Genomic DNA, 66,096 nt, shown 5'->3' on the forward strand with positions numbered 1-66,096 from the left:
AGCTAAAAGATTAATAGATATTTATATTGAGTGAAAAGTGAATAGTACAAATATAAATATGTTGAAAAAAAAAAAAAGGAAACATGATAAGTAAATTTTCTTAGAGCAAAAAAATAATAAATAAAAAAAAACAAGTGGAGGAATTTTGAAGCAAACAGTTGGATAGTCACAAACAAACAAACTAAAAATTGTATTGCATCTGCTATTGCATGCAAAGTAGAAAACATCTAAATAAGGACAACCTTCAAAATTGCAAATAAACGGTGAGTTTAAACTCAGTCGTAAGTTAATAAAAGAAACTGATGTGATAAAAAAAAAAATATTAATATCACTTGTCTCGCATGGGGAAGGCAAATCTGAGCAATTACAAAAGCTCCCAAAACATTATATTTACTTATTTAGATTATAAATAGAACAAATTAAACTTGCTTATTGTGGTTTTTTCTCTCTCTCTTTTTTTTTTTTTTTTTTAATGGGAAAACACACTTCATTCAAATAGAAGAAAACTGGATTACATCATGGGCACACGTGTGCTCAATGAAGCTAGGGCATTCCTCTACCCATACGTTATAGTCCACCACATGCAATACATGTTGGGCGAGTAAATGGGCAGGGGCATTCCATTGCCTTTTAACATGTGACACTTTTGCAGCTCTAAACGTCTGAAGGTCCTGTATAATGCCGCAGACAATGTTTTGGATCAAGGAATGGACATCTCCCATGCCTTTGGCTGCTTTGCTCACAATAAGAGAGTCACCTTCAAAGGCTGCTTCCCTTATCCCCACATCCTTCACGAACTGGACAGCCACTTCCATCGCCTTCGCTGCTGCTTCCACCACTCCGGTAAGACCTATCCTTTTCTTACTCAAAGCAGCAACAACTGAACCTGCATCGTCATGGATGATCACGACAAAACCAACTTCCCTGCTTCTGGTGAAGCCGCTGCATCGTAGTTCACCTTATATTGGCCTTGCTTCGGAGCTGTCCACCTCACCACCTCCTGAGGCTGAGCTTCCTGCTTGCTCTGTACCTCATTCGCCGTTTGGAACTCCTCTAGTAAATAGCACGAGCACTTCATCACTGCCTCACCAGTTTTTCGTTTCCCTCCATGCTTTGCTTCGTTTCTATTCCTCCATATCCCCAAGCATACATCATGACCCTCTCCATAAGATCCTGGTAAGCATCCCTCCACTTCAGCAATTGACCCACGACTTCAATAAACTCCCATGACTGTGAGATGGTAAAGGGTAGGACAAGCTTACTGTGGGACCACACCACCAGTGCTTGCTTGCAAAACCAGAAAAGATGGGTTGCTAATTCAGTCGTATTACCACACTCCTTGCACAGTCCCTCTTGCGTGACCTTCCTTCTCCATAAATTCTCCTTGGTGGCCAAAATGTTCCTACATGCCTTCCATGTGAAGTGCTTCACCCTATTGGGGACATTCATACTCCATATACCCTTCCAAGTTTCCCTAGCCACTGACTGATTCGAGCATGTCGCTTGGCCACCTCCCTTCTGCACTGTTTAAGCTTAATAATAAGCACTACACACCGAGAACTTACCATTTCTTGAACCCGTCTAGATAAGTCTATCCCATGCTCCATGTGCACTTAGAGGTATACTAAGAATGGCCTCTACGTTTTGGGGTATAAACCACTGTTTAATGAAGTCCACATTCCACTCCTTGCTCGCACTGTTAATAAGAGAGGACATTCTCGGCTCACATGGTAAGACACATATTGGGGAAATGACCCTGTATGTGTGCAATCTGGGGTCCACCTGTCTCGCCAGTTATTAATTTTCTCTCCATTACTGACCTGCCACCTCACTCCCTTTTCTATCAAGTTCTGGGCAGCCATTATGCTTCTCCAACCATAAGATGGATGTCTGCCCATTTCTGCATCAATAAAGTTGCACCCCAGAAAATACTTTGCCTTAAAGACTATGTAGGAAAGAGAGGAAGAATTGATGTGTAATCGCCAGCCCTGCTTCACTAACAAAGCAAGATTAAATTTCTCCAAATCCTTAAATCCCATACCACCTTGGTCTTTCGGGAGGCACATTTTCTCCCAACTCATCCACGCCATTCTCTTTTCATCCTTCTTTTAGCCCTACCAAAATTGCCTCACCATCCTTGTAAGCTCCTGACATAAAGCCTTCGGCAGCCGAAAACAGCTCATTGTGTATGACGGCACTACTTGCGCTACCGCTTTAATTAAGATTTCCTTCCCGGCATTTGAGAGCAACTTCTCCTTCCACCCAAATAAGACTCGTGTGGCTTAATGAGATGGGCACCAAACATGGTTTTGATTGACACTTGTGTGGCATTATCAGTATTCCAACTGAAAAAGAGGGAGGTTTTACTCTGATTTAATTGTTGACCCGAAAAGGCTTCATAAACTTGCAAGATTCTTTGGATTTCCTGACATTCCTTGATGGTGGCCCGGCTGAAAATCAAACTGTCATCTGCAAAGAACAAGTGTGACACTTTGGTCCCCTTGCGGATGCCATCAGCCCTTTCAAGGTATTGGTTTGGATTCCCTTATGGATTAAGTCTGACAAACCCTTTGCCACTAGGATGAAAAGATATGGCGACAAAGGGTCGCCTTGACGTAGCCCCCTGGTTGGTCTAATTGCACCGCATGGAACCTCATTAACTCAAATAGCATATGTGACCTACGACACACACCTCATGACTAGCTGAATCCACCACTCATGAAAGCCAAGGTTTTGCATGATTAGTTGGAGACATTCCCACTCTACTCGATTGCCCGCTTCTCGACCGAAAGAACCGCTCACTAGCTAGCTGGACTAGTGGGGGGATGCTTTGCTCATATCCAGCTTCAACGCTATCTCCCCATACTTTCCTTTCTGTTTCCTGTGAATATTGATTCATAATCTCATGGGCCACTAAAACGTTGTCAGTGATCTGCCTTTTAGAGACAAAAGCACTTTGATTTTCCCCAACTACCTCTATGAGCACCCATTTTAGATGGTTGGCAACCATTTTTAAGGCAAGCTTGTAAGCGACATTGCATAAGCTAATTGGTCTATAGTCTGTAACTATCTTTGGGTTCTTCGTTTTCTAAATTAACACTATATGAGTTTCATGAAATTTTGGTGGAGCTACACCAATGTTAAGGAAATTTCAAACAGTTTGAATAACAATAGGATTAACTTTTGGCCAAAAGTGCTAATAAAACAAAGGTGGCATACCATCCGGCCCCAGAGCTTTCAACAGGTGCATTTGTTTCAGAACACTCTCCACCTCAGGTGCTCTAAATTCCTGCATTAACACAAATTCATTTTGGCCGTCACCTTGGTGTGTCTACATCCAGCAGTTCTCTACTCACCAAAGGTCTTGAAGATGTGAACAAATTCTCATAATATTCAACAAAAGTTCTACCAAGGAGCTCCTCATCCTCCTGCCAAACACCCTCCATAGACATAACTTTTTGGATTGTATTGCATTGGTGCCTGTTAGATGCCTTTGTGTGAAAAAATGACGCATTCTTGTCACCCGCCTTCAGCTAGCAATTCCTAGACCGTTGGTTCCACATATCCTCCTCAATCAACAGTATTTTGTTAAGCTCCAACTTCGTCTCATGAACTTCCCCCATGTCTACCCTTGGCCCACCATTATACTCTAAGACTTGTAGTTTTTTCCTTAACGTTGTGATCTTTCTCCCCATATGGCCAAAAGTTGTTTTATTCTAATGCGTGAGGGCATCCCTGCACTCATCCAGGCATGAAGTAAGGAGATGTAGTGCCCCCCCCCCCCATGCACTCACCCTATTCCCATGCATCAATGACCAAGTCATCACATTGGTTGTCCCTCAGCCACATAGATTCAAATCTGAATAACTTAGGTTTGCGTTTCCTCCTCCAGCTGGTCTGTGTACATTGAAGTAGTAACATGCAGTGGTTCGATGTGGAGGCAGCCATATGGTGTAGCCTTTGTTGGGGAAAGCCGAAGCCCAGCTAGTTAAGACAAAAGCTCTGTCAAGATGCTTTCTAATCCAACCCCGTGTCCCCTCCTACTCCACGTAAAGTCCAAGCCAATATAATCAAGGTCATGAAGATGGCACATGTTTAGCACCTCGCAAAATTGGTTCATCTGCCATTCCGGTCTCGGGCTACCCCCGAAATTTTCTTCGACGAACATAATCTTATTAAAATCCCCCATCACCACCCATGGGAAATGCAGACAGCCACTTAACTATTCCAATAATCTCCATGAATCCCCTCTCTTACCTATCTCTGGATCCCCATAAAACCCGGTAAATATCCATTGCAATGGACCCTCGATCTTGGTGATAACAACATCAATGTGATGGGGAGAGTATGTTATCTACCTTCACAGACGATTTCCACAGCAGGGCCAGTCCACCCCCCAATTAATACACGGAACAACCAAGCCCTGTTGCCTTGCTACCTTTCTTTTTATACGAGCCATTTCATCCACATCAAACTTAGTTTCTATCAAGAATATTAAGCTGGGATCTTCCTCTAGAACAACTCTCTAGAGTTAGGTAACTGTACAGGGATTCCTAAGCCCTCGACAATTCCAGGCTAAGACACTTATTGCTCTCGGTAGGGTTGCCAAGCAGCCACCGCCGATCCCAAGTGTTTCTTCATTACCTTCCCTAGTGCCATTACCTTTAGATCATGCTTCGCTTTTTTTATTATCCTCTCCCACCATATTTATCTCCCCTAGCGGACTACGCTTCATATGTTTCTCCCCAACATCCACAGTCTCCACAACCACCTCTATATAATCTCCATCCTTTGCTGAGCATGCCCCTTCAGTTTCCATGCAAGCCACGTTCTCTTTATTGCATGGCCTGCATACTTGTTTTGTCTTCTTAGCCTGGCTTGCTTGGGCTTTAGAGCTAACCCCTCTACCTTTTAGTTGTGTAGAGGGAGGCCTAATGGAAAATAGATTAGTTTCCATATTGTTTGTGAGGTCCATGGCCATCTCCCTATTTTCCTTAAGGTAAGGCCCACTTATAAAACTTTCCATGTTTGGCCTACAGTTGTTCCTTATATCCTGTTGACTAACATCTCCCACCACTTTGATATTACCTCCATTGGATTCCAGGGGTCCTCTTGTGGACGAACCCCTTCAGGACGGGGATGATAGCTTTCCTAGGACGAGTGTTGCGGGTGTGTTTTCATATATGGACGACCATGGGCGTTAGCCTCATCTTGGTGCTTTCTTCTGGATGGCTGCTGGTGTGGATGACCATGGATGGTTTGGAGTAAATTTTTCTTCATTCCTCATCGGTTGCCCCTTCGTCTAGGGGTCATGCAGTACATCACCAGACTTTAGGACGAGTTTTCCAAGAACATTTCTTATTATTATTTTCTATTTTATTTGTTTTTCAGACAGCGTACCACGTGTCATGCTTTCATAGGTGGTTGGTCACGTCGACTTACCTCCTCGAGGCAGATGCCACATGTCGCCTTCTCATTGGTCTCGTCGTTGTGAATACCGAGACTTCTCTACCTATAAATAGTGGTTTCCCTCTCGTGTCCCTCTCATTTTTTCAGATTTTCTATTTTGACATTCTCGTCCATTGCCTCGTCTAGGAGTGTTCTCAGCGTCCTTAGTATCTTTCTTCTAGAGCCAGCTATTCCCCTTACTCTCACTCTCAGGCTTTCCTTTTTAAGCTTTAGGACATCTAAAATGGCTACCTGTTCGTCTAGCGACAATGTAGACAAGGCCATAGATGAGTACCATGATTCTTCAAGTTATAGCACTTCCAGTAACGATAGTAGTAGTAGTAGTGGCCACACAACAGAGGAATATACCTCTGGTGTTCTTGGAATCCCCGTCGAAATCTTATAGGGAAGTATTAGGACGAGGGCAACCTCTGGAGCTGATACCTCGACGAGCGTCCCGCCGTCCTCCTCTTTGGACGAAGAAGAAACTGTGTATAGTTGTGCCATAGAAATCCTTTCTAAGATGGAAGAGAAGAGGTTAGATGCTCTTAGGAGTTGGTTCCAAATCCCAGATGATCTAAATCCTAGATTAGCCGTTCGAGGGGAATGGTGGTGCCAACCTCGTTTTGGAATAGGTATTTACGAAGCTTATTTGCTAGGGGGGCTTAGATTTCCTTTGAATGCCTTCGCTAGAGAATTACTGACTAGGCTAGGCTTGGGAGTTTGTCAATTTAACCCCAACGCGTGGAGACTTATTATCTCTATGCAAGTCTTATGGAGGGAGGTATTTGATGGGAACCGTCCTATCACTGTGGACGAGTTTCTGTACTGTTATAAACCCTCCGAGATAAGTCAATCTCTAGGATTTTATCAGTTCACAGCTAGGGGCAATGACTGTAGGTTGATTAAGTCTTTGCCTTCATCTGACAGAAACTGGAAGACAGAATTTTTCTTTGTCTCTGGTTTCTGGGTGGGGCATCCTATCGAGGTTGGTAGAGATGTATTTCCCCCTTATACTGGAGAATTAGGGAACCTTCGTCAAGAAGGTATGTTATGTTTTTCCTTCATTCTTTTTTTATTTGTTTTGTTATGTTTTATCTTTAGATAGTTGTCTAACCTTAATTTTCCTCTCTATTTTTTAGTTGTTAGACGTCCTTCTTTAAGTAAGTTTCACCGGGATCGCGTCCACAGAGCTCGTCTACACCCTAGAGGAATTTTCACTCGTTGGTGACTCTTTGATGCTTGCACAGGTGGGGACTTGGCCCTGATCCATCTACTGAAGCCCTTGCGCACGAGCAAACTGTCCATAGATGTGAGTGCCTTTCTTACTTAAATTATATATATATATATATATATATATATATGTACATGTGTTTTTCAGGAATGGCAACCATGAAAGAAAATAAGGGGAAGGAAGTGATTGACGAGACGACCAGGCCCATAGTTCAGCCCCAGCCTTGTCCTGCTGCTGGAGACAAGAGGAAAAGCTTGTCCAAAAATTTGAACCTAGGAAGCTTACCCAGTCGTCGGGGGAAGAAGACTAAGCATAAGTCGTCCAAGCCCGAAACTGCTAAGTCTGACCCTCCTTCTTCCTTGCCGTCCATCATAGTCGTTGATGTTGACTCGTCTACGCCCGTTGGTGTCGCTCCGTCCAAGACCCATGCTCCTGCTTCGTCCCAGCCTCCTCAAAGGATTTCTATGAACGTATTGGAGAATGAGGATTTGGCTTGGGAACGATTCCAAGAGGCTGTAACAGGTGAGGACGTGGCTGCGTGCTACGACATATCTTTGAAGGAGTTTGAGCATTTCGGTGTCCACAATCTTTTTAAGGTGAGCACCTTTGTCTCGTCTTGCTTTAGCCATGTTATCTATTGTTATTCTTATCTCTTGAACCTTCTTGTTTTCTATGTAGGCAATGTCGAAGTTTATAGCTGCGTCCAGGTAGGCCACGGAGATGGACAAGATGAGGATCCTTCTAGAAAAAAGAATAGAAGAGATTAAAAATGACTGCAGAACTTGGGCCGAGGTGGCGAATAAGGCCAAGGACGAGGTTAAGGGGTTGAGTGGTTTGGTGGGGAAGCTGAAATCCGATGCTGCTAAGAAGGACGATCGTCTTGACTTTCTTCAAAAGAAGAACGACGAGCTGAGTCTCCTCCTTAAGAAAGCTAAAGACGACGCAATGGAGGAGTTCAAAGCGTCCAAGGAGTTTACTGACCTGCTGGACACGAACTATGCAGCAGGGTTTGAAGATTTTAGAATAGATGCTATAGATAACTTTCCTGGAGTTGACTTTAGCACCATTAAACTTAACCTTGGCGCTGCTACAAGTTCTCTCCTCCAAACAGGCTCAGACGATGTTAATATTGAGGATGATGCCACCACCAAGCCATCTCAGGACGACCCTAACGTTGATGCCCCCCTTCTTGAAGAAAAATTTTAAATTAGTGCTATTGTTATTCTATTTTTCTTTTGGTCCGTTGTTTTTGGACCCTTTTTTAAATTGTATTTAAGTACAAGTATCTCGTCCAGAGTGTTCTGGACGAGTTTATTAACAATTGACTTTTAAGGCTTATTTTATAAGGGTTTTTGGACGGTGGTCGTCTACCCTCTTTAGACTAAAGAATATTTTTTTTTATCCATTATTTATTGCATGGGCGAGTTTATCCACTATTTTCACTATTTATGTCATTGGCTTTTAAGCAGTGTTCTAAGTGTTGAATGGTCGTCCATGTGATTTTCTTATGGACAACCCACCTAGGCATGGACGTATTTGTTAGCCAGTCAAATTTTTACAAGTGTAACTCGTCTTAGGACGACAATGATGACTTTGCCAGTATTTTACCTCGTCCTTTGGGCAATTATCACTCGTCTCCTTGCAAGAGGCTTATAATGTTTTACTCGTCCTAAGTCATTGAGGCGTCTTGGCTATATGCTCGTGTTTGGAACTTTATGCTTTAACGTATGCATTTTTCTTGTCTATCTACTTCTTAGACGAGTATGCCTTAGCTTTTTCTTTTTGCTTTATTCTTATTTCAAGGAAAGCTTAGACGAGTATGCCTTAGCTTTTTTTATCCTCATTTCGAGGAAAGCTTATGAACGTTACATCTTTGCGTCCAGAGATTTTCATTCGTCTTAGGATTTTGCCCCCCTTGTGGGTATCATTATGGAAACTAGATTTAGTATATCAGAAATCCAAACCATATTATTGCATAAACATTTTCCACAAATATGGCACGCTTTAGAAGCTGATGCCTTATCACAACACTTAAGAAAATACATAACCTTGTCTTTTACAAACTAGTCTGTAGACGGTGCAAAAGTTTAAGAACTAGTGCACTTTTTATTCTTAGTACACACTATAGTAGTAATAAGAACACAACAGTAGGTATAAGTAAACACGTAGATCGTGGCTTTAGTTATCCATGATATCAACCTCGTCCCCGGATTATTTCGTCCAAGTTCATCACTAATAGTACCTCCTCAGGTGTTCCACGATCCAGGGGTGCTCTAACTTTCGTCCGTCCAGGGCCTCTAGGTAGTATGACCCTTGCCTCTTGCAGTTGATTATCCTGTAGGGTCCTTCCTAATTAGGTCCCAATTTTCCATGAGCCGGATTCCTAGTTGCTAAGGAGACTCTTTTGAAAACAAGGTCCCTAACATTGAATCGTTTGGGTTTCACCATGGCATCATGCTGCCTAACCATAAAATTCTTGTATCTTGTTATCCTTTGCTCCGCATCCATTCTTACCTCCTCAATAAGATCGAGGTCAAGACGAAGTTGTTCCCCATTCTCTCTCTCCTAATACTTCATCATTCGATGATTAGCTATATGAACTTCTGTCGGTATGACCGCTTCACTTCCATAGGCTAGTTTAAAGGGGGTCTCTCCTGTCGGAGTTCGTATAGTCGTTCTGTAGGCCCAAAGAACACCTGGTAACTCGTCTGGCCATATCCTTTTTTCCCCCCTCGAGCTGAGTCTTGATGATTTTCAACAGGGATCGGTTCGCTACTTCTGCTTGTCCATTCGCCTGTGGATGGAAGGGTGAGGAATAGTGATTCTTGATTCCAAAATTCTTGCAAAAGTCCCTGAAGGGTGTGTTGTCAAACTGACGTTCGTTATCCAATACTAGTACCTTGGGTACTCTGAACCTACATAGAATATTCTTCCATACAAAATTTTTAACATTTTGCTGAGTGATTATTGTGAGAGGTTCGGCCTCTACCCACTTGGTAAAGTAATCAATCCCTACTACCAAAAACTTTATTTGTCTGGATCCCATGGGGAAGGGACCTAGGATATCCAATCCCCACTGTGCAAAGGGCCATGGGGCCATCATTGGGATTTGGTACTCTGACAGCTGTCTAGGGACATTGCTATAGCGTTGACACTGGTCACAGACCTTGACATAGGCCTTAGCATTTGCCTGCATTGTAGGCCAATAGTAGCCTGCACGGACGACCTTAGGGACTAATGATCTCGCTCCTGAATGATTTCCATATGCTCCTTCATGAACTTCCCTCAAAATATAGCTTGACTCGTCAAGAGCCAAGCACCTTAAGTAAGTTTGGGAAAAACCTCGCTTGTACAGCACTTCATTTATGAGGACGTATTTGACTGCCCTAACCCTCAACTTCCTAGCTTCGTCTTTGTCTTCTGGAAACCTTTCATCTTTAAGATAGATTACAATTGGACTCATCCAATTTTCTCTCCCTCCTATCTGCTGTATGTCTGGAAAGTCTATGCTTGGCATATATTGGACGTTGTCGTACTCATTAGTAACTCCTCCTGCCGAAGCCACTTTTGCCAAGGCATCTGCTTCCATATTTTCCTCCCTGGGGAGTTGAACAAAACTTACTGCTGAAAACTTTCGTGCAAGTCGTTTCACTTTGCTGAGGTATTTCTTCATCCGATCTTCCTTGGTATCACACATTCCATTTACTTGGTTGATGACTAGCTGAGAATCTCCTGTGACTATTATCGACTCCGCCCCTAAGGACTTAGCCAATTCCAATCCTTTAAGTAGAGCTTCGTACTCAGCCTCGTTGTTGGTGGTTTGATATTGTAGACGGGTCGCATACTCCAGCTTGTCACCCTCTTGGGACTTTAGTATGACTCCAATCCTTCCTGCATATAGTGTGGATGATCCGTCTACATTGATAACCCACCTTTCAACTCCTTCGTCTTTGTCCAGCTCATTCTGGCTGGGGGTGAATGCTGCGATGAAATCTGCTAACGCCTGCGCCTTTATCGTACTCCTTGGATGGTATCTGATGTCAAACTCGCTAAGTTCCACAGCCCACTGTATTAATCGTCCTGCGGCTTCCAACTTGTTCATGGCCTTCTTTATGGGGTGATCTGTTAGGACGTTGATAATATGAGCTTGAAAATAATGCCTCAGCTTCCTGGAAGCCGTAATCAAGGCAAAAGCTAGCTTCTCCATCATCGAGTATCGTCCTTCTGCTCCTCTCATTGCACGGCTTGTGTAGTAAACCGGTTTTTGGATTCTCCCCTCTTTTCTGACCAACGTCAAGCTTACTACGTGTAGGGACACTGCCAAGTACAAATACAGCTCTTTTCCAAGTACAGACGGACTCAGCAACGGCACTGTCATGAGATATGTCTTCAAGTCTTGGAAGGCCTTTTGACACTCGTCTGTCCACTTAAATGCCTTCCTGAGGACTTTAAAGAATGGCAAACACTTGTCAGTAGCTTTCGACACAAACCTGTTAAGGGCGGCAACTCGTTCGGTAAGAGACTGGACTTTCTTGATATTTTTCGGTGGTTCCATATTTAGTATTGCCTGGATTTTGTCCAGATTTGCTTCAATTTCTCTGTGCGAAACCATGAACCCCAAAAACTTCCCCAACGAAACTCCAAAAGCACACTTGCTTGGATTAATTTCATGTTATACCGCCGAAGTGTATTAAAAGTCTCTTAAAGGTCGTCCAGATGATTGTCCTCGTCCAGGCTTTTCACCAACATATCATCTACATAAACCTCCACATTTCATCCGATTTGAGGATGGAACATGTGGTTAACCAATCTTTGGTAAGTCACCCCTGCGTTCTTCAAACTGAAGGGCATCACTTTGTAGCAATACAACCCTTGGCTTGTAATGAATGAGGTCTTTTCTTGATCCGCTTTGTCCATCTTTATTTGGTTGTAGCCTGAGAAGGCGTCCATGAAGCTCAGCACCCTATGACCTGCCGTCGAGTCCACCAGCTGGTCAATGCGTGGTAATGGGTAACTATCCTTGGGGCAAGCCTTGTTTAAGTCAGTAAAGTCCACGCACATTCTTCACTTGCCGTTAGCTTTCTTCACCATGACTACGTTCGCCAACCAATCTGGATAATGAACTTCTCGGATGAACTCCGCAGTAACCAACTTCTGGACTTCTTCCTTGATGGCATTGTCTCACTTAGGAGTGAAAACCCTTTTCTTCTGACGCACTGGTTTTGAATAGGGACACACATTCAGGCTGTGAGTAATAATACTTGGATCAATGCCAGGCATGTCTTCATGACTCCATGCAAAGACATCGAGGCTTTTCTTCAAAAACTGGACCAAAGCATGCTTTGCCTCTTCTTCCATGCTCGCCCCAATTCTAGTGAACTTCTCAGGCTGGTTTTCGTCCAAAGGGATATCTTCTAACACCTCAGTGCTGCAATCCTTCTCCCGTCTATACTCATTGCCTGTATATGCTCATCCATCGCCAGCATGGCTAAGTAGCATTCTCTGGCGGCCAATTGATCTCCTTGTACTTGGCCCACTCCGTGCTCGGTCGGGAATTTGATGGACAAGTGGTAGGTAGAGGTTACCGCCTTCCAACTATTCAGAGTTAGTCTTCCAATAATTTCATTATATGACGATGCACAATCAATAACAAGGAAATTTACCTCCTTGGTTATCTACTGTGGATATGTTCCAATGACCACTGGTAATATGATGGTGCCCACTAGTTGCACCTTCATTCCTCTGAATCCCACCAATGGCGAATTCACTAGTTAAAGCTGATCTCGTCCTAGCCTCATTTACTGGAAGGCAGGGTAATACAAAATGTCCGCAGAACTACCATTGTGTATCAACACCCTCCTGGTCATGTAGTCGGCGAAGAGTAGGGTAATGACTATCGCGTCATCGTGTGGGTGGTGAAGTCGTTCTGTGTCCTCGTCTGTGAACGTAATGGCCTGCTCGTTTACTTCCCTTGTCTTAAGAGGTCGTCCAGATAGCTGGATGTTCTGCACCACCTTTAGGTATGCCTTCCTCGACTTGGATGACTGCGCTGTCGAGTTTCCTCCTATAATTACTCTTATCTCTCCTAGTGGGGGTCGTGATGACTCTTCCACCTTAGCTTTTAGTTTATCATCTCTCTGGTCTCGTCCAAGGAAGTTCCTTAGCTTTCCTTGTCTAATGAGATTCTCTATCTACTGCTTCAAATCAAAGCACTCGTTCGTGTCATGCCCGTGGTCTCTATGAAAGCGGGAATACTTGCTCCTATTGCGCTTGTTAGGATCTCCTTTCATCTTATCCGACCACTTTAAGGATGGATCATCCTTGATCTGCATAAGAACCTGCTCTAGTGGCATAGTCAGGGGTGTGTATTGCTGATTCCTTGCTGAGGAACTTGCCTTCTTACCATCCTTGTCTTTTCTCTCGTCTACCCGAGCTTTCTTTGGACGAGGTCCCTGATCTGAGTAACGTTGGTGGCCGGCTTCCGAGCGCTCTGCTCTCTTTCTCTTCCTGGCTATGATAGCGTCCTCAGCATTCACGAAATTCTGGGCCGAATGGACGAGTTTGGCCATAGTCTGTGGTTCTTGCTCGTAGAGCTTTTGGATGAATAAGTCAGAATTGACCCCATTATGGAAGGTGGCCAACAATAACTTGTCATCCATTTCGTCTACCGTCAAGGCTCCCCTATTAAACTGGGTAATGAAGGACCGTAAACTCTCATTTTTCCCTTGCTCTATAGTCAGCAAACTAGAAGAGGAACGCTTGTGGCGTTATCCTCTAATGAAATTATTGACAAATAACTTACTCAACTCTTCAAACGATCCCACTAAGTTTGGGGGTATTTTGCTAAACCACACCCGCATTGGTCCCTTAAGTGTGGTAGAGAAAGCTCTACATATAATCTCGTCCGGGACCCTTTGAAGGTGCATGGTAGTCATGAAAGTTGCAATGTGATCACATGGGTCATGATTTCCATCATACGAATCCAAGGAAGGCATTTTGAATTTCGAAGGTAGGGGATGACTGTTGATGGAAGCTGTGAAAGGGGAGCCCGTTCGGTGAACTAAATCATCCACTGGGTTTGCCTACCTTCTGTTCTCCCTCATCTCATCCATGGCTTTTCGCATTTGGTCCATCTCTCTTTCCAAGTGTGACACTCTTCTTGGAGCGGTACCTCTTGTCTGATTTTCGGACTCAACATTTTCTCCTCCACCCTCCTGACTCTGAGCTCGTCCTTCCGTGTGCCCATCTTAGCGCTGCCTCCTAAGGTTGATCTCTTTATTCAACTCCTAATTCTGACGGGTCAGTTCTGCCATAGCTGCAGCCATGGATTGTATGTGTTGAATAGAAGGCGGTTGCATGATAGGCGCTGACCTGCGATCGTGAAGGGGATTACTTGAAGCATCCCTACTCTCCTGGTGGCCTGGCCTGGTAGCCCTTGATCTTGTTTGAACCATTCAGCCTTTTGTTTGGGAAAGGCTAATCGTTGATAACAAAAACAGATAGTCGAACGAAAAGAATAGTGAATACATTTTTCCCCATTGACGGCGCCAACTGATGATGCAAAGAAAATCAGTAGGCTGGATGCTTCGGACTTGACAGGATTGCTTGCTCCTTCGATGGCCTAGAAAAGAAAGGAAAGCGATCAAAGGTGACCGAGATTGCCGGCCAAGATCCCTCCGATGGCAAAGTTAGTCTTCTCTCTATATTTTTGGAGTTCCAACTTATTGGGAAATATCATACGTACCTTTTTCTGGTCTGAATGGGTGTTTATATAGTGTCCTAGGAACAATTATTGGGATTGTAACCTCTCCTGGATTTGAGGAGATGTGAAGGTTCAGGGATAACTTCCACAACCGTTTAGGAGTTATATTTTCTCATACAACGGTCACCAGAAGTTATGCGTATGTTGCGGAGTGGTGAAATGTACTTAGTAATTCCCAAGTGTAAAAGTCTTGTCCAGGGGTCCTCTTGTGGACGAACCCCTTCAGGACGGGGATGATAGCTTTCCTAGGACGAGTGCTGCGGGTGTATTTTCGTCTATGGACGACCATGGGCGTTAACCTCGTCTTGGTGCTTTCTTCTGGATAGCTGCTGGTGTGGATGACCATGGACGGTCTGGAGAATTTTTTCTTCATTCCTCATCAGTTTAGATTCAACAATCCTCCTCGTAGACCTAATAGTTTCTCATGAAACAAGTTCATTAACAATAACATTATACAAAAGCTAGTTTTAATCATTTGATAGTTTCTAAAATCAAAATAGAGTAGAGTAGAGCCCAATAATTTACAACATTAAGACTAGTGGGTTGCAGTAATTATCTCGTGCATGTACTAAATGGCAGTGCCTCACATGATACCGTCTTGTTGGGTTTGTAGTTTTGTACTATTGCACACTAACAGTTTTACACATTATTGTGTGGTTGAAACAAGATTTTAGTTGAAATTGTGAAATCTTGTGTTTCATCATTTTAATTAAAATTTTATTTTCAAAATACTATTTCAAAAAAAGTATGTACATGGAGCGTGTAAGAACAAACATGTAATAAGATTTTCCATTGTATAGATTCGTCCTGTGATGTTTGGGGTTGAGTAATAAGATGTTTTAGGACATTTGAATACATTTTTGGGACAAATAGGTGCTTATAGGCCTAGGCCTAAAACAGCCCTGATAGTGATGCCTACAAGTTGTTCTCCAATCACGTGATTTATAGTTTTTTTGTAATGGAGAATTTTCAATTATATTAATTATAGTTTCTTATATTTTGTAAAACAATTTTATTAATTAGGGCACCTAGCTAGTCTAGTATTAATAAAAAAAACATTATTTTGTTTTTGTTTTTGTTGGTAAATGATTACGTCATAATGTATTTAAAAATAACGATTTTGAGTATTTATAATTTTTTAATACTATATGGATACTTATTTAGAGTTTTTTTTTCTTCTATATACTCCAACCCTCTCTAATTTAAAATTCTGAATCCGTCCCTACATAAGGTCCAATGTCCATGATTCTAGGACAATGGATAACCAGGAACAAACAATAGTCAATAGGCCAACCACTATTTCATCCCAAAAAAAAAAAAAAAAAAAAAGCCAACCATTACTCTGTCAATTTATATATACTAGTTAGGACAACATGTGCAAGGTACGTGCTTGCCATCGAAAAGAGTAGCGATTAGGTCAATTTTAGATTTTATTTATATCACAAAACAAAGATATAAATCATTTGATTAAGTATGTGGAGATTTACATTAATCAAAAGAGAGATTAATTTTAAGAATTTTGATAATTATGTTATAAAAAGTTAATCTCATTCATATAAGAATTTTGATCAATTATAATTGTGGGGACAAAAGGCCCAAGATATGTTTTTGGCCCATGGGCTTGAGCCAAGAATGTTTGCTTGTCCGAGGATGGGTTGATGGTAATAATGATATCAAACTTACAGCCCCGAAAGTAAATGTGACGGATGAGGTGAATGTAAATAATCCGAGAAAAACTTCCTCCTCAGCTGAGTACAGTAAGGATCAAGTGGTACGTCACGTTAATTAGAATGATATTTTAGAAGGTCTTGGAGATGAAGATATGTAAGAAAAGGGGCATAGAGAGCAAGAGGGGTAAAGGAAAGATCTTGGAGAAATCTGCTACCACCGCATTGAATGCTCTGTGCCTAAGTCTCTTGTCGCATTTATGAGGAAGTGATACTTGAATAATGATTTTTATCCTTACAGCTATTACCTAGGGACTTCCAAAAAAGGCGGATGTGACAAGTATCAAGGGGAGCAATCTGAATCTAAAGGAAGGGGGAAGGGACTATAATAGGGGGAGAGGTCCTGTAGAGGAGAGGAGGAGAATATTTGTAAAGAATCTTTAAAGTAAGAAGAAATATAAACATTTGGTTCTCAGCTTGAGTCCGAGGATAAATTTCATCTTATAAACTTGTTCATCTATATTATTTTGTGATCTTGGGTCATTGCCATGACTGTTCAAGCTCATTAGAATCAAGATTTCTAGCCCACACTCTATAAATTCATTGTATCAGGTTCTTTGGGCCTACGTCCTCCTTTTTGTTAGGCTAAGGCTTGAATTGCGACCTTACAATTGGCGCCGTCTGTAGAAGTTTGGATTTTTGGTGAGTCTAAAGTCTGTTCATGGCGAATTCAAGTCCACACCAAGTAGAGTCAAGGGGGTCTCAGCATCAAGATGATGCTCACACTATTGAACAAGGTGAAGATCGGGAGGAAAGTGTACATACGACCCATACGAGTAGGAGCCAGTCATGAGGTGGAAGTAGAATCTCCCATGAAGAGAGGGTCAAGGCCATGTAGGTGGAAATTGACTGTTTGAAGAGAAAGTTACGTCACGAACAACGGAGGCGGATTCAGTCCATCTCTGACTCTTCTTCTGGTAAGAATGAGAATGAGGGGGATAGCTACAGGCGAAGGTCAAGAACTCCCCCTAATGAGTCTTACTCGTATGAAGATGACGGCCATCATAATCGTAGGAATAGGGATTCATCCACCAGGGGTTTAGGAACTGATGCTATGGGTAGGGTGCTGAATCAAATCTCTAAGTCTCCCTTCACACGTAAGATTGAAGGGGGAAAGCTTCCTCGGTGTTTCGCTTAGCCAACATTCACCATGTGGAACATGTAAGCCATTTCAACCAAAGGATGGCTGTGCACTCCAAGAATGAAACATTGATGTGCAAGGTCTTCCCCTCCAGCTTGGGGCCTGTTGCGATGAGATGGTTTGATGCCTTGGGATCAGGGTCCATTAATTCCTTTAAGGAACTCATTCGAGCATTTGGATCTCACTTCATTACATGTAGTAGAGTCCCTTGGCCTTTGGATTCTTTGTTGGCCATGGCCATGTGAGAGGGTGAAACCTTAAAAACGTACACAGATAGATATTGGGAGATGTTCAATAAGATAGATAAGGACTTTAATGATGTAGCCATTAGAACTTTCAAGGTCGACTTACTCGCCGAGCATGGTTTGAGGAAGTCAATAACTAGAAAACCAATCGGTAGTGTTCGCTAGCTTATGGACCGGATTAATAAATATAAGTGGATTGAGGATGACCAATAGTTAGGTAAAGGAAAGGTGAAGGTGGTCTCTCAAGATAGGAGGGACTTCAGGTTAGACAAGTACAATGATAATCGTCCTCGGTGAGGATTCACCAGGTAGATGAAGGCTGGTATTGTGCTGCAGGTCGTAAACACAATATTCTGAGAGCCAGTTCATCAAATTCTGGAGAAAATCAAGAATGAACCATACTTCAAATGGCCCAACAAGATGAACGAATACCCCACAAGACATAATCAGAACCTTCATTGTAAATACCACCAAGAGCGCGAACATACCATAAAGAATTGCAGAAATTTATGTATTATTTAGAGCAATTGGTTAAGGAGGGAAGGTTACAACAGTTCCTATATAGGCCCAATGGACAAGGCAGTCACACAGGTTCAAGTACTCAAGGGAACATCTCTTCTAGGCCTTCATTAGGCACCATTAACGTCATCTTTGCAACCCCTAGAAGGGTGGATTCGTGTCCCTTCCGGGTAACTATGGCTCGACCACTATCCGGAAACTCAAATCATGGGCTGAAGAGAGCAAAGATTGCACTCTAGTTGGCATTGAGTTTCTCAGAGAAAGATAAGTTTGGAACTATACAGCCACATGATGATGCTCTAGTGGTCACCCTTAGGATGGGGGGTATGATGTGAGGCATGTTATGGTGGATCAGGGTAGTGGGGCGAAAATTATGTATCCCGACTTGTATAAAGGTTCAGGATTAAAACTCGAAGATTTGACTAGTTATGACTCACCCCTAGTAGGTTTCAATAGGAAGATGGTTATACCAATGGGACAAGTCAAGTTGCCGGTACAAATAGGGTCAGAAGTTGTAGAGGTCATATTCTCCATACACAGCCATTGTGGCGAGACCCTGGCTTCATGCCATGGGGGCTGTCCCTTCCATTTTGCATTTGAAGGTGAAATATCCATCTGGGGACCGAGTTGAAGAGCTGATCGGAAGCTAATCTACGGCGAGGCAGTGTATGGTAGCTGTAGTTAGACATCAGTCTGGAGTTGGGTCATCGACATCAGATGATCATGATTTGTAGCAATTAAAGGAGCCGAGATTATCAAGGGATCCATCGGCGGAAGCAGAGTGTGAAGCCTTAGTGCGAGTTGCTATAGGTGATGACAAAGAAAAGTATTTTCAAATAGGCGCCCAGCTGCCTCCTTAGGAGAAGGAGGAATTGGTGAAGTTCCTTAAGGGAAACCTTGATGTCTTTGCTTGGAATGCTTATGAGGCCCTGGGGGTCGATCCAAGCTTCATTTGTCATCATTTGAATGCCAACCCTGTTGTGGTACCAAGGAAGCAGCCACCTTTGCAATCGTCTAAAGAGCATTCTGATGCTATCAAAGAAGAAATAATTAAGCTCAAGAAAGCAGGAGCTATCAAGGAGGTATTTTATCTTGATTGGTTGGCTAATACGGTGGTAGTTAAAAAGAAGAATGGAAAATGGCGGGTATGCGTGGATTTTACTGATTTAAATAACGTGTGTCCCAAGGATCCTTTCCCCATGCCTCGTATTGATCAGTTGGTGGATGCCATAGATAGGCATCCTCGAATGAGTTTCCTAGACGCTTTTTCAAGGTTATCACCAAATACCTTTGGCTTTGGATGATCAAGAGAAAACAGCCTTTGTTACTCCTACTGGAAACTATCATTATAAGGTAATGTCTTTCGGTTTGAAAAATGCAAGGGTTACTTATTAAAGGATGATGACTAGGATGTTTAAGTCTTAGCTGGGGAAGAGTATTGAGGTTTATGTGGATGACATGGTAGTAAGGAGTAAAATGGTGTCTGAGCATGTTGGAGATCTTGAAAACGTCTTTGAGACACTAAGGAAATATAAGTTGCATCTAAACGCTTCCAAATGCTCTTTTGTCGTGGGGTCTGGTAAATTTCTGGGCTTCATGGTTACACATTGTGGAATCAAAGTTAATCCTGATCAAGTTAATGCTATTAATAGTTTGCAACCACCCCATAATCCTAAGGAAGTTCAGAGATTGACAAGAATGATAGCTGCTTTGAATCGGTTTATTTCTCGGTTCGCGGATAGATGTAGGCCTTTCTTCCAGCTGCTGAATAAGTGGAAAGAATTTGAATGAACTGAGGAATGTGCTTTGGCTTTTCAACAGCTCAAAGAGTATCTATCTTGGCCACCTATTATGTCTAGGCTAGAGGTAGATGAGGTATTGTTTACTTATGTTGTTGTGGTTTCCCATGCTATCAGCTTGGTGCTAATAAGGGTCGACAACGATGTTCAGAGGCCAGTCTATTATGTAAGTAAGTTATTGCACGAAGCTGAGATTCGTTACTTACAGTTAGAGAAAGCCATCTTGGCAGTGGTGCATACCACGCAAAAACTTCCACATTACTTCCAGTCTCACACAGTTGTGGTTTTAACCCAACTCCCACTCAGGTCTCTACTTTTGAGCGCTGATTATACAGGAAGGATTGCCAAGTGGGGAACAATCCTGGGGGGTCGGGTCCTTGTTGATTTAGTGGCCAAGTTTGCTGAGCTCTCATTAGAAGAACATACGAAGAGGTTGGACATGGATGAAAAATCAGTTGGCATGATCTCCCTAAAGGAATTCTTATCATGGAAGGTGTACGTTGATGGTGCAACAAATCAAAGAGGATCTGGAGTGGGGCTGGTTGTAATATCTCTAGATAAGATCGTCATTGAAAATTCTTTGAGAATGGGTTTTCCAGCCACAAATAATGAAGCCGAGTATGAAGCTCTGTTACTAAGGATGAATATGGTTCATAAAATGGAAGGGAAGAATGTGGAGATGTTCTCGGACTCAAGGTTGGTTGTAGGCCAGGTAGAAGGGAAGCTAGAAGCCAGAGGCTCGAGAATGTAGGAATATTTAAGTCAAGTTAGATAATTGCAATCAAATTTTGAATCTTTCACTTTGGTGCAAATTTCCAGAAACAGGAACACACATGCCAACTCTCTAGCCACTTTGGCAACGTCTTCGGCACAGAGTTTACCTAGGGTTATTTTAGTGGAAGACTTGTATACACCTACTAAGATAAGTGTAAACGTAGTCCGTGTTCATTAGATCAAAGTGGGACCCAGCTGGATGGACCCTATGGTGTTATATCTTAAAGAGAATGTCTTACTTGGAGAAAAATTTGAGGCTGACAAAGTACGTAGGAAGACCCCTCAGTTTTGGCTATCTGAGGATCAAAAGTTGTACAAGCGCTCTTTTTCAGGACCATATCTACTGTGCATGCACCTTGAAACAACGGAGTTGCTGCTAGAAGAATTGCATGAGGGGATTTGTGGAATTCATACAGAAGGAAAATCCTTATCTCATAGAGCCCTTACTCAAGGATATTGGTGGCCTAATATGCAGAACGAAGCACTAGAGTATGTAAAAAAGTGTGATCAGTGTCAGAGGTTCGCTCCCAACATTCATCAACTAGGGAGAGTTCTCAATCCTCTATCCAGTCCTTGGCCTTTTGCTCAATGGGGCAGGGAATAAGAGGTTTCTGTTGGTTGGCACGGATAACTTTACTAAATGAGTTGAAGCTGAGCCATTATCAAATATCAGGGATCTAGACGCAAGAAGATTTGTTTGGAAGAATATTGTCACCCTGTTTGGGATTCCTCATGCCCTTATCTCGGATAATGGTGTTTAGTTTGATAGCAAGACTTTTAGAAGATATTGTTGTGATCTCGGTATTACAAATAGATATTCCACTCCAGCTTATCCGCAAGGGAATGGACAGGTCGAAGCTGTTAAAAAAGTAATAGTCAATGGGCTTAAGAAGAGGTTGGATGATGCTAAGAGAAGATGGGTGGAAGAGTTGCCACATGTCCTTTGGACATACAGAACCACACCTCGTAGGTCCATAGGAGAAACTCCTTTTTCAATGACCTATGGGGCTGAGGTAGTAATTCCTCTTGAGACGAGTTTCCCAACGTTGAGGACGAGCTCTTTTAGCCTGAGCAACAATGATGGTTTGTTAGAAAAGAGTTTTGACTTAGTTAAGGAATGAAGGGAAAATAAGATGGTTCAGTTGGCATACTATCAGCACAAGCTTAAGCAGGGTTATGACTCAAACTTGAAGCTAAGGCCACCGGTGTCAAGAGACTTGGTATTAAGAAAAGTTTTGGGTACGACAAAAAATCCAGCTTGGGGAAAACTAGGACCAAACTGGGAAGGGCCATATCGCATCACCTCAATAACTGGAATAAGAGCTTATTATCTGGAAGATTTGGATGAAAGGGTTGTACCCTGTCCTTGGAATGTAAATAACCTGTGAAGATACTACTATTAATGAAGTATTTTTCAGTTCTAAATATAATCTACTGCTTTATGCGTTACATTCATTATCTCTAAGATTCAAACAGAACATTGGCCATGTCTGGCTCTTCAGACCACATACCTTGGAGAAATTGATATCTTTCATTATCTCTAAGATTCAAATAGAACATTGGCTATGCCTGGCTCCTCGGACCACATACCTTGGAAAAATTGATATCTCTCATTATCTCAAAGATTCAAATAGAACCTTGGCTATGTCTGGATCCTCGGACCACATACCTTAAGGAAATTGATATCTTTCATTATCTCTAAGATTCAAACAAAACCTTGGCTATACCTAGATCCTCAGATCACATACCTTGGGGAAAATGATATCTTTCATTATCTCTATGAATCAAACAGAACCTTGGCTATGCCTGGACTCTCGGATCATATACCTTGGAAAAATTAATATCTGTCAATTTTTTATATAAGTTATTGGATAGACCTTTAGTTATGCTTGGTTACCTGGATTGCCTATGTTAGATAAATTTCCACCTCAAGCTATTTTTTCTAAGTATTAGTGTTCATATTGATTATGGTTTGTCTCTCTGACCACTTATTTTTGGGGATTCCTAAAAAAGTGATCTAGACAATTGGAAGTCCATGAGCATCACTTAAAGCATTTGTGAACACAATACATATATCTTTTTAATCTGTTCGATATCTGGATGCCTAATAAAGAGCATCATGTTTATGAAGAATGAAGAGATTGCTTACTCTGCTGAAATTTATAGATAAACAAAAAATATATAGTAAAATGAGTGTGGGGAATGCCTTATTGTCTCCCTAAATAAGTGCTGAGAAAAACAAGAATTACACAAAGAAAGCACACAAGCATAAGTGTTAGAAATAAGGAAATCATAGTTTTTTCATTGATCTAATTCTTGGAAAAGGTCAAGGTGCATACAAAAATCTACTTATATAGTTACAAGAGAGAGGATATAACGAAAAAGTTGTAAAGAAGGGTAAATTAATTGTTAAGGAAATAAAATCCTAGGGTCTAGGCCTTGGAGGTAGGGGCAGGATCTTCTTTGGCTGGAGGAGGAGGGTCATCTCTCTTGCTTGACTGGGAGGTGTTAGTGGCTTTCACTGTGGGCTCGACCTCTTTAGGTTTGGCCTCTGCATCTTTCGCCTTAGTAGTGTCCTTGGCCTTGTCAGCTTCCTTGGTCTCTGAGGGAGGCTTGACTTCCTTGCCTTTGCCTTTGTCTTTCTCAACCCCATCTTTTTTACTCTGGTCGCCAACCTGGTTAGATTCTTTTGGGGGCTATAGGGGGAGGAGGAGGGAGGTTTTGTGCAGCCGAGAGTTGCTCAGAAGAACCTAGGACAGTGGTAAAGGGAAGAGTAGAGGCAGTGGGGACTTCACGAATATCAGGATGGTAGTATATACTCCCAAACTACCTCCACTCCGAGGAAACAGGGGCGCCTGCAAGATCGAGGGCTTTTGCCCAAGTCTCCTTGCAGTAATCCCTGCATACCTCGGCCAGCTCCTCAACTAACCGAATCTCTGTTTCTTCAACTCCTTGGTTGTATGAAGCTTGTTGTGAGGCCTCCGCAGCTTCCTCGGCCGCCCTTAAGTGGCTGCCTTAGCTTTCTCTAGCTCAGCTTAGAGGTCTGAAACCAATTTCTGCTAAGTGGCAAGATCTATCTCTTTAAGATGGAGTTATTTGCGTTGATCTTCAGCCTGCCACTGAGCACTCTCTATGCTAAACTCAACACTTTTTCACCTTCTCTCCTCAGCGATCAGTTTGTTAGCCCATTCCTTTTTCTCTTCTTGTAAGGTCCCCAAGGTATTGATAGTCTAGGCGTGGGCTTGGATCTCGGCGTTGGTCTCCTTCTTAGCATCCTTGACCCATTCCTCAACAATAAAGACTTCTTGGATAGCCTGTACAAGAAAAGTAAAATTAAAAAAAAAAAAAAATGAACGTTTATTTAATTAGTGTGAGAGTGAGGCTTACCATAGCAAGGTCCCTTTTCAGTGACAAGAAGAGGTCTAGCTGCTTCATATACTTTAGAGCGTCCATGTCCTTTGGGAGAAGGAGAGGCAGCTCCAAAGCTTCTACGATGTATACCGAGTGCCCTTTTTGAAATTCTCTTATGGAGGCATTAAATGGGATGGCAGCCCCCTCCACCTCCAACTGAGGAGCCCAAGTGCATTGTTGGCGCACCTCAGTAATAGTCATTTCCTCCCTATTATCAGTGGGTGTGATATGCTTGCCATTCGCCACAATCTATTGTTTGGCCCCCTTTTGAGGAACTAGTTCTCCCTCCTCCAATTCCTGCTCCTTTCTTTTCTTCTTTAAATTGTCTATGGGGAGCAGGCCGGTTCCGGTTGTGGTTGTGGATGGGGGAGGGTTTAGTGGTAAGGTGGGCAGAAGTTGGGTTTTTGGGGCCTCTTTGGAAGATGACCCTGGATGTGCATTGATAATAGTTTAAATTTACATATTTATATCATTATTAGAAAGCATTATCATACTTATTTTGAGTTAATTCATGCATTTTATATTTGGTTTTGGAATAATACTAAATAATCCATTTTGTGCTTAATTGAATCCTATTGCGTGAATTTGTCTTTTGTAGGAGAATGAAATTAAATAAGTGGATTTGTGCAAAGAAGAAAGCTAATGGACTTTACTTTTACAAGGACCATGATGAAGTTAAAGAAGGTCAACCCAATTAAATTTAAGTCCAATTGAAGCAGGAAATCAAAGGAAGTTTGCATCAAATCCAAGTCCAATTCGGATTGGGATTCCATCCTGCACATCAGTTAGTATTTTTTCGCATAACTTTCAGGTCAGATGTCCAATCAAGATGATTCAGGTTGGACTGGAAAGTTAACTTAAATGGCTACAACTTTGTAGTTTACCAAAAGTCCGCATTCTGACTTTAAATGGGCCAAAATCATTGGTTAAGTGAAGCCTAAAAATCTGGGATTTTCCCCAAACGAAAATTCTACTTGTAATAGGATTCTTTGACCTATTTAAAGGCTCTTTAGGGAAAAATTCAAGGAGGCTAGTGCTAAGGTTGGGGGCTGAACATAGAGAGTGCGGCTACTTCTTTGGTTTTCTTCCATGACAGTTAGTTTTATTTTATTTGTCTAGTTTAATGTTTAGTATTTTATTTTTGTGTTTTCTTTCAATTACTATGAGTAGCTAAATTTATAATTATGGTTGAGGATGAAACTTTGTTAATGATTATCAGTAATATTTATGTGATTCGATTTTTCCCACAATAATTGTTCTTTAATGATTTAAATTGTTCTTGCTTCATATCAATTCACTAAGATGAGATTCTAGATATGAGTTCAATCATGTTTTTCTCATGATTTAAGATTTATCTTAATTAATTGAATGTTTGGTTTTTTAATTCTTGATTATAAAATTGGATATCACTTGTAATTTATCTATCAATGGATACAATTTATGATTTGATTTTTAGAATAGGATATATCTTGTGATTTGTTTGGCTATCACTTCATGGGAACTATTGGTCACAAAATTCCTCTCTAAATTTTTTCCAATGGCCAAGACCAATGCTTTGAGGAGAGAAATTGCAGATTTTTATCCAAATGAACAAGAGAAATTTTATGAGAGTTGGGAGCGATTTAAGGACTTGATCTTAAAGTGTCCCCATCATGGTTTTGAAACATGGAGACTAGTACAATATTTTTATAATGGTTTGACTCAGACAAATCGTAACACGATTGAGTCCATGAATGGTGGTGGATTTTTGAGTCTTGTAGATGATGAGGCATACAAATTTCTTGAGAATTTTTCAGAAAGCTCACAACAATGGGATTTTTCCAACCATAGAGAGAAATCTACCCCTGTGATTAAGAAAGGAGGATTGTATGAAGTCAGTGAAGATTTAGGCATAAAAGCTAGGTTGGACAATCTCACTTGTAAGGTTGAGGCTTTAGCTTTAGGTAGAGGGATGAATTCTGTCAATCAAGTTCAAAGTGAAACATGCTCTATTTGTGCAAGTCCTATGCATAAAACACAAATGTGTCCTTTTGCAGTTGGGTACCTTGATTTTTATAGTGAGCAAGCAAATGCATTGAATAATTATGGGAAACCATTTGCTAGTCCATTTTTTGAGACATACAATCCAAATTGGAGGAACCATCCTAATTTCTCATGGAGGCAAAATCAGCCTCCCACAAATGTAGGTGGACAACAAGTGCATCAACTAGTGCATCAACAAAGTCAATTTTGTCCACCTACTCAAGCATATCCTCCCATTCCTCAATCAACACCTCAGTTTGTAGCACCACCAAGACAACAATCATCTTTGGAGGAGTCTCTCAAAACTTTCATGCAATCAACTAGCCAAGCCATTCAAGAGATGAAAAGTTCCACCCATTTGAATACTCAAGCTATTTCAAAGTTGGAAAATCAAGTTGGCTAGTTAGCAACCCAAGTGGGAGAGAGGGAAAAAGGAAAGTTTCCTAGTCAACCTATACCTAACCCAAAAGGACAGTATGCTATCAATGGTTCTTCTAGTTCTACTCATGGACAAGAACATGTTCAATCTATTACTACCCTTAGGTCTGGTAAGCAAGTTGATAATCAAGTGAAAATGCCAGAAGTGGAGGATGATGAAAATATTGTGTTAAAGGAAAAAGGTACTCATAGTTCACATGATGATCATGGAGAAAAGAAGGACAACCCACCTGCCACTCCAATTCAGGATCTTAGTTCCCCCCTTGATAAGAGGTTTGTTCCTAAAGCTCCATTTCCTCAAAGGTTAATCAGTCCTCAGAAAAGTGCACAATTTGGAGACATTTTAGAGGTTTTTAAGCAAGTGCAAATAAACATTCCATTTCTTGATGCAATTCAGCAAGTTCCTGCTTATGCCAAGTTTCTAAAAGATCTTGTGACAATGAAGAGAAAGACAAATGTCCCTAAAAAGGAATTTTTGATAGAGTAAGTCAGTTCAATTATTTAGAATAAATATCCAGTGAAATGTAAGGACCCAGGATCTCCTACAATTTCACACAAGATTGGGGATCATCTCATTGAGCGAGCTTTGCTAGATTTGGGAGCAAGTGTGAACTTATTGCCATATTCTATATACTTACAACTAGGTTTGGGGGAGTTAAGACCAACAACCATGACACTTCAATTAGCTGAAAGATATGTGAAAATCCCTAGAGGTATTGTTGAGGATGTGCTGATTAAGGTGGATGCATTCTATTTTCCTGTTGATTTTGTTGTGTTAGACATTGAGCCTGCTCTAAATGCCAATACACAAATCCATGTCATTTTGGGTCGCCCTTTCTTAGCCACATCCAATGCTTTGATCAATTGTCGAAGTGCTTAACCCTTTTTTATTGCAATTTGGATATTGAAAAATCAATTGAGGAAGTCAATGCATTGTTGGATTCTATTCCTCTCTTAAGTACTGATAGCTAGCAGCCAAAAGTGGCCCCTTTTCTACAAAAGCTTCCCAACATGTTTTTGATCCAGGTAAGTTACAATCTCATTGGACTAGTCCATTCATAATATGAATTATTTATCTCCATGGTGTTGTTAAGGTTTGGATGGTCCTGTTTATCAGGATTGATCTCTAGTTGTGTTAAATCTTTTTGCAAAAAAAAAAAAAAAAAAAAAAAAAAATCTTTTTCTTGTTTATTTTCTGCTTCTAGATTAGACTTTGTGTTTATTTTCTTGTTTAGTTTTATTCTTTTTTTTTTTCTAGCTGATATTTGACAGGAAAATTTATAGCAATCAACTTGATCAAGGTATGTCTCCTCCTTCTCCTTACCTTACTTGTTTCTACTTGGTTCTCATGTTGCATATTAATATTTTGCTCTCTTTTTATTCAAGACATATATTTGAGAGTATCAAATTTAACATTGAGGACAATGTTTGGTTTAGGTTTGGGGGGAATGTATATAGATTTCTATCTTTTTGTTTTATTTTGTTTAGTTGTGTTAAAAAAAAATTGCCTTGTTTGAGGTTTATGTTTTGAGTTTGTTATACTACTCCTGCTTAAAGAATTTCATTGCTTAAAGAATTTCATTGCTTTCATGCTCAATTCATTGCACATGCACATAGCCACTCATACACAACTTCTTGTTGAAGGATAAAAGTGATTAGAAAATCTTGAAGATAACAATGTGAAGACTGTAACCCCTGTGAGTTTTGAGGCAATCATTATTTTTGGAGTTTTATTTATTGTTTCTAATCTTAAACTTCATTTGGAAGTGCTTAACATGTTTCCTTTGTTGTAGTCTCATTTTTCTTTCTTTTGGCCAAGAAAAGAAAATTTTAATTTTATGCCACACTTGAATCTTTTGAAATCATTGATGTTGAATGAACTATACTAGTCTTTGAGAGATGAAATTATGCCATTTTTGTCTACTTTGAGCCATATATGTGTTTTTCTTTTTCTTTCTTGATACATCATCGCTAGTCACCCTATTGAGCCTTTTAATTAGCCTTTCTTTCTTAAAGCCCTTATCCATAGTGTTTCAAGATGGAATTTGATCAGTTCTTTTCAATATGGTGGTTTGTGTGAGAATTCAAAGAAGAAAGAAAAAAAAAAGAATTCGGAAAAAGAAAAGAAAAAAAAAAAAGAGGAAAAGTGTCAAAAAGAAGAAAATAAAAAGGGTTCTCATCAAATTTTGAGAAGTGAAATGTAAGGAAGGAGTATTGCTTTGAAGAAGAAGAAGAGTTGAAAAAAAAAAGTGTTGAATGGGAATTCCAAAAAATATTGAGATTTTGACTGATCTTGAAAACACTTCTTATTAGGATTGAGATTCCAGCCTGCACATCAGTTAGTATTTTTGGCATAACTTTCGGTTCAGATGTCCAATCAAGATGATTCAAGTTGAGCTGGAAATTTAACTTAAAGGGCTACAACTTTGTAGTTTACCAAAAGTCCACATTCTGAATTTAAATGGGCCAAAATCATTGGTTAAGTGAAGCCTAAAAATCTGGGATTTTCCCCAAACGAGAATTCTACTTGTAATAGGATTCTTTGACCTATTTAAAGGCTCTTTAGGGAAAAATTCAAGGAGGCTAGTGCTAAGGTTGGGGGTTGAACATAGAGAGTGCAGCTACTTCTTTGGTTTTCTTCCATGACAGTTAGTTTTATTTTATTTGTCTAGTTTAATGTTTAGTATTTTATTTTTGTGTTTTCTTTCAATTACTATGAGTAGCTAAATTTAAAATTAGGGTTAAGGATGAAACTTTGTTAAGGATTATCAGTAATATTTATGTGATTTGATTTTTCCCACAATAATTGTTCTTAAATGATTTAAATTGTTCTTGCTTCATATCAATTGACTAAGATGAGATTCTAGATATGAGTTCCATCATGTTTTTCTCCTGATTTAGGATTTATCTTAATTAATTGAATGCTTGGTTTTTTAATTCTTGATTATAAAATTGGATATCGCTTGTGATTTATCTATCAATACAATTTATGATTTGATTTTTAGAATTGGATATTTCTTATGATTTGTTTGACTATAGATACAATTGATTATTTAATTTTATACTTAAGAAGCGAAGAAGAACATGCTTTTGATTTTTAAAATAAGGATTTTAATGAGAATATTTTCTATGATAGCAAGATTGATTTCTAGATTATCATGTAGTGAGTTTGGAAAATTAATGATCATAAATATATGCTAATATGACCTACAAGGCGGATTCCGAAACCTTAATTCCTTTCTCTTGATTGTTTACATCTTTTTATTGCTTTATACCTTTTGCTTAGTTTAACTATTTGCTTAATTTTATCATTTGCTTAGTTTATTTAATTTCAAAACAACCAATTTTTTATTAGACTAGAATAGGATTAATTTGGTTAAGATTTAATTAATTTTCCTACGTTCATTCAAGTCCCAGTGGGTTCGACCTCATTCTTTTCAAACTATACTTCGGTACGGTTCGTACACTTGCGAGTATTTTAAAATTTCATAACAAATTTTTGCTCTTTTCCTACCGGCCATTAGATCCCTCAAGCCTTTCATCGGATTTAAAGCCATCGATTCTTCCTCGACTTCGCTATCTGCTTCGGCAATTACCAAAGGGGGAAACCTGGCTATTGTCTTGTCAGGCTCACTCTCGGTGTCTGAGAGGTCAACAGGATTAATCTGCTCCTCTTTTTCCTTCTCTAATTTGAATTTGTCTATTTCTTCTTCGAGTGACAAATGAGAGGAGGAAGATTCTTCCCTGGGGGATGCTACTTCGGAGTGTCCAAGGGGAATTGCGGTTATTGGGTGTGCGAAAAAGATGACAGAAGGTTCGTCAGGCAGTTCCTGTGAGGCGAGGAATCCTGCTTTTGAAATGTTTATTCTTCTACATCTACGATCACCCGCAATGGTGGCGTTACCAATGTCTTGGAAGGTAGTCGATAGGGGCCCAGGATGAGATGGGCTGCCCTCAATTGCCCGTCTTCACTCATAAACACTTCGTATCTTAAAACTCTGTCAAGGTCCTTGACGTTGGAGAGACTCAAACGGGGTGCTATGTGTTGCTTATCTGCAAAAACATCCAAGAAGCCAAATATGGTTAGACCAATAAACAACCTCCACCCAAAGAAAAACTAAAGTACAATAAAAACATGAACGATAAAGTTAGAAGAACTAAACCCCATATCGAGGGACCTAGCCCTATGGACTCACACCTGGTGTTCCCTCCTCGACTGGACAGTGAGGACCGTCGTACCACTTCTCGGAGGCGATTAGGTAGTTGTCCTTCATGCCTTTGTTAGATTTGGGAAGACACGATATGAGCCTAACGATGTTAGATCTAGGCTTGAGGTAATACTTCGAGTTCTTAAGTGAGCGACACTCATACATATGGACAACGTCGTGCCAAGTGAGTCTCAAACCCATCTGCTTATTGAGAGCGTCAACAGTACCTAAGATTCTAAATACGTTAAGTGCACATTGGTGCGGGCATAATCTATGATTATACAGGTAATCTCGGGTTACATTCTCCATGGGAAGTGTCATCCCTCCTTCTAAGAATGCGATTATGAGAATGACAACTTCCCCTTCTTCCCTAGCGGTATATATTTCGTTTGGGGCACAGTACCTCAAACCCACTTTCTGGGGGATGTGGTATTTAGCTTGGAAACCCTCCATACCGGCGGGAGTGCCTACTAAACATTTGAATCTACCTATTTGGACGAAATAAAAATGAAGATTTAGAAAAGAAAAAGGGGTAAAATTAATGGCCGAGGAGAAAAAGGATCTAGGAGCGTGAAAACTTACGAAGGAAAGAATGGAGGACTCTTCAGGAACTTCTTCGAAACTAAGAGAGTAAAGGATTCTTAAGGGATGATTGATTTGTGAAATAATGAGAAAGTTGCACCTTCCAAACATTTTATACGAAAGGTGTGATACAGTGGGAGTTATCCCACTAAAAATTTGGGGGAAAAGATTCTGGCCATTGGATCTACATCCCACCATTGAACGTGGAGGACAGGGCGCCGCCTGGAGAATTTAATGTGGGCATCGTGGGCTTCGAAGCGTCAGAAACAGTTTCCAAAGGGGGAAACGACATTCTCATGTGTGGAAATTTGGGAAATGTGTAGAGGTTGTTCCATTGGGTCAAAACTCCAATTTTATCCTTGAATGGAGGAGAAAAATGAAGTTTTGAGGGGCTATTGTGGGGACAAAAGGTCAAGATACGTTTTTGGCCCATGGGCTTGAGCTGAGGACATTTGCTTGTCCGAGGACGGGTTAATGGTAATAACGATATCAAACTTACAGCCCCGAAAGTAAACATGGCGGATGAGGTGAACATAAATAATTCGAGGAAGACTACCTCCTCAGCTAAGTACAGCAAGGATCAAGTGGTACGTCACGTTAATTAGAATGATATTTTAGAAGGTCTTGGAGATGAAGATATGTAAGAAAAGGGGCACAGAGAGCAAGAGGGGTAAAGAAAAGATCTTGGAGAAAGCTGCTACCATCGCATTGAATACTCTGTGCCTAAGTCTCTTGCCGCATTTATAAGGAAGTGATACCTGAATAGTGATTTTCAGTCTTACAGCTATTACCTAGGGACTTCGAAAAGAGGCGAATGAGACAAGTATTAAGGAGAGCAATCTGAATCTAAAGGAAGGGCAAAGGGACTATAAGAGGGGGAGAGGTCCTGCATAAGAGAGGGGGAGAATATTTGTAAAGAATCTTTAAAGTAAGAAGAAATATAAACATTTGGTTCTTGGCTTGAGTCCGAGGATAAATTTCTTCTTATAAACTTGTTCATCTATATTACTTTGTGATCTTGGGTCATTGCCATGACTGTTCAAGCTCATTAGAATCAAGACTTCTAGCCCACACTCTATAAATTCATTGTATCAGATTCTTTGGGCCTATGTCATCCTTTTTGTTGAGCCGAGGCTTGAATTGCAACCTTACAACAATGTTAGGGTAGCTATTTAACATATAAATATCTATTTCACTATAATAGTTTTTTACCTATTTGCTAAAAGCAATATATTCACTCACTAGAAGATTCTAAGAATGATAATAAATATCATCATCTTTTAACAATAAACAACTGAGTTTTGCTATAAAAAAAAAGGGTAACAAAAGGTGTGTGTCATTAAATTTTTCATAAGATAAATTATAAGTTTCGAAAATTAAAATCTAGAAATCAATATTTTTTGGATAACAAATAAAACATATTATATTATCATTCCAACTTTCTAAGAATTACTACCATCTAAAACTTAACGTACACGAAGAAAATTTTTTGGATGTTAAAATTTAGTTAGAGTAATTTAGACATTACACAATAAAATATTTTAAGAATCATATGTATTCATTAAGGCTTAACTAAAAGAATAACAATATATCATATTTGCTATTTTCCAAAATATGAAGAGAAATTGCTTGATTTAAAATTTAAGGAGAAATTGTAAACTATCCCAAACATAAAGGATGAATAGTATTTTTTTTCCCTAAGTTTTTGTGTGTGTGTGTAAAACTATGTGTGTTTACATTAAATGGTGTGCAAAGGAAAAAAAAAAAGTCAAACAAATAAAATTGTACGTAAAACTGTGAATTTTGGCTTAAAAAAATTGATTAAAACCAACAAAAATTTTATAAAAACACAATAGAATGACACAATATTTTATAATATCTTTATAATTTTGTTATATTTTATTTTGACTTGTAAAGAATTGATAGTTTAGCCGTTTTGAAAATATTGCGACGACAATAAGATGTTTTAACATTTTCATAACAAATCATAAGTAGTAGATTGTTACAAGTTATTATTGATAGGCAAAAAAGTAATTTAATTGGTAAGTTTAAATTAGAACTAATAAAAATGTATCACCTATGATTTCTTATGAAAGTGTTGTTAAAAATATTGTAGAGATAATTCTTCTTATATGTATACAGTTTTATATGTATTAAAAGTTGGATGGCACGTTAACTTTTAAAAATGTTTTCCAATGGAGAGCTGCCACCCATTATGTCAGCATTTCTGCCCTCAGCTCCCACTATGCTCCATGATGTGAACACCCTGACTTTACTTTCATGTCAAAAAGAACTAGACTTTCATTTTACGCGCTTGCTTTGGAAAATTAGAAAAATGCTCATTCTCTTGTATAAGTAGGCTCTTGCATCTCACTCTTTCTGTATTGTACCAAAATTTTCTTCTCATTTTTAGTAATAGTTGCTATTTCAGATTGTCATCCATCTCTTCATTTTCCTTTCCTTTTCTCTACTCTCTCTTAGGACTTTCTCAAACACCTACAGTTTCTCACAATCATCACACGGTTCCAACGCCTCTCTCTCTCTCTCTCGAATCTTACTGCAATTCACTTAACTGTTCTGTCTCTGTTATATACACAACAGATAGCCACAACACCATGTCAAACCACCACCTATCCGTCTCTACCTTCGGCCTTTTCCTCCTAATCCTCTGTGTCCCCACCTACGGTCGCTTCCTCACCCAGTACCATCCATTATCGTCTGGTCTAATCTCCGATGGGGTCCACGACCGCGATTCCGGTTGGGGTTCCTACCTTGTTCTCAACCGACTCTCCGGCGAGTCTTCAACTTCAACTTCAACTTGCGACCAGACCTACGAGTTCTTGCCGTGCACCACCTCGTTAATGGGAAACCTGTTCCTCATGGTGGTGTACGGGTACCTCATGTACTTAGCTGCCAAGTCATTGTCCGATGGGAGCGAGCACTTGCTGGAAATTCTAGGCCCTGGTTTTGTGGGCGGTCTGGTGCTTCCTATTCTCGGTGCTCTTCCGGAAGCCCTGCTCGTTCTTGGTGCGCACTTTTTTCTTTGTTTTTTTTTTTTTTTTTTTTGAGAAACAAACACACACAAGGGGAAAGTAAGTCTCGGTGCGCACTTAGTTAATCTTTTTAAAAATAAAAATAAATTTGGGAAAAGTTATAGCTTAGAAAATATTTTTAAAAAAAAATTATGAGAAAAGAGGAAAACTGATTTTTTATTATTTATTATCTTTCATATTTTTCAAAATGTTATATTAACAAATGTAATAAGGGCATTTGTTATTTGGACTTTTTTTTTATTTTTTTTTATTGCATGGCTATTGCGGGTATGGTTACCACAAGGTACATAATATGGGTATACAGTTTCTAGAATGTGAAAAATTAATCAATATTTATTTTTTAAAAATGTTTTATATATTTTTTAAAATAAACTAATGACAATAAAATCTATATCTATATAATAGACGAAGCTGAGAGAAAGTTAATTCTTACATTTAAAAACGTAAAAAAATAGTCGTACATTACAATACTTAACTTTTTAGACCCTGCCACATCTGCGATTAAAAAAAGGTGTAGATTAAGAATAAAGCCCGGTTTAAAAAAAAAAAAAAAAAGCATTGCAGTTAAAAAAACCCTAACCATTTCTTTTCATCAGAGTACGCTTAATATCTTCTCTCTCTAAACGAAATCACCTACCAATACTGCGACTCAGAGAAAGGGAAGAAGGGAAAAAAAATTGGGATCCAGTGACATTCGTACGGCCGGCCATCGCCATTTGATCTTCTACTCTGCTTCATCTCTCCTCTGCAACAAAATTTTTCTAAAGGTCAGTGTGCTTTTCTATTTTGGTTTTCTTAATCTTTTCGCCATTGATTTTCCTTTTCTGATTAGCATATTAAATCTCCTATGTGTATATGTTTTTCGTTTAAGACTAGATGTTTATACTACATGAATAAGCATCTTTCTTTTCTATATATCTGTTTTTCACAAAAAATATCTACGGAATTTTCTAGGGTTCTTCTTTGACTCCTTTTGAAAAATAGATGGGTTTGTTCCTTTTTCTACGGGTCTTATGTCCTGGTAACATAAGGGATTTTGCCCTTGATTTTGCTATTGTCAAACCCATTGATTTTCCTTTTCGGATTAGCATATTAAATCTCCTATATCTCCTATGTCTATATGTTTTTCGTTTAAGACTAGATGTTTATACTACATTAATAAGCATCTTCCTTTTCTATATATCTATTTTTCAAAAAAAAAATTCTACCGAATTTTCTAGGGTTCTTCTTTGACTCCTTTTGAAAAATAGATGGGTTTGTTCCTTTTTCTATGCAAAAATTATAATTTCGGGTTTTATGTCTTGTTAACATAAGGGATTTTGCCCTTGATTTTGCCATCGTCAAACCCATTCCCAGTTTCTGTTTTAGTTATTGATGCAGTTCATAAATATACTCTAATCCAATCATTTATAAATTTGATTGTGATAGTTATCTATGTATTTAATTTGAAATTCATACTAGGTGTTATTTATCACATGTTGCTCCTCTTTATAATTTGGTTCCCTATGTTCTTTTTATTTCGTTGTTTACAAGTTCTTTGAGGGCTTCTTTTTTTAATTTTTTTTCCTGGAGTTGTGATGTAAAGGTCAAAGAGTTCACAAATCATAGTAATTGAGGCATGTAATTGTGTTACAATGATTATCATAATTTAATGGTAAGTTTAGGGATTTTCCCCTTTATTTCTATTGATTTAAAATATATATATATATATATTCGAACATGTAAAAAAAATATATATTCAAATATGTAATAAAATGCAAACTTGGCAAAGAAACAGGAAATTAGGAACAATGGGCATTTTGTTCTTTGAAACTTATTGTTCTGCATCTTGCCATCCTATATCTACGGTAAGCTTTTTTGTGGTAGACATTATTCTTTTGATGGACAATTTCTACATGAGAATAATTTGGTTTTAATGCTCATTTGAGAAAATTTTAATTTGCAAATTCTACTAAATAGCTTACTTGCTGCAAGTATTTTGATCTCTGCTAATTTCTATGTTTTGTGTCATACTATTTTCAATCTTAATGCAATTTTCAATTTTAGGTTGTTTAAGTAGAACCACAAAAACGCAAGAGTTAGGGAGAGAAAAAAGTAGCTGCTTTGTTTTTGGAAGGGATTGTGTTATTTTTTTGGTCTGTTTTGGGTTAGTTTTTTGGTCTTTTAGTTATGAGAGCTACTTATGGGACAATCAATAATGGTATTGGTGTGGTGTTGATGGGTATAATGAGGCCTGAAATGAAGATGAAGTGCATTGTCCCAGTTGTTATGGCTAGAATGCTTGGTTATGCACATTTTGATTGGTATGCCAATTGATATTATTGGTGATACTGGTGTTAGGTAAGTTTATAGATTTATATTTTTGTATATTTAATTTTATACAACTATACATAATTGTGCATTCAGTTTTTGGGTGGGCTTGCTATTTGGGGTTGGTTTTTAAAGTTAATTGTTGCTCATGCTTCAATTTCAAACCACCTATTAATTCATTTGCTTAGTTACATCTTGATTCCATTTGCATAGGTAGTTTACATTTGTTCTAGAGTTCACTGTAGGCGTTGACTCCACTAATTCTAAGTTCTAACTCTGTCCATTGCGTTTGGATCTAGCATGCAATTAACAATTTGAAGTTGTTTTAATTAGATGAGCTTGGCTCATTAGTGTGGTAAGCTTGACATATTAACATGGGAAAACATTCTGTTTTTTTCACTCTTCATTGGAAATTGAAGAGTGAAAAAACAGAATGTTTTCAAAGTATGTGCTGTGAGTTAAGGCTATGTTTTATCTCTATAAACCCAAAACTTATTATTAAAAAAAAAAGAAAAAAAGAAATCACCCTAACATAAAAGGGCTTTAGTTTGTGGTTAATTTGCTTTGGGTTGGTGCCTGTGTGTTTTGAATGACATATGATGCTCACTCTGTGCTACATATTTTGTTTCTAGATGGACACCATTGTAACATAAGATATATATATTTTAAATTCTATAAAAGATGATTGGAGTTGATTTTAAATGGAGAGATATTGTATTTTATAGATAGCATTCCTGCAAGTAGGACAAATCTTAGATGTGTGCTTGGTTCATTAAAGCTACATCAAAAGGGAATCTCCTTCTCCTACCAAATTATTGCAGGACACAATGGAGGAAATTGTAAAAAAATCAAGAAAGGACAAGTACATAGCCAGTCCAAAAACAAAAATAGGAGAAACATCTGTTGAAAGACCTGAAAGAATGCCGCTCCAAATGCTTCAAAAACGTCAAAAGGGTGCAAAGCAGATTGCATCAAAAAAGAAAAAAAAAACTGAACTCTAATGTATATACTACCTTACTCTACGAGTCTTATGTATTTCATTGTATTGTTATTTTTTTTTCTTTAGAAGAGTAAACTGAATGTACTACTAAATTACTGCAACTGTAATATTTCCGTTATAAATTATCATATTAGAATTGTAACATTCACCAGGTATTCTCAACAAATATTGTTGGATAAACTCAGATTGAATTTACATCTACCATAAACTCAGATTATTTTAATCTTTTCAATTCCATATTAATATTAAAAGATTTTTTAACATAGTGTTGTGTGCTATAGTGTTGAGTTTTATTGTGATGATGATGTGAAATATTGATCTCCAATCTTACCCGTTATAGTCTTAATATCCTCTATTTTATTTTTCTCCACTTTACAGTGGTCCAGCCTACTACGAGGATCCCGTATCCAGCAACCCAACCTAAAAAAAGGGCATAAAAACGCCTTGTCTAGGTTGGAGCTATGAACCGTATTATTTTGAAAAAGGGAAGGGGCTTTTTCAGCTGGTGCGCAGGAGCGCACTTCCGTTTTCCCTTCCTGGATCTGTGGAATCTGAACGGATCAGATCCGATTGGATCTGATCGTAGCTTCAAGTTCAGGTGTCGTACCGCGGCCGGGTCGGAAAGGAAGGGGGCAGCAAACCTCCTGCCAAGAGGCCAAGGTTGCTTACTAACTCTCAGCCACTTGTTAGAAGGAAGTGCAGCTTGATTGTCGGGGGGAATCAACAGGAAGGAAAAAAAAAGGTAAATTCTTCGATTCTATTTCCTTCTTTGGTAAGGATTGGCTTTGAGTGATAGGGGATGTGATTGAAATTCGTCTTTTCGGCTTACATTAAAGGTTTGCGTTTAATTTTCATCTTTTCTCATTAGGTCCTTTTCTATTTTTGTGTGTGTGGCCCGTACTTGCCTGCAAATTAGAGTAATAAAATTGCTCAACATAATTTCTTCGTGTGGTTGTCTTAGTTTTAAAACATAATCACCAAGTTGCAACTTACAGGAAATTAGAAATATTTCTAATTGCTCCAGTATTTCTACAAAATCAAAATCCAGATCTTATTCTAAGTTGCATGTTTAAGAGTTATTTGGGAGAGCAAAGAGTATTTGATATCAATTGATTTTGATTACGGTTGTTAAATGAATAGTCCAAATTGATAACTAACGTATCTTACATACTTTGCAACAAACATTTTCTTTAAAAACTAATTATATTAACCAAATTTCTCTTCTACTTATGAGATTTCAAATGACCCCGCGCATTGCGCGGGTTAAACACTAGTGTAAATAAATGATGTGACTAATCTTTAGATCATTTCTCTTGATAGTTATAATTCATAAACATTAACCACAACTATACAATTTTATAACCATTAAAAATTGAAAATTTTATTATAAAAATGAAAAAATACAAAGAGAAATTTTTTTTTTTCCTGTCTTTTATGATATGTTTAGAACAAGGGCTTCCCTTCCCTCACCTTCCATCTCCCTCCAATCAAATAAAAGGTTATAGTATTTAACTTGGCGACGTCATCCTAAACCACCCAAAAACCTCCCAAAGTCCTTGTAAAGCTCTTTTCTAACCATTTAAACATCAAAAGGCTCCTTCAATAAATGGGAACTCTAATACAAGAAGGCCCTAAATCAAAATGATACATAAGGTTCAAATTTAAGTAATCTCCTATTTTGTATATATAAAAAAAAAAATGTATGATCTTTGGATCCAAAAAAAAAACGCTTATGACCATCTTATAAGAAAATTATGCATATTAAAAAAAGAAGAAATTTGTGTGATCCCCCTATTTTGTAAAAATATAAAAATGGGTCCTGAACTGAAATAAAATCACACAAACATATATATTATTGTAAGGACACAATTCAAATTCCCAAGCTAAGGCTGGAAGGAAATGGGCTTGAAAGGCCTTTTTTACAATAAAATTTGTAGAGGATGGGTTTGTAATCTAGATTTCAATGATGGTTTAGATGACAAGGAAAAGAACGGGCTTTGGGCCCAATGGCACAAAATAAAGAGTTGTTTGCAAGAGTAAGACTGAAAGTTCCTCCTCGGACACAATCCGAGGATAGTTGATAATAGTATTTCCTAAAGTTTGGATACAATTATTAATTATCATATACTATTGGCCCTTTTTCTTACTGAAAAAGCCTCTCCTTTCTTCGTATGTCTTCCCCCTTATTTATACTTCTCCTTCTTCTCTTCATCATCTTCCACCTCATGGTTGCAATGCTGATTCCGGATACTTGTCCCATCAATTCTTCCCTAAAGCCCACTGGGGTTAGGGACCAAGTTCCAAACTCCATGCTTAGGTCCCATCCTTCCATCTATGCAGTCAGCGTACCAATTACAGAGCTTTTAATGTATGGGCGGTGGTAGCAGCTTTACCTTAGATATTCCACCGCTCTTTCTATTGTCCTCCACGTGTACTGTGTACTTCTGTAGTCGTAGGATTCTTTATAACATAGCCCGGGGACCCTAAACCTCTCTTCCTATGTCCTCGGCTTAACAATTCGAGGACACATCTTCTCCTCGGACGTAATTTGATCATTCGTTTATCATATCTTTACTTGGCATTTCTTTATGAGATACACTCAGATACTCCAAGATCATTTTGACGTCATCAGATTTGGGTTTCTAGCCCAAAAGACTTTGTTGGGCCATCCTTGGTAAATTACTGGGCCCAATGCCTCTACAATTACTTAATAAATAAAGCCAAATTAGTTTTGCAATAAATAAGTGTGTTTAAATTACAGGTCAATTTTTTTTTTTAATTTGATAGTTATAACATGGGAGGAAAGATTTGAAAACTGAAGGTCTCCATTGAAGATGTTAGGAGATACTACTAGTTGAGCTTGACAATTATTGATCAATTCTTGGTAGAATTTTTTGGTTCCATTATTGCTCACTTATCTTAATTTTTCATCCATAAAAAGATTAAAAACTATAGTTGGATGGAAATAATATTATTATAATATTATATATAAAATTAGAGCTTTTTGAATAAATGTATTTTTTGTATTACTTCATATACTCCTAAAAAAAATTATAATAATTTTAATTAAATTTTCTAAATAAAAGTATAAAGATAATAGTTAATGATCTCTAATTCAAATACCATCTGCTCTCTTTGTTAGTGTAAGGTCAATGGTAAGATTATGGGTTTAAGAGCTTGTATAAACTTACCATCTAAACAATGCATTTCTTTTTTCTTTTTTTCCTTTTCCATGTGGGGTGGGAATGGGAATCCCAAACCTCTCTCTCTCTCTCTCTCTCTCTCTCTCTCTCTCTCTCTCTCTCTCTGGCTGGAGGTAATTGAAAGTGCACTAATCTAATTACTAGGTGCAAAAACGACCCCCCAAATTTTAATTACAATTAGATTAATTTTATGCTAAATACAATTTGAAGAGGAATATACGTAATTATCAAATTAATAAACCAAAACTATCAATTAAAGCATGTACAAGCATAATTGAATAAAGCAAATAACCAAGGGAAGTAGGGATAAGATGATGCAAACTCAAAATAACACCAGATGTGTTATCAAAAAGGAAAACTGGAGAACCTGACAGAAAAACCTTTCTATGGCCTCACAAGTCAATTGGAGTACATGAATATACAAAGACCCTCCAAGCCTAAGCTACCTAAAATACTTGAGCCTCCAAGCTCCTGCTACCAGCGGACTTGACGAATTCTTGTCTTCACTAGGTTCCAGAATCCCACAATACGCCTAATTGGACCACTACGTCTTACCGACTAAATATGTGGCAAAGCTTCAATGCTTCCCAGGGTCCAGAACACTCTTAAAACTTAGATTATGTAAGGGTTGTTTTTGGATAAAATCTCATCTCAAGGTATGACAATTGGAGAGGTAAGAGAGTAGAGAAAATCTAAGAGATTTGTGTAGTAGATTGGTGTTTCTAGAGTTCTCTCTCAGAAACTCTTCTTACGATTTTGTGGCTAATGAGCGTATATACAATATGGTGAAGGAGGAAAGGGTTGCACACAAAAATCATGCTATCAATGTGACTTGCAACTCACTCGTGGGTTGGCCTAACCGCGAGATACCCTAACATAACAGGCTTTTGAACTTCCTCACGTGTTTCTCATATGATCTCGACCTACTTGCAAGCTAGTCACAAAACCCTCTGTTTTGAGCAAATCTTCACCAACTTGAGACTAAAATTATATACAATAAATCCCAAAAAATACAAGGAAATAATAAAAAGAATTACAAGCTAATTGACACAAAATAAAGCCAACAAAACCAACATGGAATAATCACAACTTAATAGTAACAATAGAAATTCATTAAGTACAAACCACAAGTCAATGCTTGGGTTAAACATAAAAAAAATTAATAATAATGAAGTGTGAATTCAATGTTGGTAAAAGTGTGAATCATGCTTAATTAAGCACATAGGTCTCTTGGAGTCGAAGTGCAAGGTGCAAACACGCATTTGAAGTAAATTGCACTTTTTTCAAATGCAGTATATAATAACCTTTGATAGAAAGGATAATAGCATATAATAAAATAAATCAATCAATCAAAATAGTAATATATTTTGCTTATTAGCTAAAATAGATAGTACAATTTTACACAAAATTTTTCAATTTCTTAAAATATTTATATAGTAAATTCAAAAACTAATTTTTCAATTTCTTAAAATATTTATATAGTAAATTTGAAAACAATTATTGATAGACGATGTAAGTGTACAATTTGTACCTAGACCCAACCAAGTGATGGATTCAGGCCCGAAAAGCCTTATATAATGAAATTTGTAGAGCGTGGGCTTAAAACCTAGGTGTTGTGGATATTAGACGACAGATAGGTGGGCTAGATCACAACTATTAATGCACTCAATGGATGAAAATAACAGGAAGCTCTCATCGGACGTAAGCCGAGGACGACTTGTATTACCTTTCTCTCTTTAAACAAAAGATTACAATTGAAGTTAAAGTGTACAATGCTTTTTCCCTCTCTTTTTCCTGATCCCCCCTCTCCAATGTCTCTCTTCCTCTCTTAATCTTCTTCTTCCTTTCTCCTTCCACGTGTAGCATAGATCACCTAATTAGATACTTGTCACATCCACCACCTTCTTGAAGTCTTCCAATAATAGCTAGAAGGCTGAACATTACTATTCAAAGGTCATTTTCCCATTAATGTGGCCAGAGAGGTAGGTGCAGGGTCTTTAATGCGGTGGTAGCAGCCTTTTCCCTAAATATTTCTCATACGTTCTTTCTCTTTATAACTGTGTGAAACAAATCTTTACCCACCAAACCTTCCAAAATTCTCTCCCTAAACATCATGACGTGTCATACGATATTTATTTGACTTGTCCAAGAAGATGCCTCTCCTTGGGCAACCTCACCAATCTCTCCAGCAAGAACTGGCTTATAGGCCTCAAAGGCTTTGCTCAGACAGGCTCACATCACCAAATTAGGCCCAAGGCCCAAATGCATGACCTATTTTACCCCCACAATAGCCCCTCAAAACTTCGTTTTCCTCCCCATCTGGGAAGGAAAGTGAAGTTTTGGTACAACAACACAACCTTCACACGCCTTTCAAATCAGCATGCGAGAAGACGTCCTCTTGCCTCTTTTAAACCGCCACTAACACTTTGAAATCTACCAGACGCACATTAATTGCTGTAGGTAACGCCTTGTCCCCCACGTCCAACGATGTGATGCGTATCCAACAGTTCGAGTCTTTCTCAAATTTGGGCAGGATAACTCCTATTCAATGCTACTTCCCACATGCCAAAACACCTAGGAAATCGAAATTCAACCTCTCACTTCAGAAATCAATCACATCTCAAAAGTTCCTATTCTCTCTCCTCTCAAGAAGCTCGCAAAGAATCGTCTACCTATTTCTCGTAAGTTTTCAATCTTTTAAGTTCATTTCTCCTCGGCTATTGTTCTCGGCCATTAATTATATCCTTCCCCTCTCTAAAATTTCACTCCTGCCCCCACCAAATGGGTAGATTCAAGTGTCTAGTAGATACCGACGCCGGTATGGAGGGCTTTCGGGCTAAATATCATATTCCTCAAAACGTAGGCTTAAGATACTGCCCTCCAGAAGCTATAGGTAACGCTAAGGGGGAAGGAGAAGTTGTCATTCCCATTATCGCATTCCTAGAGGGTGGGATGACCCTTCACATGAAAAACGTAATCAGTGAATACCTTCGTAACCATAGGTTATGCCCAGATCAATGCACACCCAATGTATTTAGAGTTTTGGGTTGTGTCGATGCCATAAATGAGCAAATGGGTTTGAATCTCACATGGCATGACGTCGTCTACATGTACAAGTGTCATAAACTTAAAGATGTAGGATATTACCTCAAATCTAGGTCCAACATTGTTAGACTCATATCTTGCCTTCCTAAATCCAATAAAGGCATGAAGGACGACTATCTAATTGCTTTGGAAAGTTGGTCTGACGGTCCTCATTGCCCAGTCAAATGGGGAACCCCAGGTGTGAATCCATAGGCATTAAATTCCTTAACCTGTGACTTAATTCCTTCAACTTTTACCATTTTTGATTACATTGTCTTCTATTCTCTTTTCATTTGGCCCTTATTGTCGATCTAACCATATTCGCTTCCTCGGACATTTTTTTGCAGACAAACAACACGTATGGCCCCGTCTAAGCCTCTACAACGTCGTGGACCTCAATCGCGTTCTACGATCCAAGGTGTTCGTGAGTAAAGACCTGCAAGTGAGAGCAGCCCATCTCATATTGGGAGACGACCCTCTATCAGAGGACTTCCAAGATATCGGCAACACGATCATCGCGGGTGACCAGAGATGCAGAAGGATTGATATTTCGAGACCTGGCTTTCTTTTTGCCCACGAGATACTAGACGGCCCCTCGGTGATCCTCTATGCACGCCCAATCGCAGCAGTTCCTTTTTCGGCACATTCCCAGGCAACGGCCATCCGAGAAGAGTCAACATCTTCGCAACAGTCACTCGAAGAAGAAATAGATCAGTTTCGACTTAAGGAAGCAGAGCGACCCATAGAGAGCCACATTGTCACCATTTCGGACGAAGAAAACGAATCTTCCAAGGGTTCTGGTGTAAAGGGCTTAGTAATTGCACAGGTTGATTCTAGTTACGAGGAAGAAGAGATGGCTAGTTTAAGATCATTGATGACCAAGAGGGGCACACAAGCTGCCAAAAAGGACATAACTGAATCTTAAACCCCTCCCAAATTGCCACCACTTCCTCCTTTTTCCGACCCAAAGATTCCTGCTCCCGACCCCAAAAAGAAAAGGAAAAATGAGGCTGAGGAGGCAGAAATGGCAAAACAGAAGAAGCTGAAGCAACAACCACAACACAAAGTTGTTAAAGGTAGAACGCGCGCCCCTTTCAGTAGAGAGTGGGGAAAGCCATGACCAGGCCGAAGTGCGCCAAATGCAAGCCAATTGGTCTCCTACACTGCAACTAGATGGGGCTCCAATTCTCAGCCACTCCAGCATAAGGGAGTTCCAGCGAGGACATGCTCACCACCTTGCCAACGCTCTAGAACAGCCCCTTTTGCTGCCAAAGGATATAGAGGCTTTGGAGAAGAAGACCCAACCCTACCTCTTCCTCTCCTTAAAAAGAGACTTGGGTTTGGTATGTATCCTCCAATCACTTCTATCTCACTATTTCATTATCTTTCTGTCTAAAGTCTCTCATATGTGTTTATATGTTGTTTCTGTCATATGCTTGTTCAATATTTCAATGCAGGCCATCCAAGAAGTTTTTATTGCCGAGAAATGGGTAGAGGATTTTCGGAAACAGGCTACGGTTGAGCTCCAAATCAGGGTCGAGACCGAGAAGGCCTTAGGCCGTGCCGTGGCAGACAACGAAGATCTGACCAAAAAATTGGCAGACGAGAAGAGAGAGAGAAACAGTGCCAAGGCTGGCCTCAAATCTACCAAGGCTCAAGTGGAAGGGCAGCGCAAACTCCTGCGCCAAAAAGAGGAGGGCCTATCCAAGGCTCAGCAAGAAAACTCAAACTTAAAAAAGGAGCTTGCTCAAGCCAAGGAGAGGCTTGTACTCTCAGGGAGACAATAGAGGCTACCAAGAAGGCTGCTTACAATGAAGCGGTTGAGGCAATGGAAACCCGACTGACCAAGGAGCTAGCAGAATTGTGCAGGGAGTACTGTCAACAAGTTTGGGTAGAAGCCCTAAATGTGGCAGGAGTCCCAGCCAGCTTTGAGTTGAGGAAGTCCGAGAGCATTTGGATTCCACAGGATATCCGAGTGATTGAAGATCTTCCTCCCACTTCAACTACCTCCAAGGTAGTGCCTTTGACACAACCATCTCTAATTCAAGATCCTATTCCACCTCCTAAAGAACTGGTTGGTTCTGATAAAGAGAAAGAACAAGGTGATGAGGCTGAGAAGCGCCCAAGCAAGCATGCCGAGCCAAATGATCCTCCACTAGAGACGAAGGAAAAAGGAAAACAAGTCCAAAGCCTTGTCCGAAGGTGAGCCTAAGCACACAGGGGAGGAGGACAAAACGAAAGAAGCTGCCAAGAAGTCCAAACAAGATCCTCCACTGAGGCTCAAGGCATAGGCCATCTAGGAAAGTTTTCTCTATGTAGCTTCTTCCCTTTAAAACTTTTTTTTTTTATCCTTTTATTTTAGTATTTCCTTTTCTATGTACCCACTCACAGTATCAATGACAAATTCAAAGATTGCTCTTTATTACATTGTCAATTTCCTTTACTGAAGTATTTGTCTCTTTTTCCTTAATGTAAATTGCATACATAGCACAAGTGACTTAATATCCCAACGTACAGAGAAATCTTCATAATGCCTCAGCCAATACTAATAATCCGACATGAAACTACACTCAATTTATTAAACTAAATTATCAATGGATAAACTACGTATTGAAGCTGTAACAACCAAAGTGCAACAGCATGCAACTAAACATGTATGAATATATCTGAACTAAAAATAAGAGAAATACAGTTTAAGACTTGATTTGATGTTTGATTTGGGTGCAAAGTAGAACTTAAAACTTACCATGGTAGGTGGCCCAAGGAACCAAGCATATCTAAGGTTCTGTCTAACCATTTAGAAAAATATCAATTTCCACAAGGTATGTGGTCCGAAGAGCCATACATGACCAAGTTTCTGTTTGATACTTATAAAAACGAACCGTAATATTAATTTTTCCAAAGTAGATGGCCCGAAGACCAGACGTAATTAAGGTTCTGTTTAACACTTGATAATATATCAATTTTCATGAGGTATGTGGTCCAAGAAGCCATACATGACCAAGTTTCTGTTTGATACTTATAAAAACGAACCGTAATGTTAACTTCCCCAAAGTAGATGGCTCGAGGACCAGACATAACTAAGGTTCTGTTTAACACTTGATAATATATCAATTTCCACGAGGTATGTGGTCCGAAGAGCCATACATGACCAAGTTTCTGTTTGATACTTATAAAAAGGAACCGTAATGTTAATTTCCCCAAAGTAGATGGCCCGAGGACCAGACGTAACTAAGGTTCTATTTAACATTTGATAATATATCAATTTTCATGAGGTATGTGGTCCGAGGAGCCATACATGACCAAGTTTTTGTTTAATACTTATAAAAACAAATCGTAATGTTAATTTTCCCAAAGTAGATGGCCTGAGGACCAGACGTAACTTAGGTTCTGTTTAACACTTGATAATATATCAATTTCCACGATGTATGTGGTCCGAGAAGCCATACATGACCAAGTTTCTGTTTGATACTTATAAAAACGAACCGTAATGTTAATTTTTCCAAAGTAGATGGCTCGAGGATCAGACATAACTAAGGTTCTGTTTAACACTTGATAATAAATGAATTTCCACGAGGTATGTGGTCCTAGAAGCCATACATGACCAAGTTTCTGTTTGATACTTATAAGAATGAATTAAAATCATAACATAATAATAATGGAACAAAAGATGACAAAAAAGTCTTTCATTAATAATAGTACCTTCGCAAGTTATTTACATTCCACGGACGTTGTACAACTTTTTCATCTAAGTCTGCTAGACGATATGCCCCTATGCCTACTATAGAAATGATTCGATCTGGTCCTTCCCAAGTAGGTCCTAGCTTCCCCCATGCTGGGTTCTTGGCATTACCCAAGACCTTCCTTAACACCAAGTCTCTGAGTGCAAGCGACCTCAACTTCACATGAGCATTGTACCCTCGTTTAAGCTTATGTTGATAATAAGCTAGCTGAACCATTGCATTCTTCCTTCATTCCTCAACTGGGTCCAGGCTTTTCTCTAGTAAGTCGTTGTTATTATCCGGGCTGAAAAAGCTTGTCCTTAACGTCTAGAATCTAGTTTCCAAAGGGATCACGGCCTCGGCCCCATAAGTCATGGAGAAGGGTGTTTCTTTTGTGGATCTTCGTGGTGTAGTTCGATATGTCCACAGAACATGTGGTAATTCTTCCACCCACCTTCCCTTTGAGTCATCCAGCCTCTTTTTGAGTCCACTTATTATAACTTTGTTAACTGCCTCGGCTTGCACATTGCCCTGCGGATAGACTGGAGTGGAGTATCTATTCGTGATACCCAAGTTACCACAATACTGTTTGAAAGCTTTACTATCAAACTGCAAGCCATTATCTGAAATAAGTGTGTGAGGTATCCCAAATCTAGTGAGAATATTCTTCCAAACGAACTTCTTTGCCTCTACATCCCTAATGTTTGACAAAGGCTCAGCTTCAACCCACTTGGTAAAGTAATCAGTTCCTACGAGCAACCACCTTTTATTTCCCACAGCCCTTGGGAAAGGACCTACTATATCTAATCCCCAATGAGCAAATGGCCAAGGACTAGACAAAGGATTAAGTACACCACCAAGCTGATGGATGTTAGGAGCAAATATCTAGCATTGGTCGCACCTTTTCGCATAATCTTGAGCCTCTCTTTGCATGTTGGGCCACCAATACCCTTGGGTCAGAGCTCTATGAGCTAAAGACCATCCCCCTGTATGACTTCCACAAATCTCTTCATGCAATTCCTCCAACGGTGACTCCTTTGCTTCAGGGTATATACACAACAAATATGGCACTGAAAAGGAGCGTTTATACAACTTCTGATCCTCGGACAACTAGAATCGAGGCGTCTTCCTACAAACTTTATCCACCTCAAATCTCTCCTCGGGCAAAGCATCGTTCTTTAGAAAGGATATTATGGGATCCATCCAACTAGGTCCAAACCTAACTTGATGAATATGGACGGCACCTACTGCCATTCGAGCAGGTTTCAACAAGTCTTCGACGAGGATAATCCTAGGCAAGCCTTAAGCTGAGGATGTTGCCAGTGTGGCCAATGAATCAGCATGCGTGTTTCCACTCCTAAAAATGTGCGTTAGGATAAAAGAATCAAACTTGGATTGTAAATGTCTAACCTTGGTCAGATATTCTTGCATTCTCAGATCTCTAGCCTCTATGTCCTTATCACTTGGCCCATGACTAACTGAGAATCTGAGAACATTTGAACTGACTTTTCCCCTATTTTCTGGACCATATCCATCCCAACCAACACAACTTCGTACTCAGCCTCATTATTAGTGGTTAAGAACTCCAATCTCAACGATTTCTCAAAAGTAATTCCTTCAGGGGATACCAAAACTAGTCTGACACCTGACCCCCTCTGGTTCGCCACCCCATCAACATATACTTTCCAAACCGGAAGCTCCTTGCACGTGATCATGCCAACTAATTTTTCATTCATGTGCAACTCCTTTGCAGTTTCTTCTAACGAAGGTTCAGCAAATTCTGCCACCAAATCAGCAAGGACCTGGCCTTCACAGAGATGCAAGGCATATATTTGATATCGAAAGCCCTCAGAATAGTTCCCCATTTTGCTATCCTCCCTGAGTAATCAGCACTTCGCAATACCGACTTGAGAGAGAGCTGAGTCAAAACAACAACTGTGTGGGATTGGAAATAGTGAGGAAGTTTACGCGTGGCATGCACTACAGCCAGAATCGCTTTCTCCAATGGTAAATAACACACCTCAGCTTCATGCAAAGATTTGCTTACATAGTACACTGGTCTCTGTATACCACTATCATCTCGTATTAGAACCAAACTAACAGCGTAAATGGCCACCGCTATATACGCGAACAGGATTTCATCCACCTCTGGCCGAGACATGCTGGGTGGTTGAGAGAGATACTCCTTAAATTGTTGAAAAGCTAAGGCACACTCCTCGGTCCATTCAAATCCCTTCCACTTATTAAGCAGCTGGAAGAAAGGTCTACATCTATCAGCCAACCGAGAAATAAACCTGTTGAAAGCAGCAGTCATTCCCGCTAGCTTCTGAACTTCCTCTAGATTCTGAGGAGGTTGCAGGCTGTTAATTGCCCTGACTTATGCCGGATTCACTTCTATTCCTCTATGAGTCACCATGTAACCTAGAAATTTACCAGAGCCTACGCCAAAAGAGCACTTAGAGGCGTTAAGGCACAACTTGTACTTCCTCAAAGTCTGAAAAGTGTCATTCAAATCTTTCACATGCATGGACACAACCTTGCTTTTCACCACCATGTCATCCACATATACTTCAATAGTCTTTCCCAGCTACGACTCGAACATTCTGGTCATCATCCTTTGATAGGTAGCCCCTGTGTTTTTCAAACCAAATGGCACCACCTTGTAATGATAATTTCCCGTAGGAGTAATGAAGGTTGTTTTCTCCTGATCATCTAGTGCCAAAGGTATTTGGTGATAGCCCTAGAACGCATCTAAAAAACTCATCCGAGGATGTCCAACTGTAGCATCCACCAACTGATCTATGCGAGGCATTGGAAATGAATCCTTAGGACAAGGTTTGTTTAAATCTATGAAGTCCACACACACTCTCTATGTTCCGTTTTTCTTCTTCACCACTACTGTGTGAGCTAACCATTCCGAATAAAAAACTTCTTTAATTGCCTCAGCCCTTTTGAGCTTGAGCACCTCTTCTTTGACAGTCTCAGCATGTTCTTTAGAAGAACGCCGAGGTGGTTACCTCATCGGGACAATGGTAGGATTGACGTTCAAATGATGGCAAATGAAGCTTGGATCAACCGCAGGGGCCTCGTAGGGATCCCATGCAAATACGTTAATATTTTTTTTCAAAAACATAACCAATTCCACCTTCTCTTGATGTGGTAGCTGAACACCAACCTAAAAGAACCTTTCAGGATCATTACCAATAAGAAATCTTTCTAACTCTTCACATGTTACCTCCTCTGCTGTCACCGCACCGGGCGCATCCAGAGACGTTAATTGCTATAAGTCCTCTGTAGCCGAGACTGAGGACTCTGGTTCAACCTGATGTAGTATCGCAGCAGACATGCATTGCCTTGCTACTAATTGACTCCCAAGAATTTCTTCAATCAGTCCTTCTAATGGGAACTTTCACCTTGACATGTAGAGTTGAGGAAACAGCACCTAGAACATGCAGCCAAGGCCTTGCGACGATGGCCGTGTATGGGGAATAAGTGTCAACCACAATGAAATCCACGTCAACTATTTCCAGACCTGATTGCACAGGCAAGCGAATTTGTCCCTTTGGTATGATGGCCTTCCCCTCAAAACTTATTAATGGTGAATCATAAGCCATAAGATCTTCGAGCTTTAAATTAAGCCCTTTAAACAAATCAGGGTACATAATGTTAGCACCACTACCTTGATTAACCATCACCCTTTTCACATCATAGCCTCCAATCCTCAGTGTAACCACCAGGGCATCGTTATGCGGTTGGATGGTCCCAACTTTATCTTCATCCGAGAAGCCCAAAATAGGCGAAGTACCCCCCTTAATCCTCTTCGGCATTGAGCCGGACTCTTCGGCGGGAATATGTAACACCGACATCACCCTAGTAGGACAGGAGCTCGTCCTGCTAGAGGCAGCAAAAATGACATTAATCGTCCCCAAAGGCGGTCGGGATGAGTTGTTCCTTTGGTTATTCGAACCTGAATGGCTTCCTTGTCCATTGGGCTGATACAAATGTTGCTTCAATTTTCCTTCACTAACCAACTGCTCTAAATGATTCCAAAGTGTCCGACAGTTCTCAGTAGTATGACCTACATCCTAATGATATTGGCAAATGAGATTCTGGTTCCGCTTAGTAGGATCCCTAGCCATCTTACTGGGCCATTTGAAGTATGGTTCCTTTCGGATGCTCTCCAGCAACTGATGTACCGGTTCTCGGAATACGGTGTTGACTACTTGTGGAATGGTCGGACCAGACTGCCTAGAGAAATCTCTCCTCGGCCTGTTGTTATTGTATCTATATGACCTGAAATCCCTCCTCTCTTGAGGGATAACCTTCGCCTTCCCCTTACCTTGTTGTTGATCTTCCTCAACTCTTTTGTACTCATCAATATGATCCATGAGCCAACGTACACTCCGTACGGGCTTTTTGGTCAGAGATTTCCTTAAGTCGTGATAAATTGGGTGGCCCACCTTGAAAGTTTTAATCACCACCTCATCAAAATCACCGTCGATTTTATTAAACATCTCCCAGTATCTATCAAAATACATTTTCAAGGTCTCTCTCTCCCTCATGGCCATGGACAATAATGAGTCCAAAGGCCGAGGAACTCTACTGCATGTAATGAATTGACATGCAAATGCCCTAGTGAGTTCCATGAAAGAGTCAATAGAACCCGCCTTCAGGCCGTTAAACCATCTCACAGCAACGGGTCCCAAGCTACAGGGGAAGACTTTGCACATTAAGGTTTCGTTCTTAAAATGTACCACCATCCTTTGATTGAAATGGCTCATGTGCTCGACTGGGTCTGTTCTGCCATTATAGATGGTGAACGTGGGCTGAGTAAACCTTCGTGGAAGCTTTCCCTTCTCGATCCTGTGTAAGAAATGTGACTTGGAGATCTGGTGCAACGCCTTGCTTATAGCATCATTTCCCAAGCCCCTAAAAGAAGACTTCTTATCCCTACTACCCAGAAGATTGTCTTTCTCATACGAGAACGTTTTGCTAGGAGGAGTCCTGGACCTTGGCCTGTAACTACTTTCCTGGGAGCCCTTAGAAGAAGGATCAAAAAGAGATGGTGTCCACCTCCGTCTTGCACAGCGCAACTTCTTCCTAAGGTGATCAATCTCCTTCTGCATGGCCTTAGCATCATCCTCATGGGGGGCTTTACTTCCACCTCGCAAACGACTTCCACCGGGGTGCACCATATGAACACTTCCTTCTCGATCCCTCTCACGTTCGAGACGTTCGAAATGGTCCTCACGTTGGGACCCTTGAGACTCTGCATGATGCAGATTTGAGCCCGCCATAGTGTTCCGATTCCTTAAACACAAGATTTCTCATAGACGACGCCAATTGTAAGTGCACAATTTGTACCTGAACCCAACCAAGTGATGGCTTCAGGCCCAAAAAGCCTTATACAATGAAATTCGTAGAGCGTGGGCTTGAAACTTAGGTTTTGTGGATATTGGACGACAGATAGGTGGGCTAGATCGCAACTATTAATGCACTCAATGGATGAAAATAACAGGATGCTTTCCTCGGACGTAAGCCGAGGATGACTTGTATTACCTTTCTCTCTTTAAACAAAAGATTACAATTGAAGTTAAAGTGTACAATGCTTTTTCCCTTTCTTTTTTCTGATCCCCCTTCTCCAATGTCTCTCTTCCTCTCTTATATCAATCTTCTTCTTCCTTTCTCCTTCCACGTGTAGCACAAATCACCCAATTAGATACTTGTCACATCCACCACCTTCTTGAAGTCTTCCAACAGTAGCTGGAAGGTTGAACATTACTGTTCAAATGTCATTTTTCCATTAATGCAGCCAGAGAGGTATGTGCGGGGTCTTTAATGCGGTAGTAGCAGCCTTTTCCCTAAATATTTCTCATATGTTCTTCTTCTATATAACTGTGTGAAACACATCTTTACCCACCAAACCTTCCAGAATTCTCTCCCCAAACATTATGACGTGTCATACGATCTTTATTTGACTTGTCCGAGAAGATGCCTCTCCTCGAGCAACCTCACCAATCTCTCCAGCAAGAACTGGCTTATGGGCCTCAAAGGCTCTGCTCAGACAGGCTCATATCACCAAATTAGGCCCAAGGCCCAAATGCATGTTTTGACCTATTTTACCCCCACAAACGATATGATAATAATTTTTTCATAAAAAGGTTTAAACATACCTCTTCTATTCTCCCACTTTTTCAACCCCTCATCAATATTTTCTATCATTTCAAATTTCCATCCACCCAATCAAATGAACCCTTAACCTTTTTTCTCCTCTAAAACGAAGTGCATTTGCAAAAGATCAGTTATTAAAACATAAGTGCTTTTTTAAGGATTTCAAAATATAAATATATAAATCAGTCATCAAGTGTAACAATGGGATTTTAATGGTATTCAAAAACAGGTACGTGCCCTGGTTATGTCCCACAATTTTTCAAAAAAGAAAAAAAAGAAAAAGAAAAGAAGAGATGAGTGTAAAAGTATTCTAGGCATGTTTTGCGTCTGACACAGATACGATACTCCAAATAAAGTATCCGTAATTTTTTTGTGTTTTTCAAGTTAACCATTGGGGAGCTCTTATATATATATATATATAGGCATTTGATTGTCTCACACTTCCCTTTATATTTATTATCCACACACATCATGTTTACGTTCAAGAAAAATATGAACACTTAAAGTGAAGGTCTGGATATTATGTGTATGGAGTGTACTTCACAGAATGTGAAACAATAATTTTCATTTCTATATTTTTCGTTTTATTTTAGATGGATGGTATCATACATGGATCCATTTAATATATAGAAAACATGCCTAAACCGTGTAGAAAACAGGCCTAAACCGTGTCATCTTCTAAGTGCTTTCCATTCTGATTCCTGAGAGTTGGTTTTGGTAGGTTAAACTTATTATTATCCTAGACCACTAAATCCTATTCATATATGTCATGCAGAGTGAAATGTTTTGTAACTGTATAATTAAATGGTTCACAAGGATTCATAACCAAATACAATCTCACATCTTTGCAGAATCTGGCATTAGTACTGATGTCTGGACTAAGTATGCTGCAAGGATAATGGTCATATCTGTCATCCCACTTTTAGTTGTTCAAATACCACAAATTCTCAATTTAACTTCAGGGAGGCACTTCGCGGTCTTGATTGGGCTTATTGTCTCTCTTCTTCTATTGGTTTCTTACATCCTTTATCAGGTAAGTGTGCCTATAATTATATTTTCTTTGCTGGTTGGTAATCCAGTTCCATCTTCAAAATTTTTATTCTTTTATAGATAATATGGAGTGATCAAAAAATTTGTCTAATCATATGGAATTTTTTTTCAACATTTTTTTTAGATTTTGTTATTTGATCTGCACTTTAGCTGGTCAGAATCAGTGACCTCTCTTCAAGCTCCAGTTCCTGTTCTAGAATATGTCCCTAATAAGCAAGTGATTATGCCCATATTTAGATTGTTAATTTTGGACATATTATGGCTCAAGTGACCTAAACTAATTATAGACCTATGCTATGTACTTGTAGCACAAACATATTAACAATGGATTAGTCTATAGTTATCCTAGGATTAGTCTAGGGTTATCTAATATATAAACTCTCTATTGGGTTCATTGTAAATAAAAGAGCTTAATAGATGATATGTATCCATCATGGACTTTTCACTGTGAACGTAAACCGTTAGGTTGAACCACGTAAAACTTCATATTCGCTCTCTCTTTCATGCTTCTACTCATTACTCAATCATCCACAATCACACAATATCTTTAACAATCAAAAAGTGTTGGTTTTTCTATTGATACTATGTTTAATCAGAAATGTGAATTGATCAAATGATTGGGGTAGTCAGGAGTTGAACTTAGGCCTTTCAAAAGGCATAAGGACATTCTCAATCATTCAGATATTTTCCTTTCTTTACCCAAAGGGATCAATTATTTTGAGATATTGGCTCAGTTTACTGAGTAGATTGTATCTCTTCTAGTGGAGGGAGAACATTGGCTTCTTAAGAGGCTTAAAAGTGCTAAATGGTAGTTAAACTGACCTCTTAAGAATTTGCATATGCACGGGATTAAATTCTATACATATATATATATATATATATATATATATATAAAATTAATAAAAAACCATTACATATTTTAAAAATGTATAAGCTAAATACCATGTATAATTTGAATCTCTTAAAAAAAATTTAACTGTATAATTATGATTATTTTTAATTATCTTTGTGCATGTACAAAGGATTACACACTAGTAAATAATATGAGAAGAATGTTGACATGAAGGGGTGAAAGAATAGAGATTGAGACGTTAAGTGTATTATAAAGTGGAATGGTATAATAGATAAAGTAACATTTTAAATAGTATAAAATAGATATTTTTATGCAAACCCGGATATATCATACAATACGCAACACTTATCATACGATACATATTGGATCGTGTGTAAAAAGTTCCGTATCGTATCATCGTATCATAAGTGTTCATGAATCGTACGATACAGTGTGTATCGTATGAATCGTATCATATCGTAAAATCATACGTATTGTACAATACATAGACAAATACTTTAAAATGAGTTTTTGTTAAAATTTGTACTTTCATTTGAATTTAACAAGTTGTTAGACTTGTTTTAAACACAAAACTATTAGGTTACTTAATTTAATCTAATAAAATAACATATTCATAAGTTTTTTTTCCCCTTTCTTTCTTCTACAAAATTTGTACTATACAGTACACATTTACACTTTCCTTTAATATATACAAATTTATTTTCTATACTATGAATAAGATATTAATTGAAAATATAATTTTTTTTATTTATTATTGTTATAAGTCCAAGAAACTAGAATGCCAAGAAGATTTTTTTTAATTATTAAAATAAAAATAACAAGAAGAGATAAAAATTGTTAATGATGATGAAGAAAATTTTAATGAAGAAATAAATTTGCAAAATGATAAACGTAATGATAGCTTTGACTTAGATGGGGTTGATTAGCCAATACAATGAATAAGATGAAAATAAATTAATTTTTGGGTCATTTGTAATATATTATCACTTCTGAATTTAAACAATTTGAATGTGTATGTTATAAATACGTGCTAGTTTGATTTATTTAATTAGTTTGTTAAATATTATTACATAAGTGATGAATAAATTAATCATTAGCTCAATATATTCAAAATTTATAATGAATATACCATTTATATATTTATATCTATAATTTTATATAAATTTTATTAAGTGTTTGTGTATCTTACGATACACGTTTTGACAACTATACTTAGCAATGTTAAGCCATTGAACTAAGCTTTTCTTAGGTGAAAAGCACACAAAACTAAAAGTTTAAGAACATTTGTGCTTAAATGGGTTTTAGTTAGCTCAATTGGTAAAATCTCTGATGGTTAAATAAGAGATCTAGGATTCATTTCCCGCCTACATTAAAAATTGATCAGTGTTTTAGTTTGATGATAAAGAGTCATAAATTGAAACTCTCTTTAAAAAAAAAAAAAAAAGAATATTTCTGTTTTGATCTCTTTTTTTTAATATAATTATTGCGGCTGACTAATGGTTGGAATAGTTTGAGGATATTTTGATTTACACCCCGAAATTCTGAAACTTTTAAATATAAAATTTAAACACTCCCAAATTTTAATGACTATGGTTTTAGATGCTAAGATCTAGGAGCCCCTAAACATAACGTCTGATTTGTAAGTTTTGACATTACTATATGATTGTAGTCGTTTGGATAAGTAAATTTGAAGGAGAGGAGAGCCCCTATCAATCAATATATATTTAAAAGCAGAGATCTCATGTGAAAAAATATGAAGTTCTACCAAGCGGTGCATTGTATGACATCCTTTTCATTAGGCTTCCAGCTCATCTAAATTTAGCATTTATGTCAAGCTATTAACTAATGACAAATGCATTTATTTCAATGTATTAATAAAATTCAATGAATTTGTATACATTTGTAACTTTACATGCTTTTGATAGATTAGGATGGATCTAAAAAGTCATGGCAAATGTAGGAGTTAAGAAAACTTTCAATTTTTTGCATTAGACTAACTTCAATGCAGAAGTGCATGAGTCGGAATTTAATGAAATGAGTAATATGATTATTTGTTTCCACATTTGTCCAATATAATTTTTCATTTCCTTTGGACTTAAAAAATAAACTTCCATAATTTTTCTCATAATATCTTTGGTTTTCTTTCTGAGAAATATGTTAATTTTCAAAATATTATGTTTGTCTTAAATATTTTGTTTAGATTTTATGTATAAGTTTTTAATTATGTAGCATTATAATGTGTTTAGGCTTATATTTTCATATTATGAGCCAATTTAGATTTTCAGTTTTTGTTATGATGCATATACTTGGTATGGATTTGTAGTTGTTTTGGCTACTTTTAGTTCAATTAAAATCTAAAGGTTAAATTGTGATATTATTACATCACCATGGCATTGTTTTTTCTGTTGTTGTATCATGAAATTCTAGCATTCTTTATAGCTAATTGATATATAAAGTATAAATCATATAAGACAAACACCTAGGAATTAACAGGTTTATGGGTGACATTGTAAACAATGATCTAGTGACATTTCTTAATTGGATGAATTAGATGAATTTTTCTCCCAATGTATTTAGTTTGAATTTAATTTTAGTAGAAACCTTCATAGATTAACATAGATTTTATGAAATCAATGGGTCATAAATAATTTCTTATAAAATTCATCAAAATATGCGCGGGATATCAGATAGTTAAGTAAAACTCAAAAGGAGTATTTTAGTATCTGAGGTAGCTTGGGCATCTTTTCTGGTTTTGATGTCTGAACTTTCCATATTGATGGTTTACTTTCTGATAGAGAAAGTTAAAAACATTGTGCAGGTCCTTCAGCCTTGGATCCAGACAAGAAAAATTGTTTATGTGAAATACATGTTTGTTATATTAGAACTTCTAAAAAAACTTGCACCGGGAATGCAGCTCATGGAGAACGGTGAACCTAACAAAGACATCATTGGAAAGTTAGTTTTTTTTTTTTTTTTTTTTTTTTATTAACAGAAAATTGTTCTTTAATTTTTATTTTTCTGTATTTGACGAATTTTTTGTTGGATATTATGACAGGCTGTTTTCTGAAGTTGACAAAGATAGTGATGGACATATTTCATATTCTGAATTGGAAGCATTGATTGGTGGAATTCACTTTCAAGAGATCGAAGTGAATCATGATGACGCTATAAATAAACTAATGGATGATTTTGATACATCTCGTAATTCTCAAATTGAAAAGGTGGAGTTTGTCAATGGCATTTGTAGATGGCTATGCAAGATAAATCAGACTGTTGATCGCGATCCTAAACCTTACTTATTTAATAAAATTTTTGATGACTTTCACCAGGTAAATTGATTTGTTTCATATTCATTATCTTCATATCAACAGATTCTTAAATAAAAAACTTTCTTGGAAATTTATACGCAGAAAGCAAAAGATGAGCATGCTCAGTTGTATGTGAGGGATCCGCGTGATAAAGTTGTCGAGGGTGTAAAGAATTATAAATGGACCTCTATCAATAAGGCAGTACTATTGTTATTGCTTGGAACTATCATTGCTGTTGCTTTTGCTGATCCCCTGGTAGATGCAGTTGAAAACTTCTCTGATGCCAGTAGTATTCCTGCTTTCTTCATCTCTTTCATTGTGCTGCCTTTGGCTACCAGCTCTAGGGATGCTGTGTCAGCAATTACATTTGCTAGCCGTGCCAAGCGGGCAGCAGCCTCATTCACATTTTCTGAGGTTTTCGTATTCCCTACTCTTCTTGACTTGTCTATGCTATGTTTAGCGCTTACTCTCTGGAGTTGATCATGCACAGATAAATTACAGAATTGCAAGAAATGTATTAAATTGTGATATTAGTGTATTAGCTAGAGTCCCAATTTTAAACTGCTATTGCGAAACAAAAATTAGGACAGTAGTACTACATCATTTTGATATGTGGATTTTTATAAGTTAAATTAATTTTGGCACTCCTTCCTCTTTCAAGAATCGGAGGGTGAGGTCCTGGATTCTTAATTTTATTGAGCGCATGTGTAACTTACAAATAAATCAATTACTTTGGGTTGTTTTGAGACTCACTACCCATCCTTGAAGTCAAGGAACACCAGGCACTTCAATTATGACCATAAACCTGCATTTAATTTTTGGTGGCCTTAAAAGCTCTTTTAGCTGACTAAACAATAGAAAAGTGTGTAACTTGCTTGATTTTCTCTGTGAACCTGATCATTTTACTGGCTGTCAAAGGCAGACCAATCCATCAAAATATGGCTGTTATTGATGACAAGTTGGTAGTATGAATTTGATATTACACCTCTGTTGTAGCTTTACTTCGACAATCTTTTGTCTGTTACTTAATCTAATAATAGGTCTATCTAAACATATTCCCGCATTTGACAGGTAGCAATGAAAGCAATGATGTGTATTAGTTATGCTTTGAATTGAAACTATTGAGTTTCTAGAGAAATTCAACTGCAATTGTCATAACACATTAATTTCTTGCTGCAGCTATATGGGGCAGTAACGATGCATAATGTTCTCAATCTCCCAGTCTTCTTGGCCCTTGTTTACTTCAGGGGATTGACATGGGATTTCTCATCTGAAGTGCTGGCTATTCTTATTGTCAGCATTGTGATAGGTGCCCTGGCCAGCTTCCGCACCCATTTACCTCTGTGGACCTCTATACCAGCTTTTCTACTTTACCCATTCTCCCTGGCCCTGGTTTATGCTCTTCGTTACGTTTTATGCTGGTCATAGAATTGCGGATGTCTGAAAATTATGAGCGGTGGGTAACACATTTCCTGTATGAATAAGAAGAATCAGGGTTGTTTCTTTAACTCAGTCGTGCTTGTTTTGCTTGCTTAAGAGAGTTGTGTGTAGTTTAACTTTAGAGGGGAGTTTGAAGTACATTTTTGTATTAAAAGTTAGAACCTCATTTTCTCTCTTTTGCATGTTTGTTTTTAAAAATAAAAGGGTAACATATGCTTGTTTAGTGTTTAAAACATTTTAATTTTAGTAAAACATCTGGATTATTAGTTTCCTTATGAAAAATAAATAATTGTGTGTATGGTAACACAATTAATGAGAAACTCTAGACACAACAAATCCTTTTTTTTTTTGAGAGTAGACACAACAAATCTCAAATGTGGCAAATTATTTTATTTTATAAAATAGAGCATATGGTTAGTGGTAAGTAAAAAAGTAACTTACATAATAAGTTCAGATAAAAACCAGTAAAAACTTGTCAATTCAATTATTATGAAGAACGTTACGATTTTTTTTTTGTGTGTGTATAATAGATTTCTTCTTGAATTTCACACTCTGACACCCATTGGTGGTAGTCTTAATTATAGTTTTGATACTTTGTGTAGAAAGTACCAAAAGAAAATTCCCTAAATTAATAGCCAAAAAAGCCAATGGATTTAAACTTAAGCATAATTACTAATTAATTATTAGGTGAATATTTTAGTGAAGTTGTCACATGCTCCATGTAGTGAGATGATATTTCATGCGCTCGGCCTATGAGACTTAAGTTTCAGGCACATGCAAAACTTTCACCCATGTAGTCTAGTCTGCTAGATCTCATCAGACTCTTGTTTATTTTATTGAATGTAAATAACAAGCTGCACATTATTGGGCTCAAACTTTTGGACCCAGGTTCTGTCTGTATGGTCCTGCAAGATCTCTTACCTAAAAAAAAAAGAAAAAAAAAAGAAAAAAAGAAGCTTTCTGTGGATTTGATGTCCAAAGCTTTACAGTCATCTTAGAGCCCATTCCGAATTTTCACATGGGAAAAGAAAAGGAGAAAGAGGAACTCTTTCAATATCCAAATTTAAGCTAGCCATTTTTAAGGTGATTCTCAAGTTAATCTGTGCCACTCTTAACTCTACTGTGAATATGTTATTGTAAATAACATATCTAATATAAGAATTATCTCACCTCTTTTATTCTGTGGAATATATGTTGTGTATATTAGCCCAAGATTTTTTTTTTTTTTTTTTTTAAAGGAAGAAGATAAATTAGCCCAAAGCAATACAACTCGGGTATTGCTTCTCTTTCATCCATAATTGGATCCAGACTTGAAATAGGTTTGAAATGGGCTGGTTCTTTCGGCTTTTTGTTTCTCTCTTAGTTGGGTTTCTTAGGTGGTGTTTGGATCCAACTTACGTTCGTCTGTGTTTTCTTCAGTGCGTTTTTTCTTTTTCTTTTTTTTTTTCCTGCTGCTGCACAAAAATGGGTGTTACGGCTACTGTTCATGAACAGTAGCAGCAACTTTTGATCATTCAATCGTGAACAGTGCATTGTACTATTTATGGGACCTACAAATTTCACTTTTCAACAACTTTTTTATTAAAAATGGGTTCCACGGCACTATTCACATATTTAAAAATTATTTTGCTACAATGTTTTTAATTTTCAGTTTTTAATTTCAACAAAATAAGTTCTATCCAAATAGATCCTTAATCCATTTATTATTTATTAAATTGCTCTAATCAATTTGGGGGAGGAAAAGGCTTGGCCGTTAGGCCTATATAAAAGGACCTATTAATAAATAAAAAAGGGAAAAAGACGAGAATTGAATATGATATTAGATTGAGATCGGGTCCACATCCTTAGGGTATTGCACCACATGTCCCGTGGGCCCAGAAAATGGCAATGTCAATATCAACAAGGATGGGCCTTTATCATCCCTTTTGATGTTGTAGGTGTAATGTCTCTTTAATCAAGTATTGAATTGAAAGAGAGACTATAGCCAGAGTCCCAGATAGCGTATGCCTGTGTGTGTGTTTTGTCTTGAATAATGGGGAAAAATGTCCTGAACATCTCGTAAACTTTGGATTTGTTGTATTTACACCATCTGAATATTTATTTTATTCAATTTAGTACATAAACTTTTGTACTGCAGCAAATAGACCCTCTTAAGTCTTAACGTTATCTTTCACAAATTTAATGTAGCCATAAGACCCCCTATAATTATCCCCCCTCCTCCAATTTGTACTATTTTTGTACTAAATCATTATAGAGAAAATAAGGGATCTTATTATAACAACATGAAATTTTAGGGGGATTATTGGTACAATGTCAAAGTTTATGTACTAAATTAGCTAAAATAAAAGTTAAAGAGTCTATTTTATATAGTACTAAAGTTTATGTATTAATTGGCTAAAATAAAAATTTAACGGGTGTAAGTGTAACTATCCCAAAGTTCACGGGATGTCCAATCATTTTACCCTAAATAACGTGCAAAGTTTTGACATACATTCATAAATTTTAGTAAATTATGCCTTCTTTTTTTCTTTTTTTTTGGTTAGAAAAGCTTAAGAGGGGAGAATGATAACTGGCAACCCTTACACACCTAGGATAACATAGAGAAAATTGACACCAACGTACTGTCTTAAAAGTAAAAGGTATTTAAAAAAAAAAAAAAAAAGCCTACTGTATCTATGGATGTATGACCTGTGTCTCAACTAATGTTTCGTTTGTTTGACATTTGGATATTATATTAAGAAGGAAAAATACTGGAGGAAGACAAAAAGTAATAACTTGATGATGAAATAGTGTCGCGGTGCCATTGATCTAACCAAAATATCTCCATCAAGATTTTTTTTTTTTTTTTTTTTTTTCACAATCGTCTCCATTAACAAATCGATATGCAAACCTATGAAGCACGGATGCGTTTTAGGATTCGGGCGAGGTGCGGAAGTGGGTGCAAGATTCGACAATTTTTGAAAAAGTAGAGTCCGGGTGCGGCGGGGTGCGGCGATTAAAAAATTATTAAAAATATTTTTATTTATATTTTTAATATATTGCTAAGCATACTTTTTTCACATTATATAAACATATAAATAATTTAAGAGTAATAGTAAATAATAACTAGAAAACATAATTTTCAAATATATAATAACTATTAACTAAATAAAAAATCAAACTCCAGTGTCACAAGACTCACAAAAATAAAAATAAAAAAAATCAGATCATCACAGATTCACAACACAATCACAAATCACAATGAGTAATAATAACTATTAACTAAATAAAAAAATCAACTATTAACAATTAACTAAGAGTGTGAGTGTGAGAGCTATGATACTTGAGGGGAGACGGAGAGCAGGGGAGACGGAGTGGAGCGCTGAAGGCAGAGAGTGGGAGAGAGTCTAGCTGAAGAGTGAAGGCAGAGAGTGGGAGGGAGGCGCAAGAAATATGAAGAGGGAGAGGGCTGAGTCGGCTGACTGCTGAAGGGCTGAAGGTCTGATTGAGTGAAGACTGAAGAGGTTTTAATATAATAGGGTTTTAATTTTTTTTTCCAAATGGTGCGTTTGCACCCTTTTTTTTTTTTTTTTTTTTCAGCCAAGCTAAATAGTGCGTTTCGCACCTGCTGTTTTTTTTTTTTTTGGAATTTTGGCCGTATCGGCCGATTTCAAGCACGTCGGCCCAAATAAACGCCGTGTTGACGCGAATCGGCACGATAAAATTTTTTTTTTTTAATGTCCGACGCGGCACGGACTCGCAGGCAGCGGCGTCGCCTGCGCGTCCTCGCGTCGGACGCGGGTGCTTCCTAGATGCAAACTTTCGTGATGAGAATCAACAAGCATTCAAGGATCCATTGCATGTTCCAGTTAGGCCTATTACAAGAGCAAGATCCAAGAAGATCCAAGAAGCACTTAATGGGCTGATTCAAGAGATTTGGGCCGATTCTAACACAGGACATTCCAAGCTCTGCCCAAAGAAATATGAAAGTGTAATAAATTTAATTCAAGCTACTTAGGGCTGATCTGGCTTAATTGGGAGTGATTTATGGCATGAATTAATGGCTGATTGACTTTCCAGCTCTATATCAGTTAAGGCAGATTTTTTCCTATTTTGGATCTGCTAATTTCAGACCAAATCAACTTTTATTTAGGGTTTTATTATTTAGTACATTTTTTAGGTATTTTCCTTGTTTTTAGGTGCATTTAATGCTTTTTAGGTCAAACTTGATTCCTGATATGGTAAGGTATCAATTAGGAGTTATTTTAGAATATATTTTCTTGTCTGTCAAGTTTTGTGGAGTCCTTAAATAGGCCCTGAAGTCTGTAAACGTTTTTCAGATTATTATTGAATAAAAATTCAGAAAAGGTGAGGCTTTGCTCTCTTTTGGTTCTTCAAGAACTGTGAACTTATCAAGGATTCTTCCTTGTGGCGTTCAAACTTTATACCTTTGGTTCATGATTCTTTATAATCATTGGGTCAAGGTCAACTTATACCTTTGGTTCGCGTTTCGATTATAAGCGTTGGGTCAGGGTTTCTATCATAAATCTGATTTTTAGCTTTCCTGGGTTAAATATTCCAATATTTTTGTTGGGTCTCAAAGCGTGTCAATTGAGGTTCGCATCATTTCGTCTTGTAGTGTCTGTGATATGCAGACAATAAAGCCGTCGGTGACCTTCACAAAATTATTTGGCTATCCTCTTTGGAAGTGGGAATCTTTGCAGCCAAGTGGCCTACTTCATCTTCTCCAAAAAAAAAATGTGGCCTACTTCAAAACTACTATAATATAAATAATGTCACTTTAGATATATTGTTTCATAATCCATTCAAACTAAAGGGTACAGTTTAGCGGATATCAGACTTAACTAAAACAATTATAGGTCAATTTGGCCAATTATTCAATATCCTAGGATTAATGCTTTCTCATTAAACTCATCTCATATCAACTGTGGACCCTATTGTGTTATTAGGATTTATTATTATTGTGAAAGAATGGAGTTTTGCTTTTGGAATAATTACTCAAATTACTTCAATATTGTATTATTAGGATTCACTATTATTGTGAAAGAATGGAGTATTGCTTTTGGAATAATTACTCAAACTACTTCAATATATAACGCATAGCTTGTAGACCAAACAGATTTAATTGAATAATGCTAGGTATGTTGTTAAAGTTGCCCCAATCATATTTAATGTCACGTCGGTTTGTAAACCTTAATTTTTTAGTAAAATTTGTAATACTTTTAGATTTTTTTTTTCAATTTAATTTTTTTTTTTTTTGAGAAAATTTCAATTTAATTTGTTAGTTCTTTAGTTTAAGAACATAGTTTACCTCCAATCTAGACTTACGTGAAGATTCATAAAACTATTAACATGTATTTTTGGGCATTTATAGTCAAATGACTAGTTTAAATTATTCAATTGGTCATGTGATTAGTATATTTTTTGTATAGATTTTAATTGTTCATATGATTAATGCATACAAATGGTTTTATAAATTGCCATTTATGGATATGATGCCAAAAATATACCAATTTTACATCACCCTTCAATTCAAATTTGCAAAAGATGTAATGATTCAAAGGAAAACTTTATCCTCAATTAAAAGGCAGA

General features: G+C 38.3%; 3 protein-coding genes, 1 long non-coding RNA gene and 1 other non-coding gene across 5 annotated transcripts; 4 read left to right on the forward strand and 1 right to left on the reverse strand.

Annotated features, from left to right (window-relative positions):
• The first annotated feature begins 20,848 nt into the window (after positions 1 to 20,848).
• LOC142639575 (uncharacterized) lies at positions 20,849 to 21,253 on the forward strand. Its single transcript, XM_075813736.1, has one exon. It carries the CDS (start codon positions 20,849 to 20,851, stop codon positions 21,251 to 21,253), a length of 405 nt encoding a protein of 134 aa, XP_075669851.1.
• Positions 21,254 to 25,597: 4,344 nt separating this feature from the next.
• LOC142639576 (uncharacterized) lies at positions 25,598 to 27,007 on the forward strand. Its single transcript, XM_075813737.1, has 2 exons — positions 25,598 to 26,476; positions 26,558 to 27,007. Exons 1-2 carry the CDS (start codon positions 25,598 to 25,600, stop codon positions 27,005 to 27,007), a joined length of 1,329 nt encoding a protein of 442 aa, XP_075669852.1.
• Positions 25,611 to 25,719, reverse strand: LOC142641870 (small nucleolar RNA R71). The gene has a single exon (XR_012845543.1). It is a non-coding gene; the product is annotated as a small nucleolar RNA R71 (small nucleolar RNA).
• A 6,703-nt stretch (positions 27,008 to 33,710) lies between the features above and the next one.
• Positions 33,711 to 35,857, forward strand: LOC142641036 (uncharacterized). Its single transcript, XR_012845302.1, has 2 exons — positions 33,711 to 34,337; positions 34,960 to 35,857. It is a non-coding gene; the product is annotated as an uncharacterized LOC142641036 (long non-coding RNA).
• Positions 35,858 to 54,751: 18,894 nt separating this feature from the next.
• On the forward strand, positions 54,752 to 60,623 carry LOC142639577 (sodium/calcium exchanger NCL2-like). The gene is made up of 6 exons (XM_075813738.1): positions 54,752 to 54,886; positions 55,028 to 55,120; positions 58,575 to 58,711; positions 58,812 to 59,085; positions 59,167 to 59,478; positions 60,244 to 60,623. Exons 1-6 carry the CDS (start codon positions 54,752 to 54,754, stop codon positions 60,490 to 60,492), a joined length of 1,200 nt encoding a protein of 399 aa, XP_075669853.1. The 3' UTR covers positions 60,493 to 60,623.
• Positions 60,624 to 66,096: the final 5,473 nt, after the last annotated feature.

The sequence above is a fragment of the Castanea sativa genome, chromosome 6, assembly GCF_040712315.1.
Source record: "Castanea sativa cultivar Marrone di Chiusa Pesio chromosome 6, ASM4071231v1".
Classification (NCBI taxonomy): Eukaryota; Viridiplantae; Streptophyta; class Magnoliopsida; order Fagales; family Fagaceae; genus Castanea; species Castanea sativa.

Excerpts from the sequence above, each read along its gene's own strand:
- LOC142639575 (XM_075813736.1), top strand. The coding sequence starts at position 20,849 with ATGGACCCTATGGTGTTATATCTTAAAGAGAATGTCTTACTTGGAGAA.
- LOC142639576 (XM_075813737.1), top strand. The coding sequence starts at position 25,598 with ATGGCCAAGACCAATGCTTTGAGGAGAGAAATTGCAGATTTTTATCCA. Across the intron at positions 26,477-26,557 it reads TTTCAAAGTTGGAAAATCAA|TATGCTATCAATGGTTCTTC; the intron begins GTTGGCTAGTTA and ends CCAAAAGGACAG.
- LOC142639577 (XM_075813738.1), top strand. The coding sequence starts at position 54,752 with ATGGTCATATCTGTCATCCCACTTTTAGTTGTTCAAATACCACAAATT. Across the intron at positions 58,712-58,811 it reads AACAAAGACATCATTGGAAA|GCTGTTTTCTGAAGTTGACA; the intron begins GTTAGTTTTTTT and ends ATATTATGACAG. Across the intron at positions 59,479-60,243 it reads CCTCATTCACATTTTCTGAG|CTATATGGGGCAGTAACGAT; the intron begins GTTTTCGTATTC and ends TTCTTGCTGCAG.